Here is a 69,367-nt window from a genome sequence, read left to right on the forward strand (position 1 = left end):
AGACCACCCTCACCCTGCAGGGCATCAATGTTAAAGCAGAATTATAATTGCAGCCCAGCAATTAGCTGGACAGGATGAGTGCAAGCACAACCAGCCTAGGACAGTATTATTTCTTCTTTCTTATTATTATTTCTCTTTTTCCTTCGAATTCACAACTTGTCTGAGGGCTGTGTTCAGCTCTGCACTGAGCGGAGGCTGCAAGGCAGAGGGTTCAGCAGGGACTAAATTTGATAACGTTTTGATTTGGATACATGCTCAGAGGGCAGTAGATGGTGCTGTTTGTTCTCCCGGTAGGAGGACAGGGCGCTCATCCCTTCACCCTCACCAGCCAGGGATATATCCAAAGCAGAGAATAATTAACAGTTTAAGGGCCTGTCTTTCTCAGTACTCCAAAATTGACCTGGCTTTCCAGCTGGTTTTCATATGTCATGTTTCCAAGGGGTTGAAAGTACAGCCACCGCTCCAAAGAGGTGTTTAATTGGGACACCCCATTTCACAGCTTCTCTTGGCCCTCTCCGTCTTTCCCAGTGATTCTTCTTTGCATGGACAGTTTTACCACTGTATTTAGTACACAGCTGTTCATGAAACTGTGGCCTAGTGGTATTTCGATGATTTCAATGATGGGAATTTCCCAGGCAGATGTGATGTGCAGTTGGATGTCTGATCTCCCCTACGACCCAGCTGAGGGCACACCACCATGGCATTCACCAGGCTGCAAGGAGAGAAATGAGATTTTTGCTCAATTACATGTTTTTTGGCAGTGTGAAGGAGTGAGGGTACATTGCACTGAATGCAATGGTGGCTGTCCATGCAGAGAACCACTCTATTGTAAGTCTGCCCTAGGAGGAATTTGGTCTCCTGGTTTTAGTTTACTACTTTGTAAAGATATAATTATATATATATATATTTGTTTTCTGAGATTTGGAAACTGTGTGTGTTTACTGTGCTTAATGACTGGCTTCAGCATAGCCACATTCCTAATCAATTTTGCACCTAATTTTGAGGTGCTAAAGCACTACTGATGAATATATGTATCTAAAAGGCACTGAATGCCCAGGGGAATTAAACACGGGTAACAGGTGAGGCCAGCACATCCTGACATCACACAATGTGTTACAGCAGAAGATGATTGCAACTAAAATTCTAATTGCTTTTAGTGGCTGATTGCCGCTAGTGACATTTCTGTACAGCGTAAATGCTACGAGGTTTGTGCTGACAGCTCTACGACAGCTCTGGCCATCCTCAATAGGAGTGGAGCAGGCTGGTTGTTTGGGGAACGGTGCTAATAACCACATGAGCACCCAGATCACCCTGACTTTATGGAGCTCTGGATTGATATCGTTTGTGCTTGGCACACTCGGGCAAACTATAACAGAGGGTATTTGAGCTGCAGCGCGATACCATACTTCATCTGCAGGAAAGGAAAATTGCCAGAAGCTTTCAGCAGAAGATGCTGAGCAGTTCTGAGGCTGTCTTGAAGAGGACAATACTTCCCTCCGCCTTGGTTAGGTAAAGCGAGTCCTCTGCAGTCTAGGGATGCACAGGAATTATCCTCCTTACATCTCTGCACCTTGCTTTCACTATCTATTAATCAGATAGGTTTTTCTGTGCGGCAAGGAGGTGTGGGAAGAGGTTTGCAAACAGTGATGTCTGTATGGTGCTTAGAGATCCATGAGGAAACAGAATCAGGTTTCCTAGCAGTGGGAGGCTGAGATGGTAGAGAACCAGCCACACAAAATGCTGTTAAAGGATAAAATAAATGCTGAATGACAGCCTAGGCTGAGTTGAGTTTCCATAGCAAGGCTCACTGTTACACATGGAGGCCTTCCTTTGCATCACCTTGAACATGCTCTAGCTGCTGGAGAGAGAGGGCAAAAAGGGGACTGGGTTCTCATGGGCATTATCTCTCTGGTTGTCTCTCCACCCTCCTTTACCCTATGGTGGGTCAAATTCCTCCTTCTCTTCTCAAGGTTGAGTACTGGAGGTGGGGAGAGCCCTCAAATGTGCTGCCATTTCTGAGATTAATGCATCCAAAATTGTGCAAATATCTAAGATGTTCTGCTTGCTTCCGCAGCCCGTGCCAAACCGCTGCTGCCCTTCCAGCTCCTTCCTCGCTGCTTTGCGTGCTCACCACCGGCATTTGGGAAGCGATGTCCTTTTTTCCAGGCTCCAGTGGCGATGGAGGAGGCAGAGAATTTCAGGGCGCAAGTTCCTCTGCTCTCCCTGCCTCTAAATATGCCGTCCATCTCCTGGAGGGTAAAAATAAAGCAGCATTGTTTAATTTCTGGAAAAAGCCAGACGACAGTGGAAGGGGTCAGAAATATGCATACCAGCCCTCCCCGTCCCACTGTCTCAGCTGTTGCTTCCTGAGAGACAGAAACATGTGGTTGCTAAAAATACACCCTGCAAAGAGAATACATTCCCTCCCCAATAGGAGCGGATAAATTAACCCGAGTCCTAACATACACAACCGCTCGTGGCTGGGAGCAACAATTCCAAACGTGGGTTTTGGAGAGGGGTTTCCTAATGCAGCAGAAGACCCAGCCCTGCACCTTCTTCCCTGCCTAGGCTGCCAATATCGCACGGGAGATCTTCTCCTCCTGCTTTTCCTGCGCCCACCCCCTCGCCCTCCTATGGGAAACGGTGTGGCCGGGGGTGGGGGTAGGCCAGCCCTTTTATAAGCGTGGTCCTGTGGCCAGACGAAGTTGACAGGAGTGACGGGAGATTTGGCTAGCCCTGAGATACCCTGGGGGTCCCGGGGATGACTAAAGGGGGAATGGAGTCAGTCGAAGTGTTCACGTCTGAAGGCAAAGGCAGGGGCTTGAAAGCACAGAAGGAATTCCTGCCCGGGGATGTCATCTTTGCGGAGCCAGCCTACGCTGCCGTGGTTTTTGATAGGTAAGAGGGAAAAGTACTCATAAAAACCGAGATCGAAAGTTGTCTTGATGCAAAATGTCATCTGGTTGGGCGGGTGGAAGTTTGAAAGTGTCTGGATAGCATCAGAGAGGGGCGTGAAGGGAAGTCAGAAGCACTTCTTTAAAGTCACATCCATAGCTTGCAGTGAATATCCTTCCCGGGGCTCAGACCTGCTTTTTTAATTTAAATAAAGCACAATCTTCTTCCAGGATGTGACCTTGCAAGGTGCTCAGTGCTGTCAGCTTTTACCAAAGGCTGTGAAAGCTGCAAGTGCTTGGTGTCTCACGAAACTGGACCCACGTTACACTGCAGTGAGCTGCCAGGAGCGCGTGTAATTCAGTTCCAGCAACCTCAGACAGGCTTTGCTGAAGCCTCCAATGTAAAATGGGTGATAAAAGTGAGTTACACTGTGCTGTGCTCACGTGTGTTATCCCCCCCCATCCCTACACAGAAATTCATAGCCAGCTATCTTCAAACTAGAGGCTCCTGGGGATCTGCAAGTGGTGTTGCTTCTCTTCAAGTAATTTTATATTTCTGACTTGCTAAGTTAACTGGAGGCAGGTTTCTACATTCACTGTTGCGTGAGAGTAGTTTTAACCTTTTGTACATGTTGATATAGCCTGAAGCTAAATTTTGGTGCAGGTGCATTTTTCTTTTCTGCTGCTCATTTTAAGGATGAGCAGCATTCATCCAACCCGCACTGCTGGAGTGGCAGTGGCTGGTAGGTACCCACTTCTGCCCTTCAAATCGATGGAAAATTCACTTAATTAGCCTGAAAGCTAAACGACACAAAGAGACAATTTCTATGTTAATCTCCTAAATAAATTTAGTTTAGAGCCTCCGACATGAATGGAATTTGTTCAGCCTTATAATGCAGTAACCGAGAACAGAATTTGTCCCATTTTTTAATTTTTTTTCCCAAATTACCAGTGCCTTTAGCAAATGTTCTGCACACTAACTAGGGCAGTAGATGATCCTGCCCAGCTGGGCTTTCCCTGGCTGAATCAGTTCTGCTAATGGAGTCTGCAATTCAAGCAGAGCTCATACTTCTGTTTTAACGCTGGTCATCTTGGAGCGTTTAAGTGAAGTGCTACAGCTACAGCTGGTATGTGCTACTGTGTGATCTGGCAATAGCAGAGAATTAGGGATCAAATAGGAAGAAATAACTGATTTTTTTCGTCTTTCATTCACTTTTTCCTTGCCCTTTTACTCTCAGTGGATGAACATATTTGTGAATCTATGCCACAGCAACAATTACACTGTTTTTAATTTTTATTTTAATATGTCTTTTAAAGAGCTCACAATTAAAATGTCTTTTTGTTTGTTTGTTTTAAAATATTAAGTTCTTAAATTCTTAACCCCGAGTTCAATTACAGTAGCTAGTGACAAAAGCATCTCTCCTTGAGGTGTCCTTCTAGCTCTCATACTTTCATTGTGTCACTAGCTGGGATCTTGCTGTGATATTGCTTCAGAAGCTCCTATGAATGATGATTTCTCTCATATGCCTTATTAAAAATACTACTTAAATCACTGAAAACATGCTGCCTTTTGATTGCTGGTTGACAATTTCTGTTCTTCTACCTGAAATGTTGTGAGCGTGACGCACACAGAGCAGCCCAGGCTTAGATTTCCAACAGAAAACATCGGAAGGGGAGAGATGTGCTTCTCTTCTTAGCCAGCCTGTGGTTTTTTAACTACCAGAGCAGCAAGGAGGTGAACACATATCTCCTCTGCGAGTGCAGAGGATGGGGATGGTTTCAGTCATTCTTCTCTCTCCTGCTTCTTCATGCTGCCCTGCAATAGCAGCGGGCTCTCACCCTCCTGTGGCACATTTCATCGCAGGGCACTTTGTATGTGTCAGTGGTGAAATCCATTCCCCAAATCTCTGAAGCAGGCATTGCCAGCTGAATACTTCTCAGTTAGCACTCAGCAGGGGATATCCTGGGCCTGAGATATAAAGGGAGCGTTCATTTTTTCTCATGAAAACTGTTCTGACGTTTTTTCACACGCACACAGGGCTTTGGTTTTGAAGGTACCTTACACCACTGCCCCAGGGTGTTCAGTTGCATATAACTCCAATTGAATTGGAAATAATAAATAGAAGGGCAGCCTGGATCCTCCTGGCACCAGCAAGAGTAAATCCCCACTAGCCATGGTGGTTTTGCCCTGAGAGAACTGCTGTCACCGTTGCATCGGTGAAGAGTCCAATGAAGAGGCATCTGTTTTTCCATGTGTTTTTTCCAGGTCCTAAATTGGTATCGAGCCTACACTGTTGAAAAGGTGCTCAACCTGCACTGGGACACCCAAAGTCAGTCTGTCATCCTAATTACCGTCAGCATCTCAGTCTCTTGCTGAAAGCGGCATGTTTGTGAGTTATGGAAAGGGAATTCAAATATGAGTGGCTGGTAGGTTCAGTTTTTTGGCAGAGGTCCTGCCAAATAGGAGACTCGATTTTCCACAGAGCTCAGCTTTCTCTTGCGTATGAGGGAAGCACAAGAGTGCAGAGCGCTTTGAAAATTTGGTCTGTACTTAGCAGCTATTTTAGGAGCTCAGTTCTATGGGAAGTCTGGTCACAGGGTGGATGTGGAGCCCCGGTTTATGCTGGTGAAAAGCAAGTTCTGTCTGTTATTTATGTTGATGGCCGTAATCCTGTAATGACCACACTGCAATCTTCTGTGTGACTGCACGCAGTGTGGCAGCACAGCATCTTTTCTGGATTAGTGGGAGCAGCTCTTCAGAGGTACAGCATTGTTTTCTTGGTGTGGCCATACTATGGAAAATGATTCCACTAAGGTGGTCAAAGGGCACGAGCAGCTCTCCTACAAAGACAGGCTCACCTACCTTGCTGAGCCAAATGGCTCTCCAGACCCACTGAGTGTTTTGACCGGATCTCTGCTTAGTTAGGGCACAGATGCGGTGTCTAAACCTGCAGACTGCATCCCACCATGGAAACCCCTGAAGGTCCCAGGGACCTCAGTCATTGCAGCTTATGGGGACCTGTCCTTTTCAACCCAGTTGTAGTCATCTGAGCATCAGTGCCTGAGACTTCTGGTCCAAAAGTACAGCAAGCTCACAGTGAAGGTAAAGAAGTTTCCTACAGACATCAGCCAGCTCATCTCAAAGCTAACATTTTGCTTAACACCATGGTTCCCTGGTTGGCCATTACCTCCAACTAAAGCTTGTTCTTGTGCTCTGCTTATGTGCTGAGGTTTAATCCTTCCCTCCCTCTTCCCTCTCTCTTTGAAAGGTCTCCTTTCCTCACAGCTCCCCTCGGGACGGTGACATTCCCATTGCCTGGCCTCAATGTACAGTATGTGACCTTCTCCTCTAGCATGCACGTTGGCTCTCAAACCTGTAAGAGTTTACATTTCCCACAGGCAGGGGGAGGCCCGATATATTTCTGTCAACCTTCTCGTGCGGGGTTTGCTTTTTACCCAGTGGGATTTGAGAGAGAGTAGTCAAGGTAAACAGTGCCACGTGGTAGAAAGCCAAGATCACTCGGAGATCTGCTTGATGAGTGATGTATGAAGCAGACATTTTCCAAGGGAAATGTGGGGAGCTCTGTTAATGTAGCTGGGATGACCTAGGGATATAAGGAATGCAAAATTTTCCATAATAATATGACTCTGAAGGTATTATGGAAGCAATTTTTTTGAGTTGACATCAATAAAAACTGAGAGCTAATGTGATCATATTCCTTTTTTTAATTATTTTTATTTTTATATATTTTTTCCCTGGGCTTTGATTTTTTATTCCTAGTTCAAAAGCTTAAGTAAAACCGGGGAGAAAACTCAGCTTTTTGAAAGAAAACCACAGCCACACCTCTTTAAAATGAGGCTGAGAAAGCTTGTAATGAAAGGCTAAAAATAAGAAAGCCTAAAACAGCTCTAAAATAAATCATTCACTCAAATCAGATAAACTACGATGTGTCATCCGTGGCATTTTGAAGATAAAAGTACTGAGCTCCAACCCCCCACTTTTAAAGGAGCAAAGCTCTTCTTGCACTGATAATTCACCGTTACAAGTATCTCCAGGCGAAGCTGAGTATTGAATAGCTCCCTTCTTCTTTCCCTGCTGAAGGGGTGGGTGGATTTCCTTAGACTGCTGGGTTTAATGTGTTAAGACCTTGCCTTGAAAGCTAAGTTGACTTTGCCTACACCTTGGGCAATTTTTCTGCTGTCCTCTTCAAGCTGTTGAGGAGAGGGATGCTTAGCCAGCCAATAATAAATACGAAGCAGGTGGACTTAGGTGTAATTTATGTCATCTGCGTGTGTCATCTGTCATGTACAGAATAGAATAAACTCACTTTGAATAGTTTGTGAGCTCCCCAGCATGGCCAGCAGCTATTCTGCGAGCTCCTCCTCTGTCCCTTTGCACTGCAGCCATCTCACTTTGCCTTTCCAGCAGATGGGATGCTCTGGGGGCTGGGTGTGAAACGGCTGGCAGATAGCTGCCTCGGGCATGTTTCAAAGGCGAGGTGAATATATTTCCTACGGCAGTGCTCAGCCCTTTGACCTGGCAGGTCCGAGGGATCCGAATGCATCTGAATCCAATCCAGGCAGTCGCTGGAGCTGGTTGCTGCTTCTGCTCTGAGAGCCGTGCCTGGGGGAGCCGTGGTGTAGCTAACAGTGCTCTGTCACCTCTTGCATTAGTTGGCTGGCTTATTGAATCGCTGCTTTTGTGACAGGAGTAGCTGTGTGTCTCATCCGTGTAACACCAGAGCTCACGAGCCCCGCAGAGCTCAGCTCTGCTGACACTTGGACGAGAGGCCAAGGAAACCTGAGGCTCCCCAGAAAGTCATTTGGTGAGTCAGCCTGTGGCATCTGCCCTCCAAGTCCATCCTAAATCCCTGACCTGGCAAGGCCGGGATGGGCTGAAGAAATCACAGTGCTAAGGAAGATCCTGCTTTTGGCCAGGATAAAATAAAGATGTTCTCACTATCTACAGTACATGAGCACAGTGAGGCAGTGAATGAATGGCCGGCGGTCACCCTACAGGCCATGACGTACACTGGCACAACAAAAAGCAGTCTGATTGTACCTGTGTTAAAGCAAAGGAGCACAGTAAAGACTCTTTAAAGAGTCTTTAAAGGTTCAGACCTCCAGAGCTCCTGGGCAGGTGCCACACATCCCTTCAGGAACCTTCAGAGCTGCCTGGCTGTGCAGCATCCTGGCCATGAAGGAACGGCCCCCTTTGGATACATGAAGGCTGATATAACCGTAATGTTTGGTTGTGTTAAACACTTCCCAAGCCAGCTAGAAAAGCTTTCATAGACCAAGGAGAGATTGGATTTAACCTCAGTTAAGGTTCCCCACGCCCTTGGGGTACCTTAACTATTGCAGAGGGGATAACAGAGGAAGATGTGGACCACCGCAAGCCTTTGGTGTTGTCTGCCTCTAGGACAGATGGCATCAGAACCTGTCATAAGGTCAAGCCCTGGGACCAAAGGAGAGTCCCATTTTGCCATCTGCCTTCAGGGCATTTGTCTCTGAGCACCTCTGGCACAGCAGGGACTTGCAGGACTCCACCTGGGTGATTTAGGTGCTTACAGGGCCAGGCAGTGACTGAGCAACGTTTGTTGAAGATTTAGGCAAGGGGGCTCCAGTACCTGTGTCTCCCGATTTATTTATTTATTTCAGCACTAAGAGTAGGCCCCTGGAGGCCTGGCACATCACCAATACATCCATTCTTTTTTTAAACCATTCCTGAAAGCTGAGGATCTCATGAGAGTTTTGTGAGAAATGGGCTATTTTTTATACCTGCCAGCCTACGCAGATTACTATGAATAATCGTATCTGCAGTGTCACTGCCGTAAGAGCTGTTCTTTTGCTTCCTCAGGACATCTTGTATAACATTTTTTTTTTTTTTTTCTGGGGGGGGTGCATTTCTGCATCTCCTCAGAAACGACAGCTTTCCAGGGCTGGCAATAAGCTCCCCCAGTTAGGAAAGCTTTGGAAACGCTGGAAACCCTATACAATAAATAGCAAAAAGCAGAGACAATATTTTGGCATTTTTTCATTCTGAGAGAGGGGACCGGGGGGAGATAAGCCCCTATTTGTGGTCAGGGGTTCTGCTGCACCATATTCTCCTCCTGCAGGGAGAATCCTTTAGCTGCCTGCTCACTTGCTGACTGCCCCCAAAACATGTGAGTGGCAGGAGGGAGCCCCGCTCCCCTCAGGAGATATCTCCCCGTGCTTCCCGGCACAGCTCAACCCTGCGGGTTTTATCAGCTCCCTGCCTCTCCTTTGCCTTACAAGGAGCGTAATCTCTCTTGCACCTCTCTGCCCCCCTGACTTGACAGCTGACAGAGCCCAGCCTTGCATTTTTCACCACCTCCCAGCTCTTCCATTTGACTTAACGGAGCAGGCTGCATCCCCCTCCCCGGACACGCACAACCCCCTGCCCCGTGCCGACTGCTTGCCTTGCATCGGGCTCTCTCCGTGCACCAGCACGTCTCCTATCATTTCCCAAACCTCATTTTTACACGTGGCGCTGCCTGCTGCAGGTCATCCTGCTTTAAATCCATGGCCCTCTTCATCTTGCAAGAGCCAGCGCACGGGGTGGGTTGTGTCAGCAGCTCGTGCAATAGTGCCAGAGGAATGAAAATGCATTTTAAGTGTGCTGGGATAGATATAAACATGCATACATATGTTTATATATATGTATATAGAGTGGAGAGGCAGGACGGTCTTGTGACTGGGACTCTGGGGCTCTGGGGCTGATTCCCCCTTGTGGCAAAGTGTTCTCGTGTGAATCCCAACACAGTTTTTGTTTCCTCGTGCCTCAGTTTCCCTGCGGTGGGCAATAATGTTCCCCTGGCAATGAAACCTCAGTGGTCAGTGGGCTTTCTGCAATGAGGAGAGCTTTCCTTCTGGGGCTGGCAGTGTCTAAGCAATAGGAATTTGAATTCTTCCCTACTGTTGAGCCTGGTCAGAGGCAGAAGTGAAGCGTGAAGTTGCTGGAGAAGCTAATTTTGGGGGGCAGCAGATCAGGAAGGGAAAAGCCTGCTGTAGCAGCAAGGGGAAAGTCCCAAAGGGTCTCCTCCTCCTTCCCAAAAAAGCAAGTGCCAAGATAAAGCATCTGGGCATGTGAAATGGAGCACACGGGGAAAGTTTCCCTTTGATCCAGGACCCTGGGCACTCTTGGAGGGAGAATGTTGGGTTAGCTTTCATCTGTGCCCTCTGATATATTCCTCCCCCTTGGTTATAGTTACATACATACAATTGTAGGATGCTTCTTGGAAATCCTGTTTTGACACCCCCAAAGAAGAAACCTGCTCCTTTTGAAAGCTGTTTTCCGGCTGCCCCGTGGCTGTCTAACTCACAATAAACCACAGGAGCTGGAGTAGCCAGAGAGCAGCACTTGCTGCTGGCCAGAGAAAGACACGTCAAGCTTTGGGATTTGAAGGAGAAATGTGCATCACCAGCCCATCTGCAGGACAGCTTGAAGTGGCCTGAAGAGCACAGTGCTAAAGCTAATGCCAGACTAATCAGGGAGGTGTACTTCATGCCCTGAGAGCAGAGCACATCCTCACAGGCTCTGTACTTGTCATCTTGCTGTTTATGGGTGGCATATCCTGGGCCACCGACCAGCACTAAATCACTGATGTTCTCAGCTCAGCACCAGCCTGAATGATCTGTGATCCCTTGGATGTATTAATAAAAACCTTATGGTGGCCATAAATGCAAGTACGGCTCCTTAAACTCAGTATTTCAGTCCGCCCCATGTCCTACCCCACCCAGTGAGCTATTGAGAATTCATCTTTCCTCTGTATTCATCTGTTTGGTGCTGCTTTTCTATCCTTGGGCAGCTAAAAATCCACTCGACCCTTGGCAGTCGTGCTTAGGGGCTGCTGAACCTCCAGGAGCCTGCCTGGGATCCGCAGACCCATGCTAAGCATCTTTCTGGAGTCACCGGGGCCAGGAGAGCCCCAAACCCACCCATCCTGGAGCTGTGTGCTGCCGTGTCCTGCTGTTTTGGATGCGTATTTGTATGGTTGCTGCTCTGTTTTGAGCCACGGCCCCTGCAGGATGCGGGATGCAGGGCCTGGGATGGGTTCCAGCTCAGCCAAATCCGGAGGCTCTGCAGACAGATGAAGCTCTCAGGCTGGCTCGCTGCCTTCACATTGTTCTTCACGTTCGCCTGAGCAGGAGATTCATTAGGCATCTGCTTTCTGCCCAGCACGTGGGTGGCTGAGGCTTCAGCATGGGCCAGACAGGAAAGAAAAACAGGCCGAGAACCCTCCTCACAGCGGCGGTGCTGAGGAGGAGCAGACGAGCTGCAGACAGAAGGGCTGAGAGCTTTATTGCGTTCCTCCTTTAAACAAAATGTTTGCCTCTTTGGCATAGCCGAGCAGCTAAGCAACCTCAGTGTGCAAGTGGACAAGGATTAAACGACGTGTGGTGTTTCTGTGTCCTCCCAAAATGGCTGGGGGTCCATCCTGTGGGGTGGGAGGACCCCATGGGCAGGACCCTTGCTTGTGGAGCTGCCCATATCTCCAAGAAATGATCCCCTGTGTCCTTCTGTCCTTCCAGCCTGACACACGTCATCTGCCACACCTGCTTCAAACGCCAGGAGAGGCTCCACCGCTGCGGCCAGTGCAAGTTCGCCTACTACTGCGACCGCACCTGCCAGAGGGCCGCCTGGCTGAACCACAAGAACGAGTGCTCCGCCATCAAGAGGCACGGCAAGGCACCCACCGAAAACATCAGGTGGGAGCTGGACCCAGGGCCGGGGCTATTAACAGGCCTTGGGGGCGATGGGAGAGGATGGGGCGTCCCTTGGGAGAATTACAGAACCACAGAGTCACAGAACTGTAGGGCTTGGAAGGGACCCCAAGAGATCATCGGGTCCAACCGCCCTGCCAAAGCAGGTTCCCTAGAGCAGGCTGCCCAGGTAGGTGTCCAGACGGGCCTTGAATATCTCCAGAGAAGGAGACCCCACAGCCTCCCTGGGCAGCCTGTCCCAGCGCTCCGTCACCCTCACCATGAAGAAGTTCTTTTGCGTGTTGGTGCGGAACTGCCTGGGCTCCATTTTGTGGCCATTGCCCCTTGTCCTGTCCCCACAAACCACTGAAAAGAGGTTGGCCAAATCCCTCTGTCTCCCACACTTCAGGTATTTGTAAATATTGATAAGAAAGGTGGCAAGGAAGAGCTGGGTGTCCTGCCTTGGGTAGGCTGGAGGCAGGAGCTGCTTTGGGGAAGGCCAGAAGCATCCCTGAGCTCACAGGCTGGGGATCTGGAGGATGATCTGTGGTGTGACAGGGTTGTGACTTTTTTTTTTTTTGGTGCTGGGCCCCAAAAACTCTACTGCAGCTGAATGTGGTGAGGCGAAGCCACCTTGGGCAGTTTAGGAGGTGGGGAAAATCCAGGAGAGGCTGAGAGGAGCTGGGCTGGTCCCCAGCTTGCCTCCAGGATACACTGATTTAGATTCACGTCCTGGTAGGAAAATAACAGGAATCCCCAGGGAAATGGGGCCTGTAACACTTCAGATGAGAACAGAGACACCACTGAAAAACCCCACACCTTCCTTTCCTTCAAAACTCCTGGATGGGGCCAGCCACCAGCCAGCAGATGCAGGACCCGTCCTATTCCCACCCCTAAAATAAATTTTGGTGTCCCTCCGTCCCTGTCCTTGTTCTGGAGGAGCACGTAGCTGGCTCTGCTGGTGCACGGTGCTCGGGGCTCTCTCCTGGCCAGGTTGGCAGCTCGCATCATGTGGAAGATGGAGAGGGAAGGCAGCGGGCTGTCGGAGGGCTGCCTGGTCTCCATCGATGACCTGCAGAACCACGTGGAAAACTTTGGCGAGGAGGAGAAGAAAGACCTCCGTATTGACGTGGAGAGCTTCCTGGAGTTCTGGCCACCCCAGAGCCAGCAGTTCGGCATGCAGTACATCTCCCACATATTTGGAGTGGTATGTCCGAGGGCTGGGAGGGCAAAGGGGGGCTGCTTTTAGTGCCATGGGCTGTGCCAGGTGCCCAGAGGAAGTCTCATACCAACCCTTGATGATATCTGACTTAATTAATGAATACTGCCACACTCCCCATTTGCACTCACGTGGAGAAATTGAAGCACGGCAAGGTCAAGGTCTGGATTTTTCATCTGTCTAAACATGCAGGCAAGTGGCTATCTTAACTGCAGGTGCTGCACCAGCATCACAAGTCCCACTAGGTACAAGCCTGCACCTAAGAGCTAAGAAAATCTGTTTAAATATATATTTTGAATATGTATACTTAAGTAGTATATAGAAGATCCATTTTAGTATATGCATTAGTCTATTATATATCGTATACATTACATTTTTGCATATATATATATAAGTAGATAAAATATACAAAATATACTTCATAATGTCCTTTCCTAACATGTTAACTACACATTTTTGTCTTAAGTGTAGCAGAGAGGGAAATTCCCCGAGGCCAGTTCAGGCTGAGCAGCTCTGCCCGCAGCCCTGGCACAGACTGGCATATCCCAGGCTGTGCTAACCCCATGGGACATCGTTTTCCCCTGGGGGGACACAGAGCATCCTTTGGTACCCACCCCGCAGAGCAAATCCAGCCCACTGGGCACAGGGAGAGCCACGTGCTAGCGACAGGCACGGCTTGCCCATGTAGCAGTAAGGCAGTTTGGATGAAGCACAGCGTTAGATAAGAAAGGAAATAAAACTATTAAGGGATTAAAGCAATTAGCAGCAGAGTTAATGATTTCCTTTGGTATATCCTATCGTACTTGCTTTTTGCAAATTCTTTACTTGTTTACGTTTGTGGCTCAAAACTCTTCCCTAAACAATTGGTATGTGACAATGTATGGTACAGAAAGTCATAACCACTCATTCTTGGTATATACGTCACCCCAAAGTAATCATTTTGAAAATTCATTGCCTGGGACTCATACCAAACTGCTGCAATTGGTTTTTGTCAGCTCTGGGGGCCACCCAGCAGACGTGTGCCCAGGCTGAATGCAAAGTTAATTTCCGACACTGACTCCTGATTTTTAAGCATGAACTTTGCTTTCTCCAAATGCTCTGCCTCAAATTCATTCTCCTGTGGCCTTTTCCTGAATTATCTGCAGAAAGCCAATATAAGGAAAGCAAAGCACGGTCAGACAAAATATATCTTAAGCATCCTGAATGAATATTGCTGCAGTATTCTGCAGCATTACTCAGCCCTGCTCTGAGCTGGTCCATCTGCTGGAGTCCTGCATCGCATGTCTTCTTCTGATGCTTTATCCCAAATAAAGATGTCATTTCTGCAGTTACCTCCTACAACAATCTTATAGGCAATGCTTCTTTCTCCCTAAAGTTTGGGGATGATAGAGATGCACCTCTCCTAACCATCAGCAGGAGCCGAGACATCCTGAGTGTAGCTGAGCTCAACTTTTTCTCCTTTAATGCTTCTTCCTGCCTGTGTTTTGGGACTAGATCAACTGCAATGCCTTCACCCTCAGCGACCAAAGAGGACTGCAAGCTGTTGGTGTAGGAATCTTCCCCAACCTCTGCCAAGCCAACCACGACTGCTGGCCCAACTGTACTGTCATCTTCAACAACGGCAAGTGAGTGGGTTTCTTCCCTCGGGCACAGCGGGGATGCATCCTAACAGGCAACTCACATAACAGACTGCTAACCCCAGAGCACCAGATCCCTGCCCCAGAAAATCTATTCATTCTCGTTTCCTTTTGTAGTCCAGAACCAAAAAACCCACAGGATTTTCTTTCTAAAGAGGAGCTGTTCTCTTCTCTCCTTGTTATTTAAAAAATTGAGGCACCAAGCAAATGCACACAACTTATCAGCAGGGCTTGACCTCAAATCCAGCAAACCAGCAAATAATTTTCCCCGTGCGTCTTGAAATCAGACTCAAAATAGACAGATAAAGTGGTAAGTAGCTGACTAGATCACTTTAATGGAAGTTTTATTTATAAACAGTTAAGGAACAGTTTTGGTTAATGAATTATTAAAGATTATATTGAGTCCACAGTCCAAGAGTTTTTCATAACCAAAGCTTGCAGTCAGCTATATCACTGTTACTGATGTGCTTATAGCCATCTCTAACACAAGTCCTCATCCTTGTGAGAGCATACAATCTCTATTAATTACTGATTAACTATTTAGCAACGGGTTCTTAATGGCAAACGTGACTGTTATCTGCAAACTGAGTCATGTGCGAGTGCAGGATACTCCAAGGTGCCGTGCATTCCCCATTGCCACCCAAACCCTGTAAGGAAACATCTGCAGGACGTGTGAGATGGGAAGAGGGTGAGAGCATGGCGGGGAATGCAGGGAAGCCCTGGCAGAGCTGGGAGCAGAGGCTGCTGCTCTTAGGGCTTGGGGCAGGGATGGGAGGGATGCTCTGCCCTCTGCAGCCTCCTCCCAGGCCAGAATGGGCATAAACCATTGCTGATCCAGCAAGTGCATCGGGTGCAAGACATTAGCTGATTGCCAAAAACTCCACAGCCACAGCATTTCATCAACATTTTCTGCTGGGTCTTAAGATTTTATAAATTCCTGTGTTCAGCAAGCTTCAATGCTGAGCCTAAAAGGTGACTCCGCAGCCTCCTCTTCTTTAATTAGTGTGTTGCTTGCACACTTCAGTTCTCACAGCCAAAAAACCCTATAAGCTCCCACATGTGGCCTGTTGCTGACTTGAATAAACCTCAACGGTCTGCTTGGGTTGTGCAACTGGCCAGGTTTCTTGTCCTTCTGTGGAAACCTGGTGATAAGAGCAGCTACTGCTGCAGGAGCTGAGCTCTCAAACAATGCACAGGGCACAATCCCGGGTTTGGGGAGCCACTAAACTCATCACACTGCACACCCCTCGTTTCTGATATCCCAATCTAATTTCCATTTCATGCTATGCTTTGTAGAGCATGAGTACTGATGGTGGTGGTGATGTTTCTGGTCTGTGCAGGAGAACTAGCCCCAAACAGCAAATGTCAGGAATGGGTTTTGCTCATCCTCTGGCTGACAGCACTCCTAAAATCACAGTGCAGGACAGCTGTCCCCCGAATCTGCTGCGATAGGGTTACAGCAGCTGTAGAGGAAAAGCAGAGCTCTTTGTGCCCTCACGCAGCGAGACACGAGCCAAGCGCCGGGAGCCCCATCACCCCCAGCCCAGACGATCCCAGTTCGCCCAGTTCCTTTCGTTGTACTTGCACCCGTGTAAACTGCAGATGTCTGTTTTGTCTTTCAGTCATGAGGCTGTAAGATCAATGTTCCACACACAGATGAGGTGGGTCACTCCTGAGAGCATCGTCCTTCCCCTCGCCCCATACCCTCATGCCCTGTGTTAACGAAGCTGCAAACAGCACTGAGCAGCTCCAAAAGCCCTCCGTTTGTGGACAATTTCACCTTCTCCTTTTTCCAAACTTCTATTCCTCCCCTGTGTAAAGCCCCACTAAACCCAAACCTCACTTAACTCTGCATTTTGTGGTAAATTAAAACAATAGCAGTAATGCCTCCCCGACTGCAAATTCCCTCCCTTCCCTTCCAACCTTTCCCGTGGCTCCCTCCCTTTCAGTATTTCCCCTCCACTTCTCATTTCACCCCCCAGCGACCGCAGCGAGAGCATGAAAGTCAGAGCAAGGTCTCGCTAATCTTACACGGCCCAAAATAAAACCTTGCGTACTACGAGATGGGAAATGGCTGCATTACTGACATACTAAACAGCCCACGTTTCTTGTGCAACAGACAGTGCCCTCTGAATGCACTGACTACAATAGCAATACCATGAGGTGTAGGCTTCATCCCTCTTTTTTTATGATAATGCCTGATTAATGTTTTACCTTTAATGATGCCACTGTTACCTGATCTGAGCATTTCTCTTTTCATGAAGAATTCACTAAAACATGTGCAAACAAACAAACAAAAAAAAACCACAAATTTTCTGCTTATCTCACTTCACCTGGTATGTTATAGTCAGTCCAGTTAAAGGGACACTGTTGTCTTTAAACTTCAATTTCAAACAAGCAGGCAATTTCCTCAAATCAGAGGCGAAAGACTTTCGCAGTGCCTTTCCTCACCATTGACTCAGAGCATTACAAAGAGGACCATAAAAATGGGCAGATGAGTTTTACTTCTGATTAAGGTTCCTATTCCTGAGCTTTGAGTTCCCTGAGCTCGCAGTGCCCGTGCCCACACCTTTCAAGGTCTGAGGAGCTATCTCGGCCGACAGTGTCTCTTTAACTGTAGCATTTAAAATATACCATCTGTGTCCAGGCTTGTCCGAAACGCTATCAATCCCCTCGACCCAAGGGATCACGGCTTAAAATACACCTACGGTGCTTAGACTACCAGGGGCATCATAAAAGTCAAGGCTTGCTTCTGCTTCTCTGGTTGCATGACTAACGTTAACGAGGATCCCGTTAAGTGTGAAGGGGAACGTTTCTGTGTGTAACTTTCGGATGGAAACTGCTCTGATTTGTGCACTTTCTCCTGGAGAAGCGGGTCGCACCTTTCTCCCGGGGGCATTTTCCCGTGGTTAGGGCAGAACTGATAGCTGCCCATCGTGATGATGACATGTTCGGTGATAAATTTAGTATGGAATATGCTGTTGATGTGAGCTAACGCCCAGAGAAGGTCAAGACCATCCTCAAAGAGTAGTTTTCACAGCAGTTTAGCACAGCAGACAGACTTAGAGGTATGCCCCTTGAGGGTTTCCTAATGGGAATTACAGTGCCTTTACAGAAATATGATCATGCAGGAGAAGTTCCCCGCATCCAACCCAGAAGATGCACCTGGGTATGTTTTTGGACCTTCACTTTGGACCTTCACTGGTCCTAAAGGACCTCGTGTTCAGGTGGGAGCCAGCAACCCCCCTTGGTTGCATAAAACATACCACAGGGTGCAGCAGGATCAGGCCACCGATGGTGGAAGACCCCTGGGTGACTCCCATCCTGGTGGCCTCACTGTCCTGAAACTGATGTGCCACTGCCCTGCTTTTAGCCATCAGCCTTGCCATGGTGCTCAGTCCAAGCAGCTCCTCGTCCTGGTTAGGCAGCTGGGCATCGCCTAGAGCCTTCTCCTAAAACACGGAGCTGAGCTGATACAAACGTCCTGGCTTCTGGATGAGCCCTAGAGCAAGGCACTAGAAGATAGGGAAGCAGATGGGTATGGAAACGCCACTCACAGGGGGTGTTTCTGGGTTAATTCTTCAGCCCTACGTGCTTATCCAGACCCTGAGGTGGAGAGGTGGCCCAGAGTAACTGAGACATTTCTCTTTCTGGAGATGAACAGCAAGGGCATTGAGATGCTTTACAGGGAAAAGAGTTGAAATAAAGGCAGATGCAAAGATCTGACCTTCCAAAGTCCTGTCAATTTGCAAGGGTTTGCCGTGGATTTTGGTTTGGTAACAGATTTGGTGATTTCCTTGTGTTTGATATTGGCAGTAGGCATCGGATCAAATGGGCTATAATAGAAAATAAACCGTTCCCAGTGAACCGTTCCTAAGGGTCTATGTAGAGATGCACGAAAAGGGTTAGGGCTTTTCCAGCACCCAGCGGGAACATCTCTGAGCTTTTCTGAGTGAAAATGATACCGAAAGCAGCCCGGCTTGGGATCTGGGAGTCTGGCCAGGGATGTGCAAGCAGAACACAAGCGGCGCTTAAAAAAGCCCCAAAGTCCAAACTCAGCACTTTGCAAGGCTCGTCGTGTACTTCTGATCTCAGGGTTCTCTTCTGGCAAGATCCCTTAAATCATAATAAGATTTTATGCCTAAATGTACCCCTCAATTCACCCTGAATGGAGCACTTTCTGCTTTCCAGTGTATCCCAGACAGGGACTGGCAGAAGGGCAGGAGAAACTGGTGTGGCTGTGTTTTCACTCCCTATTCAGTTAACTGACTGCTGCACATCCCTGCATTGCTAAAGCAGTACCTTAGGGCAAGGGCTGTTAGCAGGATTTGTCCCCGGTGCCTCAATGGCTGCATTCACTTCTCCAAGCCCTTTTCTTGCCTTCTTCACACCCAGGATCGAGCTGCGGGCACTGAGCAAGATCTCCCCCGGGGACGAGCTGACCGTGTCCTACGTGGATTTCCTCAATGTGAGCGAGGAGCGGCGGAAGCAGCTGAAGAAGCAGTATTACTTTGACTGCACCTGTGAGCACTGCAAGAAACAGATCAAGGACGACCTGATGCTGGCGGTGAAGGAGGGGGAAAACAAGGTATGGCCCTGCGGTGCCCAAACCCAGAGGTGGTTCCGTCTCCTCCACAGCCTGGGGACACCCAGGAGCAGCAGAGGCAGGTTTTGGCAGAAGCCCGAAGAGTGCTAATGTGAAAAATGAGGTCAGAACTGAAACATTATTGAGCGCAATGCCAACTCAAACGCACCGTGCAAGGTTGGTTTAGTCCCTACTGTGCAACGTACCTACAGCTTTTCAGTTTTAAAAAGCCCACAAATGTTGCCCTTAACTCTAACCTAACAGTCCAGCAACAGGCAGCATGCTAAAATCTTGGAAAATAAGGTCTAGAGTGGAGAAAAATGTTGACATTTAGATTGGGCTTTTTGTGAGGAGCTGAATGGAATTGAAGTTTTGAACAGCAGAACAGGGGATAATATATTATTCTGATATATATATGTATTATATATATACCTATAATTCATGATGACAGGACTAACTGGCCCTGCTGAAGCTGTGGTATTTGTAAAAGATGTACCATCACGCTGGCTCTGGGAAGGTGGCAATCTGACCCTCCAGCCCTCATCTCACCAGCCGGTCACAGCGAATTTGATCTTTCCCCTGGCATTCCTCTGTGCATGGCTGCTTTGGGCAGACTTACTGGGAAGAATTAGTGTGTTGGCCCATTCATTTTCCAGTCACCTGTGTTTTCTCTGGAGGCCTGGCAAGTCACTGAGTGGGAGGGCTGTGTCTTGCTGTCGGCATTAGGATATGTTGCTTGGCCAGCAGCTCCAATTTCTGAGCATGCTGGTAGCTGTAAAATCTCCTTTTTGACTCCTCTGCTCAAGGATATAAGTGCATTATTATTATCATTATTATTATTATTTTTAATCTGTGGCAGTTTTAGTTTAGGGGGTTTCTACTCCTGGAAGCTTTACAAAAAGCAAGCTATTGCAAAAGACATCGATATATAATCCCTTTTCCAAATTATCAAGCTTCATTTTAGAGCTAATCCTGGCTACTGAAGCTCCCCACATTTAATGTAAAGCTGTCGCAGAGGTAGAAGACCTTTCATCTGACTTCTCCTAGAAGTATTCTCAAACAGCTCCTGCTATGGGCTGCATAAAAGAATCCCAGCCCCGCTCTCAGGAAGATCTCAACACCTCCTGTGAGGTAGCGTCCCCTTTTTGTGATCCTTCCAGGTGCCCTGCAGTGCAGCAGGAACACATGCACTTTCTGATACGTGTGCTCCACCATCTAAAGCTGGCATTAAAAAAAAAAACAACAACAACTTGTAATTATGCCAGGTGCGTGATTTCAGCTATTAAAAATACCCTCCTGAACAATAAGTATCCGGACTGAGCTCACCCGCAGAGCACGCTGGCTGTATCGCATTCCCTAAACCCAGGCTCGCGTTCCTGACAGCAGCAGAGCTCACAGCTGCGTGGAAAAAGCTCCCTGAATGTCTGCAGGATTGACACCTCGCATCCTCAGCAGCCGCTCCGGCCTCTGGTCCATCACCCCTTCCAAAGAGCAGCATTGTTTATGATGGCAACAGGATTAGGGGGCTAGGAAATGCAGGAGAGGGGTTTTAATAGATAAAGCTGCTGTGGAAGTGCTGTGAAAGTGCCTATTCTGGGAGTCTGTGCTCAGACAGCAGAGCAGATCTGCACTGACGTTAACATTGCCTTTGAAAGTGCTCTGGCCACTAGGACACCCCGTGCACTGCTCAAACAGCTGCTACGATCTGATTAGCTGTGATAGATCCTGTCTAATAATATAGAATAATAAATCATAACACATATATACACGTCCATGAACATATGGGGCCTATAGTTCTGAAAAGTTACTGGTTTTCTTCTGCACTAAATTTTCAAAAGTTTGAAGATGCAGCTTTGAACAGCTCAGAAAAGCAGAGGATACCTGACGGTGCTGGATAAAGGTATTTTATATTTCAGCATGAAATGGAGGGCAGCTAATTAGGGGCTGGTTAGTGTTTGGTCAGGCATGCCTGGATGTGCATCATACCTGGATGTCTTCCAATCCACGGTGAAATCCAAACGTCTCTGAGGTATATGGGGAAACACATTTCACTCTCTGGATGTGACTAAAATCTGAAGTAAACTGTCATGGGATATTTAGATCTAAAGAGAGCAGAATAGGTAAAATTTAGTAATATAAGCTTTCCTATCCTTATTCCACCTCGTTTCATCTCATTTATTCCAGGCATTAGGGGTGCCTGGTACACACTGACCGGTGGCTGTTCACCTTCTCCCATTTTCACAGCCTCTCTGGTGTCTCATGAGGCCTCCTGGTAGCAGGGCTGCTTCTGTCCTTTCTCTAGAGGAGAGAAGCAGAGGAAAGAACTGAGGATCCATGCCAGATGTCTATGGCTGCTGCCCTGATGGTGGCCCAGCCGTGCTCTTGCTGAAGCCAGTAGGATCTTCACCCCTGAGTTTGGTTATGGGGTGGTTTCAGGCCAGGCCTTGGGTAGGCCTGAGGAGGCACCCAGCAAACCCCGCCAGCAGCAGAAACCATGGGTTTTCCTCACCAGGTTTCCTAATTTTGTCCCCAGCCCTCTGCAGAGACGGTGAAGGAGGTTATCCAGTTCTCCAAGGACACGCTGGAGAAGATCAACAAGGCCCGCCTAGAGGGAGTTTACCACGAGGTGAGTCCCCGTGCTTTTGTACACGTAGTGCTACGGACAGCAGGTCTCGCCCCTCTTTGAGTCAATGATTTATGGGGGGAAACAAAGCCCCATCTCTGTAACCTGAATGTCCCCAAGTGCCTCTTGCCCTCTAGGCAGTTGGAATCACAACACAGAGGAGAGATGGACATGGGGCAGTGCTTGTCTGCAGCCCCACGGGGCGATCGGGAGCATTCCTTGCATCAAGCGTGGTAGGAGGTTGGGTGGATGGCATGAGGGGTATAATCACATCTTCCTCATGAGGGCATGATCTGAGCCCCAATCATCTTGTTAGACTGATGTTTCTGGACAGATAAAAGCATATACTATCTTCCCCAGCCTTCACAGAGCCTGGCTTGTCCTCTAGGGCTGGTGTGGACCACACAACACACAGGTTTCTGGGGGTCAGATTCAGGCTAATGATGCTCTGGCTTTATTTCCCTGCTTCCCCTGAATGTAGGTTGTGAAATTGTGCCGTGACTGCCTGAAGAAACAGGAGCCTGTGCTGGGGGACACGAACCTCTACCTCCTGAGGATCCTCAGCATCGCCTCTGAGGTGCTCTCCTACCTCCAGATGTTTGAGGAAGCAGCTGACTACGCCAAGAGGATGGTGGATGGCTACATGTATGGCCTTGCCCTGCTTTCAGCAGCTCTCTGTGGTTGTGCAATGTTAGGCAGCGTGTTACAGAAATTATCTTCTTAGTCTGCTCCCACCAGGACAGCAGTAGTGACATTTGGATTTGGTCCTGATTATATCAGCAGATAGAGAGCCCCTTCCTAAATGCACAAGAGCTCCCAGATACCTCAAATTACTGAATTGTATCTGCCAGGTGGTTTGGGTCATCTTTCATTAGCCTCTTTGATGTGTTCAGAAGCATCTCAGGGCTGCCCTGGTAGCAAAGCACAGAGCTTGGGTGCAGGACAAAGAGACCATTGCTTCAGGGCATGGTCTGTTCCCCTGCAACCTGCAGGAAGGAGAAGTCATAGATAAAAGAGATGATAAAATGTGTCAAATGAGCGTCACTCAAGATGCCCCTTGAATATCTGGATTTGGGCCTTGGCTAATGAAAATCTGATGACTATTGCATTCTCAATTTAGGCCTTCATTAAATCTCTGATTTTATGTTTTGTGCCATCTGGGCTGTAGGGTCAGGTCTGGGTTTTGTCTGTGCCAAAATCCTGTGGAGTGATAAACCTTGCAATTCTCCAATCCAGATGTCCAGCTCACACTGTCTGCAGGTTGTTCACCCTCTTTCACAACATCTCGTGTCCCTGTGTAACTCATGTCCTACTGACCCTTTTTAAGCGGGGCTGCACGTTTCACTGGCACCAAATTCAATAGGGTATCCACCTGAATACACAGCCCGCTCTTTGGAAAACGTGTCACATCATTGGCAAACATTTGGGAACTCAGATCTCTCCTGAACTAAAATTACTCAATGCTTTTCCAGGAAAATATACCATCCCAACAACGCGCAGCTGGGGATGGCTGTGATGCGGGCAGGAGTGACCCATTGGCATGCTGGCCTCATCGAAGCCGGGCACGGCATGATCTGTAAAGCCTATGCCATCCTCCTGATAACCCATGGGCCTTCCCACCCCATTACCAAAGACCTGGAGGTAGGTGTCAGGATCTCCCTTGTCTCTGTTATCTACCTCGGTACAGTTCCATTCATGATCATGTTACAGTCTGCTGGAAAATGCACGTTCCTTCCTAGTGGAAATTTTAATCCCTGAAAAATAGCTTTTACCCAGCACCAGGACATGCATTAAAAATAGCCAGTGAGCCCCTGAATCTTTTTTTGAAACTGCTGTGCCCAAGGACAGAGGCTCCCATTCTTCAAACAGCCTGATTGCATTGCTCCCAGATGGATGGCGTTACGGTTTGACTATATCAGATTACGTATGGGGCCTGTTCCCAGCTTACCAACCAAAATATTCTCCATCTTATATTGGTGACCATTCTTCTTTATTTACCCCTCCCCAGTCCTTCTGGGCTGCAATGCATTTTTATTCTCAAATGACCAATAGATCTATACCTTAGCTTAGGGCCAAGACCTGCAGATCCCTGAGGAATTGTATCTGCTCAGCTGTGATGAACTCCTTACAATTGCATCTGGGGATTGATCGTTTCTTTAACCTTTAACTCACCCACTGTGACCTGCTGGCTTTACAGAATTCTCCTTTATTAGCCAAAAAAATTACACAACACCAAATGAAATATTTCATCGATGTCTTAGTCCCCGTTACAGCAGAGCTATAATCTTAGTGCAATTTTATGTCATCAGGAAAATAATTATCTTAGGCCTGAAGCCAAACTATCTGTTGGCTGTTTGCCTATATATATATATATATCAGGGTGTGAGGCTCCAGCACCTCCATTTCCCTTTCCAGTTTCTTCAGGATGAAAATAGTGAATATATGACACATGCTTACTTCTGTGTTCCTAAAGAAGGTTGAAGAAACTCACAGGTGTAAAAACATTTCCTAAAATCCCTTCTGAACCTATGCCACAATGCAGCACCATGAATGACTGCTCATGGTGAATCCAGGGATGTTTGGGAGCATGAAGTTTCCCAGCAGAAGAGCTGGGTGCAGGAAGGACTGATGTCTTCTTCACCTTCATGGCTCACAGGCAACCAGGACTGAGAAAGTAAATTCTGTCTGTGTCCAGCCAGCCTTGGTCCTGCTTTTGGGACACCTGGAAAAGGTGTCCCAAAACCCTTAGGAAAGGGTTTTTCACTTGAAAGGGTTTTTTCACTTGCTTTGAGATCCCCCATGTTGTGTCCCTCAGGTCATGCGTGTCCAGACGGAGATGGAGCTGCGCATGTTCCAGCAGAACGAGTTCATGTACTACAAGATGAGGGAAGCTGCCCTCAAAAACCAAAAGATTCAAGTAATGCCTGAACCCAGCAACGAGACCGCACCCAGCCTCTTCCACAAGAAGGAATAGACCCTGAGCTTGAAACAATCATGCCTGTGGGGCATTGTTGCCTGTGGCACCTGGGGAACGTGATCTATGAACGAGACACATCCATAAGGATTGTTTCCAGTGGCACCAGTCTGAGAGCATGGACCTGCTGGGGGAGAGGCCTGAAAAATCTTCTGAGGGCTCAAAGCAGAGGAGCTCTTGGCAGAAGCAACATCCTTTTTCTACCACTAACATTAAAAATCCAAGCAAGAAGCCTGTTTTAAAATTATTTACATTCTTATTGAAAGCCTGTTTCGCTCTGAACCTGAAGTCCTTGGTTATTTTTAAAATTGTTTATTTTGAAATATTTTTTCCATCACTTCCCTGTGATGACATCACTTCTTCCCACTGATGCCTATGGGTGGTTGGCCAAGGGATGGTAGAAGTAGGAAGCTGATTCCAAAAAGAGTCTTGGGCATTGAGTGCAGCGTGGCTGAGATTGTATTTTGTGGAAAGTGATGTTTTTCTGATAAAAAAAAAAAAAAAGATGAAGAATTATTCTGCAGCTGACACAGGTACTAAAAATCCCTACCTGCTCCTCAGCAGAATAGCAAGGAAAAAAAGAAAAAACGCGCACACAAAAAAACAAACCACAACAAGGCTTTTCCTCTTCTCAGAGCTTTTGCTGATGCTCTCCAGCTCTAAGACAAGCTTGCTGGAGACCAACATACGCTCCCTAGGTGCTGTTGAGCTAAGTCCTTCTATCTGTCCATGGGCTGCAGAAGGAGGTGTGGAGGCACTGGTGGTGTTTTCCTAACATCAGCTTTGAGTGGCTGTGAGACCACCATCCTAGACAGGTCCATCACACCAGAAAACACCCATTTCCCAGGCAAGTTCCCAATCAGCCTCCAAGCACAGGGCTTGGAAAAGGCAGCTAAGAAGGAAGAATTTCCTCTCTCCTGCCTGTCAGAAATCCAGGTCTTCACAAAGCCTCCAGCAGCAAATGAGAAAGTCTCTGCCGTGCACAACCAGTGCTGGCCTCTCCTGCCAGCAGAGAATACCCAAAATTTCAGCCCAGAAGAAGGAGTTCAGTGCCAGTAACCCAATTTACCATCTGAGGCCCTCCTGCTGGTGGGAAGGGATGGGGTGGGTGGTAATGGGGTGACCAGAGCCTGTAGGGCTGGGAGTTCTTGGGAGAAGAGGATAGATGGGATGCCTGAAGTCCCCCAGTGCTGGTCCCTACCCCAGGGCGGTTTTCCATGCAGGATCACCCACATTTCCTTGTCCCCAGGCATCTGCCACCCTCCACCACCCCATCTTTTGGCCCTACCAATCACCTTGTGGTCACTTTGGCCAAATCTTTAAGAAAAAGGGAGAGAACCCTTTCAGTGGCCCTGTACCCACCAAGCCGTGTGGGTACAACCCACTGGGATGTCCCAGGAAGGATGCTGGTGCCAGAAAGGGGCTGGCAGAGCACTTGTTGGGGTGGAGGACATCTGTGACAACAAGGGAACAACACAGAGGGTCTCACGCTGGCTCTGAGCCTCCCCCTGGCCCTGCTCAATTCACCACCATCATCACGGCCTCAGCTCAGCCCGTTGCCTAGTTTCTACCAGTGTTTGTGCGAGTTTTGGAGGCTTGCGCCTCTTTAAAACAACAGTGCAGAGGTTGATGATAATAAGAGAGATTTTAATATAAATTTTACTTTAATGGACACATTTTACACAGTAAAATGATAGGCGTGCAGAGGGTCTCTAGATTCTCTTGCTGACTCTCTTCATGGTGAGGTCTCCCATGGTCATTGTCTGAAAAATAATGGAAATGGTTAACTTCGCCTGGCACTTGGCTCCAAACTCTATTTAGAAAGGCTCTGGTCTTGCCAAAAAGGACTGGTCCCCAGTCCATCACCCATAAATCAAATTACTAAAGCTTTGGATATAGGGCATGACTACTCCAAAGCAGATAGGGATAATCTGATGTTGGCTGGGATCACTCTGTTACACCCCTCTTCTTTAAAAACACCAGGCCCTGCCATAAACCCACGCCTCTGGCTTACAACACGCCCTCATTACACATAAATTTGATCAGCAATGCCTACTGGGGTCTCAAAGGGTACTTTGTACATCACACTGCACCCCAAAAATGCCTTAATTGCCTGGCTGACCGATCAGCTTTGGCCCCCAGCACCACTGGGAGGCTTTGTAGGGCCTGGCCCCAGTGGGAGCCCTGGTGGCAGCGGTGCGCGCTGCTACTGCACTCACGTGGGTGATGGTGTCTCCGTTGAGCTCGGTGACGGATTTCAGCCCCTTCAGGTTCGCAACCAGCTTGTTGTTGCCCTCCATGTTAACAACGGTCTGTCGAGAAGGGGTGAGACAGAGAAAGGATGAGAGCTCGCGTTGGCACTGTGCAGCGCATCACCCCCCGCATTCTGTCCTCCCCCTTTTGTACCAAGTTGCCACCATCCCTTGTGTAGGCTTTGACCAAGCTGCTCCCCCGGCGATTTTGGCTTTCCCAGGAGGAGGAGGAGGGAGGATTGTGCTGGTGATGACTACAACACCACAAGGGGATGGCTGTTTACTTGGGGCTCTTCAGGCCTCTGTGACAGAGGTGCCATTTTGCTGCTGCACCTACTTCGCCCCCCATCCAAACTGGGTCCACAGTGCTGCAGGACCCTCCTTTTGGGGTGGAGGGCTGGGGAGCTGAGGTATGGGGCTGGGGTGGGTCTCAGTCAAGCTGGGAAACAACTTCAAGAGCTTCTGGAAACACAGGCATGACTGGGAGGGTCTCAGGGGCATGTCTGTTGAGTCTCTGCCCCCTGGAGCTGTATATCTAAAAGGGCTTCAGACAGCACAGGCACCCCAGGGCAGCTGTCATTGATCATTGAAATTACTCAGACAGCAAAACCCGTTTCTGTTCATCTGTCTGTCCAGATCCGAGTCATCTCCCTCTGCCCTCAAGCTGCTGATTTAGGCAAGGCAGAACTCATCAAATAACTCCTCGTTTCTGAGCAAGGGACCTCGGCAATGCTGGAAATCATGCTAGGGAAAGTATCGCTCTCAGAGCGGGGCATTTCCTTGGTGATCATTCCTCCTGGGCCCCAAAGTCCCTGCAATATCATCTTCTCCCAAGGTAGAGGTGAGAGGTAATGTTTGCCAGCAGTGCCACCCTGACATTTTATGAACCATTGCAAACTATCGCCCAGGAACTGGAGCTGACCCAATTTTAAGGGCGATAAATCCTCACCTTGCCAAATCATCTCACCCAGCGTAAACAGAAGCAGTGGAAAAGGCTAGCAGACAAGCTAAGAGCCTCTGGGACTTAAAAGGACAGTTTTATTGGTTTATGATTCATTGGCTGGCTTTCCTGTGCTACCTTTGAGTCAACAAAATGGAGAGGGGGGGGTATGTCTCGCATTGGAGCGTGACAAAAAGTCAGCCCTTTTCCACCTTAAGTCTTTCAGATCTTTTGTTGTCAGAAGGATTTACCGAAGCCTCTCTATTCCCCTTTTACAACCCGGCTATTAAAACACCGACTTCCAGTGTTTTCCAATAAGATTGCTTTAGAAATGCAAAGCTTCATCCGCAGAGGTGCCGAGAGGGGAGCTTGCACCGTGTCTTGTAAAAGCAGAGGGGAGGCGAAACCTCAGAGTCTCAGGCTCTGGGTTTCTCAGGAAGATCGGACAGAAACACACTGTCATTTTCTGAAATGTGTCCCTAGGGGACTTGCTGAGGACCCGCAAAGTGTGGTTTCAGCAATCAGCCCCTTCCCGTTACCTTAAATCCCACAAGCAAACTGCCTGATACGGGACCAGGCTGGCGAATTTACCCAGATCTTTGCCCAGTGTCAGATTTAATACCCGTGATGTAGTCGTTCCCTTTATCCCAGGCACAGGAGGGATGGTTTACATGGAAATGCAATGCCCTGAGCTCCTGTAGCCCTGGTGGAGGAGGAGCTGGTCACTCACCTTGGCTTTCTCTCCTGTCAGCAGCTCCATCTCGCACTCCTCCCCGATGGTGAACTCATTGCTCAGCACTTTGGAGCCAGTGGTGACGGTAACCTTGAACTTATTCCCATCCTGCACGATTTCCGAAATGCTCTTCATGTCCTTGCCCTTCTGGATCTGGTCATCAGGAAGCCCTGCACGGGAACAGGGACGTTAGGAGGAGCCACAGGTGGGCAGGTTGCTGCTGCCTAATGAATGCTGTGGGATTTGGGACCTCCACAGGGAGGATCCCATGTGGGAAAGTCCCACACGAATGACAGTTCCCCAAGGGCAACGTGGCCCTGAGTCTGCTCAGGGCCAATTCTCCTTCCCTTGCAGAGAAGCAAGCAGAGAAAACAGAATAAATCAAGGCAGAAGGAGGGAACCAAGTGTGTTTTTTTTTCCCAAAAACCTTCCCCACCAAAGTCTTCTCCCAAGCCCTGGAGCTGACCCGGGAGGTAGAGCCCCTCCTGCACGTGGTGATGCAGAAGTAGTGCAACCTCTCCTGAGTCCCTGCAGGAGCACACCCCTGATGGAAACATCACCAGCCACATTCATCATGAAATATTTAAACAGGCTGACTATTTTTCCTGATGAACAGTGGACCCTGAGCCTTGCAGCATCACAGTGGGCTGCCTACAGCTGCCCTGAGCTGCCAGCACCATTTTCGTGCCAGCTGTGTAATTTCACCCTGTGTCTCTTGATCTCATCAGCGAGAGAGATGCTTCCCCTTCTATTTTGGGGTCACATCTCCATGCACACATTTAAAAAACAATTGCAAGATGAGAGATAAAGGAAAATTTTCAATGCACATCACCAGCGCATCAGCACAGATGGGGTATCCCAAATATCAGCGCAAAGTGAGGAAGCAAAGCAGCACCCGATGCATGCAGGCACTTACCAAGGGCTTTCATGAAAGGCTCAAAGTTTTCCTGGGACTGGAGCTCGTACTTTCCAGTGAAGCTCATGGTGAAAGGCTCTCTGTGCTCCCAAAGCAAGAGAAGATGCCTTGCTGGTGAGCAGAGCTTGGTTTTATAAGGACCTTTTGCCCTAAAGTTGGTCAGAGGTAAGATGATGTAATTCTTTTATTGCCATGTTCAAACATTAACATAAAAGCGGGCAATGGTCAGTGATAAACTTCTCGACATCCTACGGACCTCGATTTACAGCGTGGGGGCAGAGAAAGTCCCATAAATGGGTTTTATGGAGGTGGCAACGTGGCATCCATAAACAAATGAAATAAAAAAAATATCGTGCAAAAAGATTAATTATCAGGGTAATGAGCCAAATCACCTAATTAGCTCACAGACTGGAGGTGCACATCTGGAAGAGGAGAAGGCGAGGAGAGATGATGGGTGATGGTGTCCCCTGGGGCTGACAGCAATGGGGTTTCTGGTGTGTGCTCCAGCTCTTTGGCATGGGCAGGAGGAGCAGAAGCTGTGTGCTGGCAGGGAGCAGCCAGTTCCCTCCTGCAGATGCCTCGTGGGGTTTTGGTGTCATCCAGGTGCAGCACTAGGCACAAAATCATTGTCCCTGAAGGAACCAGAACATGCCTCAAATTGAAATCCTGGGTTTCGTGCAGCCCAGCCTGAAACTCAGCCTGCACCACTGCGACCTCGTCCTCACGCGGGTGCCAGTAGTGATCAATCAAGGCTATTGCCAGCAGCCACTGCAAAAAAAAAACAACTTTCCTCTATTTTCCCCAGAGGAGCCACAGTCCCATGTGTCCTGAAGAAGCATCCTGGACTTTTGAGCTGCATTTCTCCCAAATCCTGCATCAGAAGCAGGGATAGTGGTAGCCTCAATGCTGAGCCCAATTCCTCCCTCCAGGGCAGGACTGGGGGCTTGGGCTCCTCTCCTGGCATCGTCCCCAGCACCCATCCTCTGGGTCTGGGCTTCTTCCTCCCATCTCTTCCTCTGTCCCTGATGGGTTCCTCCTCTGTCCCAAAGTTGTCAGGTTTCCCCCCTTTTCACTCCTGTGCTTTCTCCTCTTCACGATTCTTTCATTCTGCCTTCTCTCAGCATCTTTGGCCTTATTTTAGTGAAATCATGGATAAGAATGGAAAAAAAAAAAGGTTCCCTCTAATTCAGAGATGCTACCATAAAACAAAAACACAAACAAAACCCAACTTTCTCCTTCTTCTCCCTCTCAAAATAAGCCCAAGAAAGCTTTGCAAAGAGCAGGGAGAGCACCCATCCCCTCTAGGACTAGAGAGCACTCATGGGGGGTTGATTTAGGGCATCCATGCCCTAAACCTCCAGCTGCTCCTCCAGACGGTCCACATCCCCACACTTACATAACGGGGAGAGATGTTCAGACTTGAAAAAACACTGGGATATTCTTCTATCCAACTCATTTTGGAGCCCAGCACCCCCAACACACTGTGCTGTGATGGCTGTGGGAAAGCTCCAGCCCTGCACAGCTCATTTTTCCACCCAGTCTCGCTGACTGGAGCATCCTGGAGTTGTTCATTATTTTTTCAGTGGGATTGCTCTTGGACTACCCGTGTCTGTCCACATCCCTCCACCAAGGCAGATGCCCAGTCCTTACCCATTTCCAGTTCGGACATCCCAGGGCCATGCTCTCCCTAGGAGCCCCTTACCAGCTGGAAATGAAGCTCAACCACCAAGCCTAAAACAGCTAATGGGGCCTGAGCCTGAGATAGGATCCAGAAAAGCCCACCAGGTTTTGTCCCTCAGACCTATAAACGGCCGTTGTGCCTAATTAGGGTAGCTGAATTAATTAGTCAACCTGTGGGAACTGTCATACAGCCTGGATGTCCCCCACCAGATGGCAAAAGGAGAACATAAGTGTTCAGGGCTCTCCTGGTAGGGGGCAGAAATATAAATGATCAAAAATAAAGCTTCTCTGTTTTGTCTGCAAGTGTTCTGTTGGGCTTGTGTACTTTTATTTCCTCTACTAAAGAAACGGTAAAGTTCCTATTAAAAAAAAAAAAAAAAAAAAAAAGAAGAAGAAGTAAAAAAGGGAAGAAACCCTTACTGAATGAAATTTGGCCAGGGTAATTATTATCTAGCCAAGCTGGCTGAGCAAATGGTAGGTGAGATAAACTTAATCTCAATAGCAAAGTTCAGAATGCCTGTAAACCCCTCCACCAGAATACAGGAGCTTTTAAAACGTGAGATCACTTTAACTTTCCAGGGCCATGAAAATGCACCTGGTTTGCACTAGCAGAAGGCCAAGTCAATTGGCCATGTAATTAAATCTAAATCCACAGCCTAAAACTTGGACGTGGTTTGTAAAAGAGAAAAGACGAGGATTATTTTCAAAGAATTATTGAGGAGGCTGTCTTGTGGAAGGCCAGCAGGTACTTAGCTGTTTAAATTGCTTTGAAAATAATGCTTAGGACCTTAGAAGCTTGTCTGAGAAAAAAGGAGACAAGTGTCTCATTTCTCCTTTTTGCACCTGAACCAAAGATATGGATATGCAAAACGTCTCAGCTCCTTCCTAGCCATGGAGGTACCCAAATTCTCTGTGTCCCGAGGTGATGAATCACAGAAATGCTGGTTGGGAGGGAATGATGGCGGTCTCTGGTTTGACCTCTTGCTCGGAGCAGTAACATCACCAACACCAATGAAGGTCAGCCATGGTTTTGGCCACGTCTCAAAAATGTTCTCTGCCTCTCTGGTTACCCACCCTGGACCTGCACCAGCTGCCTCTCAAGGAAGAGGTGCTCAGCCCCAACCTCCCAAAGAGCAATTTGTGGCCAGTGCCTCTTATTTCATCAGCCATAACCAAGACGAGTTTGGTCCCGTTGTCTCTGTAACTGCCCTTGGAGCATTTGCGGGCTGCTATCACCTTCCCTCAAACCTTTCCTGGGATTTTTGGTCTCGGCTCCCATGATTTAAACACTTCTTGTCTGCCAGGGCAGTGGGAAACCATGCTCTTACATGCACTGCTTCTTGGTGACTTGGACATTGTGGTGAGGAAAAATCCTTCTCTGCCTCCCCTGGTTTGAGCCATAGCTCTAATTGAAGCTTTGAACTCCAAAAAGGACTTCACAGAGTGCTGTGTGAACACGGGCACCTTGCTCCAGCCCAGGATGAGGCACCTGGCAGCCTTGAGGGAGTCTTGGACAGTATTCATGCACCTCCAGCTCCTCTTCTTGTCTTTCCCACCAGTGACTCCCCAGACTTTCTGAAGCCTTTTCTTTCTCCTCAGTGCTTTGGGATGCTGGGGCTGGGCACTATGCTAGGATTTTCTTAGCCAAAATGTGTCAGGCTGCAAGCCAGCTGTTGCCAATTCAGTCATGGATTCCTTTAATGCAAGCCCAGTAGGGTACCCCAAAACCATTTTTTGAAGAGTTTGGTCACAAGCTTGTCACGATCACCCATCCCCATGCGGGTTTCCTTCTATCTTAAGCCGTATTATTCCTTTGGTCATCTCTATTTCTGCTGTGCTTGTACCTGGCAACTTGGCCTGCTGCCCACTTTTCACATCTTAGGTTTGGTTATCTCTAACCTTGAGGAACAAAGGTTTCTTCAAGCAGGCCACATGGCTGCGTCGCTCCAAAAGGCTGGACAGGATGGGGAAAGATGCTTCTGCTGCAATAAACTCCCCGTCCTTCTTGGCCTTCACCAGGTTTTCATTGGGCTGCATTCCCAAGACGGCACTAAGATGAAATATGGCACCTTTCCCAGCTTTTTCTTTATTTTATTTTTTTCCTTTTTAATGGTCTTGATGGTCTCCTGGAATCAACATCAGGCTGGCCGGCTCCAAGCTTCCAAAGCGTAGACTTGCAAGCGCCAGTTCGAATTGCTTTAGATTAGATATGGCAGTATCACAGCCTCGATAAGACTGCTGAAAGCAGCAGCTTGTACAGAGCGCTGCCGCTTGATAACACTTCCCATTAATGCCGAAATTCAGTGACGGGCAGCCCTTGTCATCAGCAGTGTCACTTTAGGACAAAGGTCCCAAAGGGAGCAAAGTCCCAGGATTGCTTCTCCAGGGACAAGGCGGAGATCTTCATGATAACACGAAACCTGTTGCTGCCAATGATCCCCTGAGTATTAGGGCTCCCAGAAGAGGTGGCTGCTGCTGGTGTTGGTACCCATGGTGGGACAAGGCTGTCCTTCATCCCACCACCCAGTTTAGAGAGACGAACGGGGTCTGAAAATGGTGTCATTGCTCATGGAGATAGTTTGTGCAAGGGCAGGGAAAGAAAATGTTGGGAGAGAGATGGAACCATTCACCATTATGGGTTTGAGTGAGGATGGTCTGGAAGAGCCCCTCAGAGCAGTGAATATTCAGCCCATGCCAACGCATTTCATCTCAGCCCATCACACACCTGCAGTGCAGGTATCTCCGCATGGTCTGGGTGCACGAAGAGCCCCTGAGACACAGCGGGGATAAGCGGATGACACAGTGGATGGCAGCAATTAGTCAAGGAGAGCTTCTCAGGCCCATACGGGCACCACGCTGCTGTGAGGAGGGCATGGTGAGAGGCTGAGCGTAGTCTGAGAGCATCCAAGTGTGCAGCAGGTTCACGGCCAGGGAGGCACTCCATGGGAAATGACCACGGTGCCAGCGAGCCCAGGGCTGTGGACAAAGTCCAGAATCGGCACCATGCACATCCTGCTTGGTGCTTCAGCCCCATTTACAATCCTCAAAGCACCTCCATGAGCACAGGTTTCCCTGCTTTATGCATAACGAAGTACCCAGAGGCTGAGTGACTTTCCCAAAGGAAAGCTGATAAAGAAAACCTGCTGTAACTGTGCGGCTACCGCAGCATCTTCCTCATCCTCTTCCTTGTTTGTCTTCCTGCCCAGTTGGCAGTGCCAGAACCCACATCCTGTGTGACTCCAGATCTGGAGATAAATTTTGGCCCTATTGTTAATGCAACCTTTGGCAGAGCAGGACCGGATTGCACAACCTCCTGGAGAAAGGCAAGAGTGTCTTCCGTGTCTCACCAGGAGTGAGCATTGCACAATCCCATCCTCACGCTCCCTTTCTGCTCTGTCGTTACCAGTGGGTCCTGCACTTTGACCTCTTAAGACCCAAACCACAACACAGATGTCCTTGGGCCCATTGTGAAACACCTCGCAGCAGGAAAGAGTCACACCTCGCCGTGGAGAAAGGGCCGATGTGCTGGCTGCTCTTGGCACTGCAAAATCACCATGGGTAGGGGTGGAAAACTGCGTGCGTGTGTGCAAGGTTGTGTGCAGAGACGGGTGGCCCACGTGGAAGTCCTACCCCATGCCAGCTGAGATGCCTACAATTTATACTGGATTTGGAAAGAGGGAAGATGGATCCCAAACCTCACCAATATGTGAGGTTCAGGCCCGCCACCTCTGAGAAATGCAAAAATTAAATATTTTGATTTCTGGCCCAAACCTTACAGGTTCTACCCCAAAACTCCCTGTTTCCTCTGTGAAAATTCAAACTTCTGTGCCTGAGAGGGGAGGGGATGCACGGCTTCTTCACCTACCTCCAGTGACAGGCTTATACATTTTTTCCTTACAGGGATGTGCTCCAGTAGGAAATGGCATTGCAAAACCTCAAACATTCTTATCAGCCATTTGCTGGATCTGCCCTGCATTGCTTGGGCTGTTTATAGATCTGAAAGCTTTTTTTTTGTGTGTGTACAGTTTGCAGACATCAGCCAGCTCACAGGCAGAGACAGGACTAGGAGAGAAAGGGATTTTTGTGCCGTTGAGGCTGTCTTTGTGTTTTATGATTAAATGTGGCACCTTCTAGTCCTGGTTGTGAGTTGGGGTCTTTCTACGTGCCCTTTTCTGATTTTCTGCCAGGCTGTAGGCTGCAGAGACCCCTGGAGGAAAGACTGTGCTGGAAGAAGGGTGAGCATAGAATCGTATTTGACAAAGTGATAACCCCCCAAGGACCCCCAGAGAGAAGATGGGGTGAAGATGAAGAACATCTTTCCCACCATAGAATCATTTAGGACAGAAAAGACCTCTAAGATCATCAAATCCAACTGAAAACTGCGATGAGTTGCATTCGCTCAGGCCACCCAGCAGGACATCTCCTGTGCCTCCCCTTCCTCAGCTCTACGAAACAGGGCGTTTTGGAGTCGTGTTTCTTGCTGCTGTCTGAAATCGGGGCTGAGCATACATAGCCTGAGTGCAGTGAAGGCGAAATAGCCTGTGTGAGGTTGTGTGAGGGAGGGTGCAACCAGGGCAAGGCTGCGTTTGTGCATCTCCTCCCTGGATGCAAGGCGCTGCCGCCATCTAGTGATAACAGGATTCATCGGTGTCTCTGGCCGAACCTGGGGTCTGCAGCTCTCCCGGGCCTGGGGATGCTTTGATGGAGGTATAGAAAGAGCACCCAAACCCAGCTTCTCACTGCTGTATATGCCTTTCTGTTTCCTTGCTCCTTGCTACACTTCAGGATGCCTTTCGTGGGCAGAGAGGCTGAGGAAGTCCGACCTAGAGGGATGGAAACTGATGTAATGTTAAAAAAAAAGCTGGAAAAATGACACAGTAGCTCTAGCTCATGTTTGCAAACACAGCTGATTTCTGATAGACATGTCCAAAGAGCACCCATGAACCCCTCAGGAATACACAAGGTCCAAAGTGGAAGTGCACATCCAAGCAGAAACACGGAGGCACTGGGCCGTTAATCAAAGGTTAATCAAAGGCTCTTACATCTTCCAGATCTTGGGTCTGCTACTGAAATTATCATTTCCTCTGACAAGGAAATGATAATTTCAAAAATGAAAGCACAGAGATTGCAGGGCAGAGCATGGGAAAAGCTCTCCTAAGAGATGGCAATGCCCAGGTGCTCCTCGTGCTCACCTCTGGCTGCCACATAAGCAGTAGGTAACTCGTCCCCAGCTGCAGCAATAGCAAATGCTGACATCCACCACGGCATTAACCCATGACCTTGTTAGCGAGAGCTATCACCACTGACAGGCACAGGGCATAGAAAAAGCTGCATCAGCAGCCTTGAGGCTATTTGTTTGCAAGCACGGAGCAGCAGCTATCCTGTTTCTTTTATTATTATTATTATTTATATATATTTTTTTCAGGGGGTCCTGTATGTGCTACATTGCAAGCTTTTCACTTGAAAAAAAAATACTTTTAGATGAAGCAGTGAAATAATCTCATGCAGCTAATTCACACATGGGAAGTCTTAGGTATATGTGAGGTAAATGCCTGGAGGCACCAGTGGTGGGAGAGGTGAGGTGACCCCGTGGGACCATGTCACTTGTGATCATATACACGTTGGAAATATTAAATTACTTTGGTAATATTAAATTATCAGCTTGTGTGGGTTTTCCTAGGGATTTGATCCTTTCCTTGTTCTGCCCAAGCTGTGCTCTACCTCTGCATGAACGCCAAATTCAGCAGGCTGTCGTGGCAGAAGAGGCAAACCACATATCCTGCAGCTCAGTGTTTTCTTAATTTCTATTATTTTGCTGTCCTGTCCAGAGATGCTATTCATTGTTTATTTATTTCATATGTGTGTGTGAGCTGCTGCTGAAACATAATGGAGCAAAAAAAAACCCTTCCAGAGCTGGTAAACAAGGGATTAATAACTAACTGGAGCATGTATTAATAGATCGCTTACCTTCTGAAAATACACAGGGCATTAAAAACTTACGGGACTGAGAACATCTACTGACACCGCTGTGGCACTGCGGGATTTGCCCTGCATGTCAGGGCCAGCTTGAGGTAAGTGGCCCATGTCCCAAAAACAGGGTCCTTGGGTGACCCCAGGGCTGTTGGTGACTCCGGGAAGCACCAGGGATGGCCCTGGAGAGGTTTCACAAATGGCTAAAGCCCGAGCTGTCCCTGAAGAGCAAGATCCTGCCCTGCCAACTATTTATTCCAGCCCTGAGATGGGGACAGACCCTGAAAAAGGGGTTGGGAGCCCATAGCATGAAACCCTTGTGGGGTGGAGGTGTGGGCAGGTTGGGTGATAGTTTATATAATAAATTCAAGGATCTGTTGCTGGCTGGTTTCTGAGATGTGGCGAATTTGGAGGCTACCAGCATCACTCCGTCCCACTGAGTAGCTTTACTTGCCAGGCTGGTTGGGAAGGTGATGCGTTTTGGGTCAGTTTCTGGCATTTTGGAGGCAGCATGTCCCTTGCTGTCCTGGGAGCTTTCTGACTCACAGTTACCAGGCACCCTCTGCACCTTGCCTCACTGGGCTCGAGTCCCAAGGGACTGCTCCAGCTGTGCATGCTGCACGGCCCCACACAGGCACTAACAGAGGAGAACTGGGCAAAGGAATAAATTAAAAATCAAGAAAAGGGACGTGCAGCCCTTCCCTGCCTCAGTTTCCCCAGGGAGGGCGGGAGCTGCTCCACGTCGCAGCCTCCCAGAGCGAACTGCATAGTGGGAAGCCACTCGTGGAGCTTTCTGACCCTTCTTCCAGCAGATTTAACCTTAAATTTAAACCCAACTCAGAGCTTGTCCTGCTGAACTCCGAGCTTTTCCTCACAACCATGGCGCCCCCCCCCCTCCCCTCGGTGCCGGGCCGCCATTTCCCGGCCCTGCTCCCGCCTCCGCCCCCTCACGGCCAGGGAGCCGTGGCCGAGCTGATCCGGGTTAAAGGCTGGTTGTTTACCAGCTCTGGAAGCTTTTTTATTTTTTATTTTTTCCCTCTACCCGCTCCTGCGGGGCAGCTCTGAAGGGTAATTGTGTATGTGTGTGTGTGTCGGGGGACGGTTTGTTTTGGCAAGGAGGGGAAATGTGGAAGGAACGAAATGGTTCTGCACAAGGTGCTGGGGCAGAAAGCCCTGCAGGCTCCGAGCCCCAAATCTTGCCGATACCTTTATGAAAAAGAAAAAAAGGGATCCTGGAAGTTTGCTGTGCTTGTCATGCATCGACTTAAATCCTGTCCTTGCTTTAACCCCCTTGAAAAAAAACAGGCTGCACTAGGTGCATAATCCACCCCCCCTTTCCTCTGCTTTCTCTCTCCCTCTTACTCCCCTCCCTGTTTCCTCTTTTTTTAAAGAGATACGTATTTGCTTATTTTTATTTTAAAGCTCCAGCTTGTGCACGGCCTGTAGGGGACGTCAGGTGCGGGCGTGGTGCCTGCTGCAGCAGCGGGCACGTGGTTGAGGGAGCTGGACAAGAGGGCTCCTTGCAGCAACCTGGGTGCAAACCCCACTCAGTGCTTCCACTGCCCATAAAACACCCCACAACACCGCCCTACAGCTGCGAGTGTCCCCAGGGGAGGTATCTGGGGGGTCTGCTTGGGTGTTCCTAGTGGGGTGGCTGCTCTGGAGTCCTGAGAGTGACTGTGGTGTCCCCCAACAGCACCCATGGAGTACGTCAGCACGAGGGGAGGCTCAAGGGCTGTCGACTTCGAGGGAGCCCTCTTCTCTGGATATGCTCCTGATGGTGGCCTCTTCATGCCCCGGAGCATCCCTTTGCTGGACGAGGCCACCCTGCGGAGCTGGAGCCGCCTCTCCTACCCTGAGCTGGTGAAGGAGCTGTGCTCCGTCTTCATCGCCCCTGAGCTGGTCCCGCGGAGGACGCTAAACGGTGAGCCTCAAATGGGCAGTGGGAGCTGTTTGCAGGGATACGTGTGAGGATTTTGGGGTGTTTGGATGCTGCCACCTGCATTAGCCCCATCTTCTTGCAGCCCCCAGAGGATGGAGCTGGCTGCACCATTGCCTGATCTGTTTTCTGTCCTCCTTTCCATTGCCTTGCTGGGGCTTGTTACCTTCTGGACAAGGTGTTCTCTATGTGCTGATGGGGACTGTGGTGATTGCAGCAGCAGTAGCTGGTGCTGTGGGGCGGCTGACTGCTGGGAAACTGCTGTGCTGGCTCCAGACTTGATATCGCATCAGGGTTTTCTGCTGCTCCATGCTTTGTAATGTTTTTAAGCCATCCCTTCCACCAGAGGGCACCTACAACCTCTGTCTGAACAGTGCACTGTAATAAAATCTGGGTTTCCTTATTTTATGTTTTAACACAGTTTGCTTTGATAGTGTCAGGTTTTCCCTGGGGGTACTTACTGTAGAGCTACTGAAGGCAACAGCGCACGTCAATATTCCTCCTAACAGCTAAGAGTAACTTGTTGGATATCTGTCACCTCTTCAGCAACTGAGAGTCTTGGGCTTCGCAGAAAGCTTCCCAGGAGCATAAAGAACACAGACGCAGGAAGCCACTGGTCAAAAAAAGTAATTCTCTGCCTAGCCTGACATCCTCTTTAATCCTTTTCCCTCTAGATCTGATTGACAGGGCCTTCAGCAGATTCAGACACAAGGATGTTGTCCATATGTCCAGGCTGAAAGATGGGCTGAATGTTCTGGAGCTCTGGCATGGGGTTACTTATGCTTTTAAGGATCTGTCCTTGTCCTGCACTGGACAGTTTTTGCAGTACTTCTTGGAGAAAAAACAGAAGCACATCACTATTCTGGTGGGTGAGTATTCCTCTTTGTGGGGGGTAGAACTTCTGGGCAGGTCTTTACCTTGAGAGCCATCATCCCACGGCCCACCACATAGATGCCCCAGGGTGGTACTGCCTCGTGGGTGGCTGGTGAGCGATCTCCAGCCAATGCCAGGGAAGCTTCTCTAACCAAAACCATCTCATAGAGCATCTCTACATCTTTTTCTTAAAGTGTGGTGATGCAGGTTTGACGGATGTCTCAATGTTTGCTTCTCTTGGTTCTCTGCTGCTTTGAAACAGGGACTTCGGGGGACACAGGCAGCTCAGCCATCGAGAGTGTGAGGGGCCAGCAGAACATGGACATCTTTGTTCTGCTGCCCAAAGGGCTCTGCACGCAGATACAGGAACTTCAGATGACCACTGTCATTGAAGACAACGTCCATGTCTTTGCTGGTTGGTATTACTGTTGAACTATGTTGTGGTCCTTCTGTGTTGAAACCATGACCCTGACAGTCTGTGGGGGCTGCTGTTTTTGTAGTTGCAGCCAGCCAGGTCATTTCTATGGTGGTCACTGTGCCCAGATGTCTGGCTAACTCTTAGCACATGTTCCCAATTTGATGGTCAAGTGGTTCAAGGCTTTCTTTTCTCCCCGCCTCAGACTAGAGCTGTCTCCATGCAGTCAGTTGGTGTTCAGCTGCACTGGGTTCAACACCATTTCTTGGAACTAAAGGGATCAAAGGTGATCCCTTCCTTCACCTTCATGGGGGATTCACACCCCTAACTGTGTCCTCCTTGTGTATCACCACGGAGTGTTTGAGCTGTGCCATGATCTTTTTCATTCAGGCATGTCTCACCTTGACATCTCACAGGAGATGGCAAGCGTTTGCCTTCCTAATTTGCCTTCTGGTCTTATTTCTGAGCAGAAATACTTTGTGCCTGGTGCGCTGATGTCAGTAGATGTAATCTTTCCTTTCTCTTTTTGACAGCTCATGGGAACTCCGATCAAATCGATGAGGTGATCAAGGAGCTGTTTGCTGATGTCGATTTTTCCAGAAAATACAATCTGATGAGCTTGAATTCGGTCAATTGGTCAAGGATTATGGTGCAGATTGCTCACCACTTCTACGCTTACTTCCAGTGTGCCCCGTCCCTGGATACCACCCCGCTGCCAGTGGTGGAAATTGTTGTGCCAACAGGAGGAGGAGGAAATATCACAGGTGAAGGGAAAAAAGATGGGTTAGATAGGGAAGAGAGAGAGTGTTCTGTGACCTATGGACTAAAAGCGTTTTGCAAATGCTGGGTATTGCTGTTTATTAAAACACCCACTCGCTGGTAGGATTTCTTCAGAAGCCCTTACATTTATTACTCATGTATGGTTATTACTCATTCAGGTGTCACTGATGATTTGCAAGGTGCAGAAAATCCCAAACCACCCCTTGATGGTGACATAGCTATCTTGAGGATGCGCACGTTAGAAGAGGGCAGAATGTGTTTGGTCCAGAAAAGAGGGAAAATACTGTGGGTCCTATTCCTTGAGTAAGACTTTAACAAAGGTGCGGAGTCATGCCTGATCCTACTCTGGTTTAGACGGTAGTGCACAGTCAAGAGAACCACTCCTAATTGCATGATCTGGCCTTTTAAATTCAAGTTCTTGATTGCCTCCACTCTGAAATAGGTGCACCACAGTATTAGGAAAGCAGTGCAGGATTTGATGCATTCAACTGCATTCACTGTATTTCCAGGACACCCTTCTGAGGTAGCATTAATAAGCTGCAAGAATCCCACAACTTCATCTCTCTTGCATGAATGGCAGCCACCTGACCACTTAGTCCTCTGCTCGTCCATCTTCAAATCTGGAGATTTTCCTGGACTGGTTTGTTAGGAGCTTTGTGTCCCAGGATTTTATATTCTGGGGTTCTACCAAAGCATTTAAGATAGGTGTCTGGGAGTTTATGAGGGTTTGTTGTTTGTGGCTACTTCTAAACTAGATGCCCAATCAATTTATGAAGTGACTTCTCTGCTAAATCTCCTTTGAATGTTTCTTTTTCATGTATGCATGCATTTTTTCACTTTTTTTTTAAAGCTGGCTGTATTGCCCAGAAGATGGGTCTTCCAATTCAACTGGTTGCTGTGGTTAACAGTAACGACATCATTCATAGGGCTGTTCAGCACGGAGATTTCTCAGCGTCAGAGCACGTGAAGGCTACGTTAGCACCAGCCATGGATATTCAGGTACATCATGAATTGGTACAAATGGGAAAATACTGAACATTACATATTTTCATAATTTTTTCCTTGTACTTTGTTACGTGTGGTTTATAAGACCATAATTCTGCCACTGGCAATGCCTCTCAGTGATACATTGAGAGCTGTGACTCACGCTGAGCCTTTATGCTGCAGACTGCTGAGCTGAGATACACCACCTTACTTTTCAGGGCTTGACTTTATAATCTTACTCATTCAATGCTGGGCTTCTAGGGGTTCGTTGTGTAAGCTTAGAAAGAGGGAAATCTTCTCAAAAACTCCGTGATGCTTGGAACGTGACAGGATTTATACTTCTCTAAGGGTTTTGTTGGTGCTTCTGAAAGGCTCCACCAAGAGCAGGAGAAGAAGGAAGGAAGGTAGAGTAGCCCAGAAGAAATTCCTCCTCTGTAGCTGTCTGCAATTTGTGCAGAGCAGAACAAGTCCCAGCAGGCAAAGGCATCAGAAATGAGAAGTCATGGAAGGACAGAAAGCAAATGCCTGGAAGCAAATACCAGCAAATAATAACAGCAAATACTCTTTCATACCTACCCTGTGATCCACAGGGATTGGATGGGCTTCCAAACAAGTGACCAAGGTCTGAAATAATAGGTGTTTTATCACCGTGGCCTTAAGCTACTTGGATTTTCCAAAAGCTGTTCAAATGCACTGGGAGGACCTGGGAGCCTGGAGGAACTGCCATGCTTTGCAGAGAATATGTTCTTGTGCCCCAGTCTCTGGACTATTGTGGCCTACAGCTTGAATTTCATCCTGAGGCATGAATTTGTGAGGCCCCTCAGGTCTCAAAGGGTGGCTGGGCTCCTCTCTTGGCATATGTTGGGGTGGGAAGGGGAGGTGGCTGGGTGAGGTGATGTCCAGAGGTCCCCAGAAAGCTAAACAGCTCTGTCCCTCTGCCTGCCCTTCTCCAAAGCTGCATGGGATGTCATTGTTAGCTCATGTCTGAAGCATCCATTCAAACCTTTCCATAGCTCAGCACATCATGGGGTAGTTCATGCTGGATGTGGGAACAGCAGAAGGAAGGAGGGAAGAAGGGACAGCAGGAGAAAGATGCTGGAGGCACCCCTGGTAGCAGGTCATCGAAGTCCTAGCATGCTGACATGTCCTTCTCAGGACACCCAGCTCAGGAAGCAGACGACAGCCCCAAACCAGGGGACAGCCTAAAGCAAAGGGCAGGCTACGCCCAGACTGCAGTGCAGATTACAGGCTGAAGGCACTGGGAGATAATGGTGGGAAGATGAAGAACAGGAATGGAGCCCTAAGCCACCCAGATAAGGACACGGAAGGCTGAGTAAGTCCTAATCACTCGCAAGGTAGGACAGTATGGAGAGACAGAGGGTCACAGGTGCTGTCAGCTCTTAAAAGGTGCAAAGAACTCAGCCAAAACCAGCACTTGACTGCAACATAGGAACAACCCCAGAAACGTGATGAAGACCTGGTCTGGTGTCCCTTGTGTCTGTCCCTACAAAATGTTTCAGCAAAACCACTTGGATGAATGCTTCTTGGTGCTTGCAAGCATGTGGGAATGAGACAGGGAGCAGCAAAATTTGTTCGGGACCCTCCTGAATGGCCTTGCACTGAGTCTTGCTGCCGTGTTGCAACACCAGTTGCTACATAGCCATACAGACCTGTCAGGCCCTATATGTGCCTTACATGTTCATAAAGGTTATCGGGCAGCCCTGCAGGGAGCTGAGTGTCTCATTAAGTCACATAGGAGCTGTGTGATTCACAGCAGCATCTGCAACACGAAGTGAACAGCTGGATATTTCTGGTTCTCGAACGCGTGGTGTGTTATTAGCTTCCTTTCCTCAAGGTGATCATACAGATGTGGTCTTGTCATCAGTTTATTAGTTGTCCCCTCATTATTATTATTATTTTTTTTTAATCTGATGGTCACTGCCAGACTGCTCTGACAGGTCAGAGGTCTGAAGGATATCGAGTTCCCAAAGACAAGGCTTGGGAATGTAGCTGTGCAGGGGGAGGATGTAAAGGCCAGGGAGAAGATGCAAGCCTTCTCCAAGAAAAAGGTAGCAATAGGACCTCAACCCTAATCAGACATCAGAGAACCCACACAGCTCCTCTCCCCAAGACAGACGGACACGTTTCCATGCTCACATACTGTCTTTGTCATTCCAGGAGCCTTGCAATGTGGAGAGGATCCTTTGGCTGCTGTCAGGCTGTGACGGCCACCTGGTGAAAACGTTGATGGAACAATTCACCGCGTTGAAAAGCCTGAAGCTGCCGGAGGATCTGCACAGGAAGGTCAGTCCCTGTGCCCGTGCCTCTGCGTGTAAGGAGAGTTACTGTTGTCAGTCGTTCTCGACTCATTTTCAGAATTATAAAAGGCATATTGGAGAGTTTCCAAGCTAAAGTAGAAGTGTTAAGACGGAAGAGCTTTATTTCAGTGCACGTGCATGGAGATGTTAATAAAAAGGTGGTTTTTATTTATTTTTTTTTCTTTTTAAAAGAAATATTTTCTTTTTAAAATTAATTAAAAACACCTGTGACCTTTCAGGTAGGATATGAAGCCACCACCGCTTCCTTTTGGCCACTCCAGTGCCAGTGTTGGCTGTGCATTGAGGCAGGCCGTGGTGGACTGGACAGTGGGTGCTGGCACAAAGTGAGCGTGGTGTTGGGGGATGGGTCTGCTGGGTCCACAATTACATTTATATTTATATTTTTGTATTTATGTATTTATAATAATAATAAATAATGTAAAAATACATTATTAAAAAAAATGGGGGAAGGCGGTGCTGGAAAATGCCCCTCTCTCACCTTCAGCAGCCACCCCTTTTCTTTATTCCCCGAGGGAACCCCCACCCCAATTGCAGCCTCCAGCCTCCCTAATCCTGCGTTGCTGGGTGCCCGTGGTATCGGCTCCCTCGAGGGAAGTGTGTGCGGTGATGATGCCCGGTGCAAACCTTTGTTTCCCTTCCTGCAGCTCTCCGAGACTCTGCGCTCAAGCTCGGCATCCGACGAGGACATCGTGCGAGCCATGCGGCGCTGCTGGGAGGAGAACCAGCGCCTGCTGTGCCCCCACACAGCCGTGGCTGCTCACTACCACTACTTGCAGCTGGACAGCTGTGCCAGCAGGTAGGAACTTGCACAAGGACAGCCACAATCCAGTGTGTTAGGGATGAGAACATCTTCCCCATGTGTTCCTCCTGTACCTCCAGCTCGGGGCTGTCTTGCTTCAAAAGCTTTTCTCGCTTCTCTTTCCTTTTCAGCACGCCCCGGTGTTGCTTAGCATCAGCCTCCGCTGCCAAATTTCAGGACGCCGTGCTGCGAGCGGGCCTGGTTCCTCAGCTCCCTCCTGAAATCACCGCCCTGACGGCGATGGAGACCCGCTCCACTGCCCTGCAGCGGGGGGAGGACTGGGCACGAGTGCTCCGGGAGCGTGTTGCAGCTGTGGTGCGGCGCTGGGAGGCACGGCGGGGTGGGTCTGTTCCCCCAGGACTGCAGGGAGGTGCTGGGCAGGTCGTCACGCAGGGCTGAGCTCTTGGGATGTGGCTGGTGATGCCTCCCAGGGCTCATTCTCCATTCTCAGGAATTTTTGCTCCTGTGTTACACTGGCTGAGGAGCCTACACTTTCTGTACAACGAATTATTCGCAGAACATACTTTGGCACTGAATTATGTGGACTATTTCACAAAATCTTCAGAAAATAGCTCTGTAATTATACCTTCTTTTTCCTATAAATTCGTGAAAGCTGATTGAAATGCTGAAGAAACCTATTTGTTCCATCATTACCAGCCATCACAGGAAGCTCCCTTAAAATTATCCACAATCATCACCTTCCTGAACATTATTCGGTGGCTCTGGCCCTGAACATCATGTTCGAGACCCACCTGAAGGAGTACTGCCAGGTGTCACTGCTGAGCCATCGTGGTTTTCTCCTGAGCAGCTACTTGGTGGAAGTAACAAACACGTTTTCTGTTCCAGTAAAAACTGGAGGTGAGCTGTGGGCATTACATCAATTAATTACATCAATCTCCAAGGGGAGATATCCCCTGGAGCCTCCTGGGCACTCGGGGGACCATTGGCCCTACAAAATGTGGGGTTACAGAATCACAGAATTTCTAGGTTGAAAGAGACCTCAAGATCATCGAGTCCAACCTCTGACCTAACACTAACAGTCCCCACTAAACCATATCCCTAAGCTCTACATCTAAACGTCTTTTGAAGACTTAAAAAAGGTTTTGAAGCTGCAGTCCTGTGCTGGCCTTGGGAATAAGATGTTTGAATCTTTGAATAAGATGAATCCAGGGCTGGAGTGGATCTGCTCTCAGGGGTCATCCCTGACCAAGGAAACTTCATATAATAGCAGTAAATAGTGGGTGTTGTCCCTGGGCGTGGTTATTTTAGGGGTGTCAGCCACCAGCGCTGCTTTTTGGTGCTGTATCTCGCAGCTTTGGGTCCGAGTCCTGCTGCAGGTTCTTCCCGGGCAACTTCCACTGAAACAACTAGGAAATGGGAAATTCCCCTTATCTGCAGACTGAAACTTCTGGGCTTTCAATACCACGTTCCCATCGTACACATATAAATATATAAATACCTCGTGTGGGAGCTGCCTCCACAAGTCGTGCATCTGGCAGGAATCTCGTGTGCCTAAAAAGGAAAAAAAAATAAGATGGGAATAATTACACCGGGGGGGAAAAATCCCCTTTTGCCATCAAAAAAAAAAAAAAAAAAAAAAAAAATTCCCCTTTGACATCAAAGGAGGTCCTGTAATGGGAGGGTTAATTTGAAGGTTTAGTGGCATTTAGCGGGGTAAAAGTGAATGCTGTGAAGTGAATCAGTGTGGGGTTTTGCAGAATGTGCGGGGAGCCTTGCCTGGGCTGCGAGCTGCTGTGCTGGCACCCGGGGTGCCTTCTCCTCTGCCCCTCGGTGCAGCCCGATGCTCCCTTCCCCGTGAAACCCTGCTGGAAGGAAGGGAACCATACCTCTACCGAGGCTGCCCCCATCCCAAAAACGAGGTCCTTTCTTTTTGCTGCAGGAACCAGCTTATTTAAAGATAACACAAGAAGGACAGCAGAATGCCTCTTGTTTGAGCAACAGCGCAGCATCAGCCTTGCTCCTAACGCTGCACAGCCTCCAGGCCAAGACATCAAGTCCCTATAAATGACAGTGGTGAAGGTGAGAACCCCCCCCATCCCGCTCAAACCCTGTGGTCAGCTGCTCCTTGCCTTCTGCTGCACGTTATTCTAGTCAGACTCCACCACCTTGAGTAGTCGCCTCCCCCAAATCTTGCGGTTCTCGGACAGGGCCGGCTGCCCGGCTGTAATTTAGCTCTTAATCATAGCTTTAGACGCCCCGTGAGGGGGGAGAGGCCCGAAATTGCAGGCAGCTCCGCATCCAAGCGAAAGGTTGCAAATCCGGCCGGCCAGGAGCTGCGGGGAGGACGGGGTGAGGGGGGCCGGGCTTGCATCCCACCAAAATCTGGTGTGTTGGCGAGCAGAAATGGAGCAAAAATGGAACAGAAATGGAGCAGCGAGAGGCGAGCGTGTCCCCTCACTCCTCTCCCATCCCTGAAACATCCAGCTAGGGACCTGGTCCTGGGCAGGAGGTGGAAGGGGGCTTAATCCCTAAATATCCTTTAGGGTAGTGGTGCAGTTCCAGCTGTTTTGAGGGCAGGACACTGTGAAACCTCTCTTAGGGCTCTGGAGGCAGGGAAAGCCTGTTCCTCTTGAGGACAGAGGGGGAAGGCGCAGCGTGCAGGGATGCTGCACCCCTGCAGAGGGCAATGCGCTGCTGCTCAACATGGTCCTGCTGTGGGAACAGGTTGGGGACAGCTCCCAGCAGGTCCCACGGGCTGCTCAGGGAACTTGGTGCTCCCATACTGGGGCTTTTGCTCCTGTTTCAGCCCCAAAATGAGTGCTCAGAGCTGGTTTTGCTCCTCCTCGGTCTCTGGCTGAGTGTCAAGGAATAACTGTGCAGAGAAGTGGATGGTGCTGGCTTGGTGGTGCCTCCTCACCATCCTTGAGAGGTGCTGAGGGCTCCTCAACGTGATTCTGGGCATGGCAAGACATCATTTCTGTGCCGTCCAGAGCCGTGCACAAATCCAGGCCAGACCTGTGAAATAATTCATCTCGTACCTCAGCCCCTTACCCTTATCTCCAGCAAAAACACCAGTTTCAGGTCCCACACCCTGAGCAGAGCTGACCTGTGTGTCCGAGGAGGTGATGATGCCCACAGGTCATCCTCCAGGGGGGCTAAGAGTCTCACCAGGGATGATCTCCAGAGGCTGGGACACAGAAGGGAGATGGCTGGGACAACTGCTCCTAAACCCTGAGTACCTCGTGGGGAAAGGTAGCGTGTTGGGATGGAGATGTAGGGTGTTGGGATGGAGTTGTTTCGTCTCTCCAATCATCAATAGTGCCATTAAAAGTGCTATTAATTAAACAGGGACATGGGACAACAGGCTGTTTGCAGGGCTGGCCACACTAAAACAAGGGAGGATATACAAATCCACAAAGGGCTGAGGATGGAGATAATATTTCCCACAAACAGAGCAGTTCAGCCTCTGTCCATCGCCATCCACCAGCTCATGGGCACCTGCCCTGTTCCTCCCGCACATGGGGCTGATTTTGGGGCATTTCCTCAGCTGAACGGGGCGTCACGTCCTCCTCCAGCGTTCCCTTTATGGGCTGGAGGGAGGAGCCCGCAGCGCAGTGAACGAGAAGCCAATTCTTTAAACCAGCATTCTGAAGGTTTGGGAGTTTGAATTATTATTTATAATACCCTGGGGGCGCTGTGTAATTTATGGACAGGTATGAAGACAAGTAGGCGCTCAGACATGGGGATGAGCCCGGTGTAAATGCCGAGATAGAAAGATAGATAGATGGATAAATGGAGATAAGGTTCTTGGCCAGGAGAGCTGGAGATTGAAAGGCCTGCTCCTAAAGATCTCGGCTGTCCTAGGGTAATAGCTACTACACCAGTACTCCCACTCCGTGAAAAGTCATCTCGAATCTGGTGCAAATGGTTTGTTTACTCTTTTTTTTTTTTCCCTTAAATTAATTTATCCCAAGTGCAAGAAAAAAAAAAAAGAGGGTTGCTTTGTTGTTGCAATTTGCTGCTAGGCATTCCTATGTGTGCTAATGATAAGTATTAATTAAATAGCTTGCTGTTGTCTTTTAAATGCAGTTCTTTCAGGCTGTAATTAAACACAGACACCCAGCCCTTTCTGTCTGCATAGAAAGAGGCAGGCAGGCCTCCGGAGCTCTGCACTTCTTTCCTTGTAGCAGGAGAGAAGTGGAAAATGAGGCAAAACCAGTTTCCACTGAAAACTCACCACCCTGTGCTTGTCCTTCACGGGGAAAGCAACCAGCTAAAGGAAATTAAAGGAATGCGACTTCCAAGATACCAGCCCTGCAATCAAAGTAAGTTTATATGCCCTTAAGATTTTCCAGCTTCATACATTTTAAAGGCGGAGGAGATGGCTTTGCTTGATCTCCGGTGCGAGGCAGGCTGCTGAATACCACGCTGCCGTGTTCATCGAGCCCAGCAACTTCTTGGCTTGTGAACGTCTTGATGTGAAGATCTGGAGATAAGAGTCCATCCCTCCTACTCCCTCGCTAGATTTTTTTCACCCTTGCTGTGAAGGAGCAGGCAGTGGTGTAAGTCCCCTCCTGTGGTCAATATTGATCTCGCAGCTCAGGGTGCTGGGGAAACCCTCTCACCTCCCTGGCCTCAGCGAGGAACTCGGCACACACACACTCTCTGGCAAAGCAAATTAAAAAGTCAGATGCTGACAGGAGAGAAGGCAACCCCCAAATAAAGCTCTCAAGCCATCCACGATGCTGAACAGCACCTCCACCTGATCTTAGTGCTGCCCCTAGAGGCAAATAGGCTTCGTGGGGATCAATAGGGATGCTGAGGAGAATTCAATGCAGCGTTGACAGTGTGGAAGACTCAGCAGCTGCACGTGTGTCTTTGTGTGGATGCAAACACAGGAGGCTGCATTTCTGTCATTTATAACCTGAGGTCTGCAGTGCCTGTATAACAAACCTGCAGGTCATCTCTGACAGCCGCACTGCCTGCAAAAGTGTCCCCAGTTTGGGGTGGTGACAGCTCCCATCCTTCCCAGAAAACCACCACAGCCCTTTTGGGTGCCAAGACCCACTTTTGCAGCTGGATGGAGCTGAATTTGCCATGTCCTTTTCTGTGTCCCCAGCCCCATAACTTTGTCTTCCCCAAGGTTTTAATGCCATCAGATGGGCATTTACAGGGCACAGGACAGGATCTGGGGACACAGACAGGGCTCAGGAGAGGACTTTTCCTGATTATTTGCATTTTAGGAAGGAAGGAGAGAGAAAAAAAAGTGAAAGGAGAAAAAAAAAGCTAGCTTGCATTTAGAAATTACATATTTAATTGAAAAGGAATTTGGATTTGTTTGGGTTCTGATAAAATATTTTTTTTCCACCAAAAATAAGCTGGTTTTGATCAGAAAATAAAATAAAAAAATAATCTGAGCTTTCCCTTCCCCCCTCCCCCTTCCAATCTATTTTTAAGTCCCAATTACTCATTTTTAGTCAAAAGAGCTAAAATTATGTTTAATCTTTGGGAAAGGAAGCAAAGCAGGTTGTTTAGGAATTTTGGAAATCTTAGAAACCTTTACAACACCGCATCCAGCAAAAGCAGCACCTTGTCTTGAATTATTTTTGTTTTTACTTCCTCAAGTCCACAATACCTGACTGGGGGAAAAGGTGATGGGGGTGAGGACAAGGGTATTTCATGTGATTCTGCACTCTCCATCTCCTTGCTTTTGCTTTGCAGCTCCTGGGGCAGACAATGTCCAGGTGTTTGCACATGAACACGAAGCATCAGTGGGATGCTGTGCTCAGGGACGGGAGAGGCAGAAGGACGTGTGTGTGAACACAGCACTATTGGGAGCAGGACCTAACTGTGCTAGACCTCATCTCGACATGGAAAAATGGCATTTTCTCCACCAATGTTTAAAGCAGAGCTTTAAGCAAAAGCAGGGACAGGGACGGGGCCCTTTGCTGCAGCGGGGATCCCTCCTGCTGCCCGTGGCACCGCTCGGGCTCCGTCCCCAGCTCCCTGCGGGGTGCAGCCATCCCAGCCTCCGGGCTGCTCGTGGGGATTAGCCGCGCTGTGCTCCCTCAGCCCATCACGTGCGTCCAGGAGTTTTAATTGTTGCCTTTAAGATAATTACAGGCTGGAGGCAGCGAGCAGGAAGAGCCCCGTGGATTCGCACCGGGGTTTGAGCGCACTGTTGTGCGGGATACAGGAGATTTGCCCCGGAGCAAGTGGGGTACCCCAGGGGGAGCATCCCCCAGCCTGGGTGCAGGGTTAAATCCCTTTGCAGGTTTGTCCCCAAGCCAAGCTGTCCCTTCCTAGCCCACTGACTGGGCAGGGTGGGCAGCTGCAAGGGGCGAGGGCACCTTCGCTCAGTCCCAGCGCTCCCAGTGAGGTGAACCATGTGATTTTTATTTTTTTGAAGGAAATTGTGGTTAATCCTGGTCTGTTTCTGGCTATCCATCCTCCTCGGCTGGAGAAACCCTCTCTCTGATTTTTAAGAGAGGCCACCTGCTTGTTTTTGAGGGCTCCAGCCAGCGTGAAACCCAGCAAGGGGCTCTTGTCTCCGCATTTGTGGTAGGCTCTGTATTTTAAAACAAAGATGAGATTTCAGCCAAAGCCAAGAACTTGCTCTCCTTCAAGCTGCTGATTGCAGGGTGCCTCATGGCACCGTTGTGGGGACCTGCTTAGTACTTGTAGAGCTACAGCTGTGGGCACTGTGCTGGACCTAAAACCCACCCAAACCCAGATTTGGGCATCCTGAGGGGCTCTGTCCCTGCTGTGGGACACGTTGGCAGAGGGGTGACACAGTCACCTATCGCTCGGTTACCTCCCACCCCCGCTGCTCTCACAGACACCCATATTCCTGCAAATGTTTGTTTTGCAGCTCCAGTAATGACGTGCTCGCTCCCCGAGACAAAACTGCGGGGCCTGGCGTTATCTAACAAACTCCTTTTGGCACAAGCGCCTCCGTACCAGCCTTTTCTGCCCATTCCCGGGATTATCAGCCATCTCTGCAGCCAGCCCCAGCCCTCGTCTCTCATTCCTAGTTAATTGGTGTGAAATTGGAGCGAGTTCTCAGGTGATAATGTGTTTGCATTTACTGCTTCACTGAACCACCCTCGCCACTCAATCCCAGCTTCATTAAAGCCTCAAGCGGAGCTTGTGCTCCTGGCTGTGAGCTTCAAACCCTATTTCCTGCGCGGCAGACACACAGCCTAACACATGTCAGGCCGACAGCTTGAGCGGAGCTGCCGGTAACGAGCAGGATCCGGCCCTGGGCACTGCTCCGGGAAGATCAGCCTCACGTCGGAGCGATGCTCCGAGTCCCCGCCACGGCTTTTGCGCCGCGCCGGCTGGCTCCCGCGCTTGGGAAGGCGTATTTGGTGCCCTTTAATTATCTTTGATTAATGAATTAATTAAATATTTTTTTTTTTTCCTGCAGCGCTTTGAAGATAAAAAGCGTTCACCTGAATTCCGTGATTAGTATTTAAAGACTCCAACAAAATATTTGTAGGCAGAAAAAACCTAACCGAGGAATGCCTGTGTTCAGACACTCAATGGGGCCCGTTCATGGGGACGGATTCCACGGTTATTATTAGCAATAGGGTTATCTTTGGCATCATCTTTTTATGCACAACACGCTATTGGATTCCACGCGGGCCTTGGGGCAGGAGGCATACAAATTAGAGCGGGTTCAAGCCTTGCAAGTGTTTTTCTTGCAACCGGGGTTGAAGTTTGGCGAGATCCACCGTGGTTATATTTAGGATCATTTGGGAGGGTTTCGGGGCAATTTGAGCACCCTGGGATGCTCACAGCCTGGGGGGAGAAGCGTATGCCTGGGGGAATGCCAGCTTTGCCAGAAAACCCTTTTATCTCAGGCAATAAGTGACAGAACGTGGAAAAACAGTCTCAGCTTGTGCCAGAGGTGGCTCTGAGCATCCCCTCGCTGTGTGAGGCTGCACAGGTCCAGCCACGGCCCCAGGCTCTGGCAGGTCTGGACACAGCAGGGATGGGGACACCCGGAGGCACGTTTTGGGGAGCCAGGGCTCTGCTAGCACGAGCATCTTTGTGCCCAGCTGGATGTGCCAAGGGGTCCCACCTGTCCCCGACCCCACAGAGCCTGGCACAGGACTGGTGGTGATGGCTCGATCCGGCCTGAGAGCAACTGCTGCTTGATTTGATTGCATTTCTTGCTGCTGGGGAGCTGGAGGTAGGAGTTGGGGTTGTGGTGGTGGTTTTGTGTTGCTTTTTTTTTTTTTCTATTTTTTTTTTAACAAGTGGTGGGTGTGATTTTCAAACGTGCTCCCCTCCGGCACGTCTCTGCCGGCGAGCGCCCCATGATGCCCACAGCCACCTCCCTTTGCGTCCCACCCCGTCCTTCTCCCCAAATCCAGCCACGGGTGGGAGGAGGCGAAGCCAGATTCAGCTCAAATCCCTCATCCCCAATATCTAGGGCTCCTTGTCAGCTGCCCCAAAACCCTCCCCAAAAATCCCAGCACCCGCCGTCCTCGCTGCGCCCAGCCCCGGCGCGGGCAGAGCCGAAACACTTTCAAACGGCGCGGCGATCCCCTGTAGCCTAGTTTTTAGGGAAAGCATTTCGTAGCTGGTTTTTCTCTTTGTGACTAAACGTGGTTATTAGGCCCTGAGTGCATCATTAAACCTGTTATTAAAAGTAAACGCACTCAGCAGAGTAGACCAGCGTGCAGCAAGCTCATCCAGGACGCTGGACCCTCTGGAAAAGTCATTATCATTTGTATTCAAAGTGAACCTAGTTAAGAACATATTGGACTAATTCAGGGCCTTAGAGCTATTAAAATGACTGCCATTAAAAATAAATATGTTAGGCAGAATGTGCTGCATAATTAGGATTATTACAGTGTTTACTCTGATTGTCTTGTACGCTGGCCTCTCATTTAAGAGGCTGTTTGTATGTATATAGAATATATACGCTATATATACATATACATTCGTGGTAATGTTTCTAACGATATATATTTGGTTATCTGCTGTGTTAAAACATCTCTGCAGGAGAAATTTGACTTCCTCGTTGCAGGATGAGACAGAGCCCTGGCGGGATGAAGTCTTGGACAAAGCCATAGGGGAGAAAAATAAATAAATCTTGGCTGCATAAAAGTTTGTGGCCGTGGCCAAGTGTCCATTGAGTTCAGTGGGAACCTTCCATGGACTTCGCCGCACTGGGTCAGACCTCAGGAATGCGCTTCCTGCTTGGATGGTTTTGCTATTGGAAGGTCAGCTCAGAAAATCATAAAATCGGGAGCTTTACTCTCCGCGGGCAGTTCCCAAGCTGAGCACCACCAGGCTTCCTCGACTCGCACGCTGACCCGGTTTCAACCTGGTCCCTGTGACTCACACGTCCCCAGGGAGGTGCCGGGGGTGGGATCGTGTCCCCGACATGGAGCTCTCCCAGACTGGGGTCCTGGGGTCTTTCTGTGGCTGGGACAGAGGGATGGGATGGTTTGTCCCCATAATTTGGGATATGAAGAGTGATTTTTGCCTTGCTGATTTCTGAGACCCCTGATGTCTCCTGTCTCGAGGTGGGAAGGTGGCCTCGGTGCTGGACCAAGCAGGTGGGGCTGGTCTCTTGTATAACACAATAAAACACAATATAATGTAATAAAATCACACACCTACGATATATAATACATCTCATGAACAGAATAAAGCAGAACCAAGCAGAAAGTCAGCGCTTTCTTGCTTTTCAGAGCTCACCCAGGTACCAGCACGCTGAGTGTAGTTGCCTCCTAGGGACCTGTACGGAGCTGAGGTTTCATGGGGCTGGGATGGACCTTTACAAGGTGCCCCGGCCCCTGGCAGCCAGACCAAGGTACTTTCTCCTGTAATTCCTCTGGGGGCACCTCCAGCACCCCTCAGCCCCAGAGGAGGTAGGACCAAAAATCGGGGAGAAAAAAATATACCAAAAAACGGCATGGGAGGGGGGATAGCCCTTGAAAAGCAGCCTGTTGAATGGGTTTAGCTTTGTTCATTAATTACAGCAAAAAAAATAAAGGCCAATTAAATTCTGCTGGCTGGCAGCGAGCAGCACCGTACACTCCAGCCCTTCTCCCAGGGGTGCCCCAGCCCAGCACATGGGTGACTTGTAGGTTTGCCCCACTGGTGTGGCTCCACGGGCAGTTCTCAAGCTGGCATGACCCCAAGAGCTGGCTGGCGTAAGGGAGATAAGCATCCACCCCTCGCTTTCTAGGAACAGGGTTAGTCAGGTCAGTAGATGGCACTGTTTCTTCTGCGATAAATGCAGGTGGGTCCCGCTGCAGCTCTGGTCCGCCAGCCGGGCCTGGCAGGAGGAACACAAAAATCACAAAACTGTTGAGGTTGGAAGGGACCTCTGGAGGTCGTCTGGTCCAACCCCAAGCTCAATCAGGGCCACCCAGAGCAGGGTGCCCAGGACCACGTCCAGAAGAAGCACCGAGCTGAAGGCAACGTGTTTCCCAGAACCATCTTCAGCATGGAAGATCCAGAGATGAGGAGGGCCCAGCGGTGGGCTCGGTGCGGGGCCATGGTCAACCGAGGCCAGGAGCCAGGTGGAAGGTCTCCAGGGCCTCCCTGCAGAAACCTGTCCTCTTGGAGGTTGCCTTTGTGTTGGGTTCGGTGCCCAACAACGAGCGAACCATCCTCAGCCCAAACCTCAGGCGGCGCTGCCAAACCACGGCGCTGCTTGTTTGCTATCAGTTCTTTTTTTAGGACCGAAATTCACCTTTTGCTGCTCATTCTCCAGGTGGAATGGGAGGGGAGAACAGCTTTCTGCAGCCCTCCCTGCTCCCCTTCACCTGCACCCAGCTCCGGGTGTGAGCATCCCTGGACCAGAGAAATGCCAACATCAGTGGGTTTCATTTGGAAAAGGCCCAAAGTGGGGCTCACCACCCTTGTAGGCTGCATAGGCCCCTAATATCAGCTGGAAACCCCCTTCCCCAGCCCTACGCCAGCCTTTGGGGAATGGCAGGACCCTGGGGCCACTGCCTCCTGCCCCAATGGCTCCATCTGTACCCGTGCCATGCCGGTGGCTGGCCGGGGGTCACCCTCCTCCTCGCTGAAACAAACTGCATCTCCCAGAGGTACTCCCGAGCCCAAGTGAATATTTAAATAATAAAACGAAACCCTGCTGGTGGGAGTACAGCTGCTATTACACTTATTATTTAATTGTGGCGGTGTTTCAGAGCCCTAGGCGTGCACCTGGACCCCTCGTGCTAGGTGCTGTACAAACAGGACGGAGGAGAAGACTTTGGCGTTGAAAGGCACTGAGTCATTCCTTCGCCCTCTCATCTGAAACCTCAGCTTTGTCTAAAACCTTTCGGATTTTGTTTAATGGGCGCAGCTAATGGTGAGGTAATCAGGGAGCCTTTCGACACAAACTGAGCAATCAGTGGGTTGGATGCCTTTTGATGTCTCACGGCGGAGCAGAGGCGCTGCGAGGAGAAGCCGCGCGGTGGGGTACCAGGAGATGCTGAGCTCCCACCGCAGCGCAGCGGCTGCACAAGTGGGTGGCTGAGCCCAGCCTGGGGATGCTTTTCCCATGCTGAGACCCTTGTGCCAGGACCCTTCCAGGGAGGAGGTGTCCCCCTCATCCTATTTCTACAGCTCTGTGCATGTGAGGGCTCCATGAGCACGTCCCCACCACCACTCAGAAGCCACCCAAGAGGAGATGAGGACCACAGAGGATTGCCATTCTGCTCCATCTCCTGCAGATTTGCAACAATTGCTGCTAGTCGGACATCAGTTTTACTCTATTCTCCATGAATGCACCCAAAGCAAGTGGTGGGTGCAATCCATGACCTCCAGGATGTCCTGCTCCCATCTGGCCTGCTCCGTCTCCTTCCTTCCCAGAAGAAAACCATGGAAAGAGGAGAAGGTCCCCAGCAGGTTGTCCCAGCAGAGCAGTGGTCAACGGAGGCCCCAGGGAGGGGCGGCTGGTCTCTGCTGGGGTGGTGAGCACAGGTTGTCCCTCCTGTGGTCACGCATGCCGTGCAAAGCCAGGCCAGGGCAGGAGAAGCCCTCTTGGCTTTTCCTCTCCCGAGGATGACCTCACCTTTGCTGTTTGTCAACATCTGGTAGGGGTGTGAGCTGGGGCAATGGTTCTGCAATGACAGAGGCCCTAAGGTAACTGTGTGGAGTTATACTTGCAGGTACATTCTTTCGCACTGATATTTTGCCTGGCAAGCTGGTACAAGCTACACCTGCAGGACTCCTTTCCCTTCCTGCTGGTGTGAGCTGGGCTTCCTCAGGAGATCAGTGCTGGCACAAGGGCGGTGATGGTGGGACTCTGAGGTGGTATTGCTCCTCTCCTACCATCTGGCACAAGAACTGTGTTGTACGGGCTACGGGGCCACATCTGCAGCCCCCCGAGGTCCCAGCCTTGTGGAAAGAACCCATTTTCAGCTCAGTTGTTGAGCTGGGACCAAGCCCTGGCAGCTTCATGTTTGATGATGAGCCACTGCATGGCCATGAGGAAGGGGACGAAGGACATGGGGACAGGGCAGGGGGCAGCTGGGCTTGGTCTGGGCAAATATCATCCTTCTCGGTGTTTGTGCTAAGGCGATATCCTTTAAAAACACAGGACCTGAAGGAGTGTGCTTAGACGTGCTGCCCTAAAAGCAATGGAGTTGGGGGGTGCCCCCTCCTTTTCATTTGTGGTCTACTCCCGGAATGGGGGGTATCTGGTGGAGGTAGGACTGGCCTTGCTGATATCAGTTAAGAGACATCATTTTTAGGAGGTGTAATATAAAGAATAGCAGGTATCACAGCTGGCTGACCAGCATAAATGATAATATGGATAAAGTATGTATTTGAATCTGTGAGTATGAAAAATATGAGTTTTATCATAAGGAAATGTAATTAAATGGGTAATGGGGAAATCCAACTGGGGATCATGTCTAAAGCTCCAGCTGAGCGCAGGAGCCTCCTGTTCAGCGCCAGGAGGAAAGGTCTGATATTGTGCTTTGAATTAAACATCTCCCTAGGCCTGGCATCAGGTTGTTGAGGTCCCAAACTGATCTGGCTCGCTGTGTCACTGCGTGGCAGTGCTGAGAGCCTGGGGACATGCCACTCACCCCATGGGTTGGCTTTAGGTGGAGCTAGGAGCTGGCACTAAATGCCCACACTACCTTGGAGCACCACAGATCTCATCCAGTCAGGGACATCCATGTGGGGAATATCATTATTTTTTTTCACCCCCTAACCCCATTTTATGGATCTTTCACCTTGGTTCCAGCTCGCTTATCCTGGTTTCTCCTGCAGCAATGCAAATCCTTATCTCCACCAGCTTCAGCCACCAAGGGTGGGAACCGTGCATCTACGTGCAGACAGGTAAAAGGCCTAGAGGTCTTGCTGTGCTCCCTTTATAGCTGATGGAGATCTAATCTGTACAGACAGTGAATTTAGGGTGCAGCTCATCTTGTCTTGAAGCAGCTGGGAGCAGATGGGGTGAACTGCACTTCCATAGGGCCTTTGGTGACTACAAGGGTTGCTGAGGTACCTGCTCAGCTCCAGAAGTCAGCCCTGCAGAGCCTGACTGCTGAGTGACACGAATGCCACCCTGCTGCCACCTGGGTGCTCCTTCGATAGTGAAGGGAGGGAAAAACCACCCACTGGGTGCCTCCTTGTCCCAGACATCTCATAAGGTGGAGCAGGATGGTCCATCCTGGTTGTCCAGCCTCTTGCTGTGAACCACGGATGTTCCACACATCAAATTTAGAAGGTGATTTAGGAGATGAACGTCCTCCCACCAGGCCTCTGGAGAGCTCCTGAGTGTAGGCCCATGGCTGTGGCTGTGAGAGGACCACAGTAGGGAAGAGTAGGCCAGGGTCATTCCTGTGTGCCCCCTGCACCCTGTCAGTACCCCTAGAGGATCCCAAATGGGGCTGCAACTCCAGCCTGGAAGGCCTTGGGATCATGAGAGAGCCCTGTTGTAGAGATGGAGTTTGTGGCTCGGGGCTGGACATAAACGTGGATGGTTTAGTGGGTGACATTGGTAGTAGGGTGATGGTTGGACCAGATGATCTTGGAGGGCTTTTCCAACCCTAATGATTCTGTGTGGCACTGGGGTAGAAACCCAAACTTGGGGGCAGAGACTAGAGTAGGGCCCAGCACCTCCAGCAAAGAAACCTTGGGGACCAGGATGTGGGAGAAGGCATCTTGCACCCCTTTGTGTTTTCTCTCTCTGGATCCAACCAGGTGATGCTTGGGGAGTTTCTGGGAGCTACAATCACCTTCTGCTTCCACGCTGTTGTGGCCAGGGCAGTGGTGTCCACACCTGGAACCTGCCAGACCAACAGCAGTCCATACGTGTTCGTGAAGGCCCTGCTCTGAAACACTGAACTCATCCTTGGCTTTCATCACCACCAGCAGGCTTTGGGCCAGCCCTTCATATCAGGGCTAAAAAGACACCTCCAGAACCTCCCAGCAAGGGATAAATGCCCCAAAATGAACAGGTCTGGGTGGTGAGATGTTTCTCCTGCCCTCACGCTGGCTCTCCCAGGCTCAGCATCTCCTGCTGAGACGAGGATGAGGTGCCTCACGAGTGTCCCGGTGCCGGAGCTCCGCTCTGCTGCTCTTTATCTGCAGATCGCTCTATGCTAACGAGGCACACGTACAATGTTTGTGTGTGCATGTGAGAGATACAGCGCTGACTCCCGGCCAAGTGAGAAAAATCATTAGTTACAGGCTCTGCAGGACTGAACTTGATGAGGAACTTGGGGCTTTGCCCCAACAGCGCTAGGCGCTGGTGCATTATTCAGTTTGTGGCTATGTTGATTTGCAGATCTAATCGCTCCAACAACACATACAGAAAATTAATTTGGATGCGGGCCCGGTTTCTAGAGAAAGTTGGACCTAAAGGCGGGAGGTTGGTCGTGTGGCTGAGGCAAAGACCCAGGCCAGGGAATATCTCCTTCCCAGCTCTTGAGCCTCATGGAGGAGATGGGATGAGGATGGAGTGGAAGGAGCCGCTGAGGTTAGAGTCACTCAGTTTGTGATAAACGGGACTTCATCCCTCTTGTGTCTGCCTAAACCAATGCCCTAATGTCTTGGTCCTGGCGGTGTTGATGTCTCCTGTGTTGGGGAGGGATGAGGTGGGTGAAGGGAGGATGCTCTCCTCTCCCCATCAGAGGGATGGCCCCCAGGGGTTATCAATTCAACCAACTGGCTGGTGTAAATCCTCTCTAAAAAGACATCTGGTGGGAAAAACATTTCTATTGGGAACCTGACCCCGTGTTCTTGGACTGCTGGAGCCTTCATCCCCTTTCCTCCTCCTTGCCTTGCTCCTGGCCTCGCTGCCAGCATCAGAAATCAGCCTCTCACGCTAGTGAAGGAATTTAGGTTAAGCAGGAGGGGCTCATCAGGCCTGGGGAGGGGGACGCGTGGGTTTGGGGTGCCCCCAGAAGAGGGGGGATGCTCCCTGCCCTCCAGCCTCCCTGAGCCCATGCCACGAGGGCTGGTGCCCACCGCAAGCACCCTGACCATCTTGAATTACCTGGAGAGCACTCTCCCTCCTTTTGATCACAGACCCCTTAACGTTGCCTTCAGCCAGGGCTGTCTCAGCCCTGGGCGTGCTGTATAGCTCCCTATTTAAATGGGATTTAAGAGGGCATTAGGGACTAATTAGGTCTAATCAACAGCAGCGGCTGTTTTAGACCTGGTGCCTCCAGTTGACATCAAAGGGAGGAGGGGATGGGGTGAAGCCGGAGGAAGCGTTATCAGCAGCAGGAAAGATTTAGACCCTGCAAAATCCTCCCTGGCAGGGGGCTTTGTGTCCCTAATCCCTCTGCGGCCGGCGGGCAGGGAGGCGGCGTGGTCCTCTCCCGCTGGAGACAGACGGGATGGAGAAGTTGTGCTGGGAGCCCAGCACCACCACTGCTGTCTCCTGGGGGTCATCTCCTCTTTCCCGGCCTTCACCCCCAGTGGGAGAGGGTGGCGATAGACTGGGGCACCCCAAGATGTGGAAGCCAGGATGGGGCTCCCAAGGGGGGAGGAGAGGAGCTGGGAGCAAGAGCAGCGGCAGAGGAGGGCACGGGGACATTTTCAGAGCGAGGGGAAGGAGCAAGGCACCTATTTGCCTCCCCTGCTGACTTTCTTGGATGTGGGCTGTGCTGCTTGTGCACAAAACTGTTCCTCAACACCATGATGTGTGTGGGATGCAGGACCCTGAGCAAGGCAGGACTTTGCCCAGGGAGCAGCATCAGCAGCCGATGCTCCACAGCGCACCTGAAACTCAGCGTGGCTCCAGTCCAGCCTAAAACACAGAATTTACTCATCGTTTTCTGTGCGGACGTGTAAATTCACTGCACATTCTGGAGTGCCTGCCTCTAATTCCAACAAACCCCAGGTATCCCTCTGCTGCGATGACTCGGGTGGTTTCGCCGAGGCCGGGAAGTCAGGGGTCAGGCTCAGCACCGCGGGAGCCGCTTCGTGCCCTCTGATGGTCTGGGATGAGAAAGAAGCTCGCTGCCAGCTCCCCACCAGCCAGATCGCATCGAGCAGAGGTTTAGATGGGGGGGGATGTTATGGCTATCGAGTCTTTTTAATGGCAAGTCAGATCTCAGCAGACAGCGCAGGGAAAACAACAACTATTTACAGGGTTATGGACACAAATGCCCTTGAATGATACAAACCGTCTTAAGGGGAATTTTTGCGGCTGATTAAGCGTAACCGCAAAGCTTCAAGAAAACATGTGTTTATTTTAAGTAAGTAATGTTGATTACTAATGAGAATACTTAGTAGATATGATCAAAGGTAGCTGAAGTGCCGTCATGATATCAAAGACTGGGATGGAACGCTTAATTTAGATGTTGAAAAGCCAATCTAAGGTGAGCGTCTTGAAAGTAAATATCATTAACAGTATCTAGATTAGACCAGGGTATAAAAAGAGTTGGAGGTAACAGCTTTCAAATCTCCTGTATAAACAGGCAGGTGATGCTGTAGCTGGGGGAGGCGAGTCGGACCCGGTGCCCGGGGTAGGGGATGGATCTGGCACGCTCAGCCCCCAGCCCCGCTCCTGCCTCTGCCCATCAGCACCCCAGGGTGCTGCCTCCTGCTCCACCTCAGCTAGGGAAGGGGTGGAAATGGGTGCCCCCCACCCCGAGCATCTCTGGTGAAGGGGCTTTGGAGGCCAAGGGAGGGCTTGTGCTGGGTGCCTGGGCTGGGGAGGGGGTGTCCCCCTGTCCCCAGGAGGGTAACACTGTTGGGATTCAGACAGACAGACGGATGGATGGGGACAGCAGCGCTGAGCAGTGCTCTGGTGCTCAGCATCCAGGTGTCTTTGTCGCTTATTTCTGGAGCCTGTCTTCATCTCTCATCCCTGCCTTGCTCCTGAAGTCAAGTCCCGATGGGATTTGGGGTGAGCAGAGCCTTATACCCTCTGTGCAGTGTGAGAGAGGTTACGTTGTCCATTTTTCCCCGTGTTCATCCCAAGCACCCGAGCTAGAAAAGCAGCCAGCATTAACCAGGAAAAATTTGAGATCTGGCCTAGCTGCAGTCAGCGCTGTCTGCTAAAAATGGAGGCCTGGTCCTTGCGCTCACCACCTCCCTCGTGGCTTTGGGACACGTCTGTCCCCACTGCTCCATCTGCAGGGGACCCCTGAGCCCCCCACACTGCTCTGCAGGTTTCCCTTTAGGTGGAGTTTTGAGGGCCTGGACTGAAAGCCCAGTGATGAGCATCGTGACGGTGACACGCTGAGGTCCTCCCTGACGCCTCCTTGCTCCCAAGCTCTCGAGCTGTAACAACAACAACAGAAGGGCACAAAAGATGGTGATTTAAATAGCTTGAGAACAAATCACTTCCCTGTTTGCTCGAGTGTCACCTGCTCAGTGTCTCTTCCACGCTGTGAATTCGCTGTTTTCTCTTGAGCAATAAAGATCTGCATTTCTAATACCCCAGAAATAAAAACAAAATCTAACATGAACAAAGCGATTCCTGGCCCTCTTTGCATATTACAAAGGAGCGAGATGGGCACGGGCCCAACCCCTTTGTTCTTCTCAGATCTTTGCTACTGCGAGCAATATTTGTCAGGAGATTGGAGACAGCAGATGAAAAGTGCTACCTACGGACCGGGCGTTAGGGCTGCTTTCAACTCGCACCCTCCCAGCCAGCTGGCTGTCCTCCTTCAAAGGGAGGCGTGCAGCCCGACAGGTAGGACAGACACGGCTTGCCAGGATGCTCTGGGTCCTGGGTTTGTCCTTGCTGCTGGCTGCTTGATGGCCATGGGTAATTTGTGGGACCCTCACCACCGTGGTCGCAGCGAGGAGCACAAAACGGGTGGAGAGTTGAATCTTTGTATGAGATGGAGCTGGGCAAGGTACTAAAACGCTGGTCCTGGTGGGTTTGACAGCAGCACGGGGTTGCTGCATGAGCTGGGGCTGGTTGGAAGCGAGCAGCACAGCCCCGGGGGGACGTGCAGGGAGGATCTCTCCTCTCACACCATCGCTCGTTTTGGAGAAAGCTGAGCCGAGCTCACCGCAGAGCTCCGTGACCAACGTGCAAGTGCACGGGGAGGGGGGATTTGGTTTGTTTTTTCGGTGCTACCTCTGCCCTCCTGTGTAAAAGCAAGCAGAAGAGGCAGCCAGAGCATCCTGCCATCCCACGGGGCTGCAGCCACCAGCAGGATCCGTCCTGGCCGCCCCGCAGCGCTGACAAAGAGAGCCCCATCCATGACATTAGATTCTGCACAACAGCAGCTTGGATTAAGGAGGGTTTTCTTGTGCTGGAAACTCCATGAATAAGAATGTTAGGAATTGGCTCAAGCCACCAGTGACATAATTAGAAGGCTTTTGATATGCCAATTTGGCTGATCTCAGTTACTTCCCCCTGGTGCTGGGGAGTGTCAGTGAGGGATTAGCCTCCAGTCACTTCCTGACACTCTGCTAAATCTTCTCCCTCTTTGTTCTCCATCCAAGACAGGGGGGAGAAAAAAGGGGAAAACAGGGAAGCAGCTCGGGAGATGCTGAAGCGAAGCAGCATGCGCCGAATCCCTGACCTGCCTTCGGTTTACACTGCGGGCTCTCCTTACGGGTGTAATGCAATTACGGCTGTAACTGGGTGCTATACATTTTAATCCCATTAGAAACAGCCTTTTAACAGCTCCTGACTGACTATAATATGTAATCTCATTAGAGACACTACCTTTATACCTCGTCCGAGAACATCCAAGGAGAAATCAAAGGCTGGCGTACGGCTCACGCTGGTTTCTGTCCTTAAAAGCTTTCTCCCTGGCATTTGGGGTGTTGGTGTGCAAGGCAGGCACAAAGGGCTTGGCGGGATGAGGCCAGGAGAGATTTTGGGGACACCCCTGGTTTCCTCCCCATGCCCCCACCACTGCCCATCTGTCTCCATCGCCGCGTTTGGAGGCTCCCACATTTGCTGCGTGGGGACGTGGAGCCATCCCCTCCAGCCTCTCCATCCTCAGGGCTGGCTCCACGCAGATTCAGGACAAATATTGACCGAGGCCGGGCCAACGCTGCAAGGATTTCTCCTGCCGGAGCGTGTTTTGCCGTGCTGCCTCCCACGATAACACAGGCTGCGCTGACCAAAGCCCTCGCGTGCGGGTACAGCTGTGTCTACACCACGTCTGCTTGTGTTGCTCTGCCAAAGGGGGGAAGGAGAAAGGGAGGGGTGATTTTTTTAGCTGTTTTCCTCAAGAGTCTATCATCTCTCAACCCTCTCCTTCCACGGGAACCTTTGAAGCTTTGGGCCGACTTCAAGGAAATTTGGAGGGGGGAGGCAGGCTGGAGGACATTCATTTCCTACGTCTTAGGTGAAAATAGACTGCGAGGCGGTTTGCAGGGAGGTTTGACCTTGGTAGAGATCACCAAGAGCTCTTTCTGTGAGAGAGAGGCAGCACAAGAATCCCAGCCATGGGTCAGACGTGGTGGGGTTGTGCTCCTTGTTAGACACCCGCGAATCCAACCTCCCAGCCGAGCTTCTGGGGGCTGAATGTCACCGTGGTCCTGGTCCAGCTCTGGTGATGTAGAAACAGCAGCTCAGACTCCAAAAACAAGAGGGAGAGCGCAAAGGGGTAGGGAGGAGGAGGACAGGCCAGACCTGTTGCAGGGCAGTCCCCTCCCCACGGCCCCAAAACCAAGATACTGCTGCTGAGGACAGGCAGGACCCAGCCCTGGCCTCCTGCTTTAAGGAAATTGGCTGTCCCTGGCTCAGTCTGAACCCTGGTGTGAGTCGGCATGGACCAGGGTGGCAACCAACTGCTTGGGCACAAAGCTATTAAATAAATAGGGAAAATATAATGCCATTAAACTGAGCATCGTATCGCTCTGGTGTCTGGGGGTCGCTGGGCCTGTCTTCCTGAAGGGACTTAAAAGAAGAGATCTCGATCTTTGGGATCTTTAAGGACTGCAAAGACACTTATTTTTGTAAGGGGGAGATGTTAATCCCAGCAGATTCAAAGGGGCGATAAGGCACTTTGTTTCATGCTCTACAGTAATTGCAACTTCTGACAACTCTGATAAACTAAAATGAGGTTCTCGAAAGCATCCACCCAAGGCTTTGTGGGGCTGCAGTCAGGGTTGTATTTAAATGCTCCTAATGAGTACCTACAGCAACTGGGAAAGACATGCAAATCAGATGTCTGATTGAATGGGCCTTTGAAGGAATATCCCAAGCCGCTGGGTAATTGATGGGTTATCTTTCCACTGGCTTGCCTTGATTGCATCTCCTTCCGCATTAGTCTTTCCTCGGAGTCTGGTTCGACAGGAAAACTGGTGCACCAGGATGAAATGCAGATCTCCCTCAGCAGCCTCGGCGAGGACATCTGCTGCCCCAGAGTACGACCCTTTTGCAAGGGTTGCGTCATTAAAATCTCTCTACCTGGGGAAGACAGGTGTTTCTTCCGGGCATGGAAGTGCCTTATCATCTGTCCTTTGAGCGTTTCACTCAGAAACACTGCCCTCCTACCTGCTTTGCAAAGTGGAGTCATGGTAGATGAAGTTGCTTTCCTGTTAGGTTTCTTGGATCCACTTCTCCGGCAGGTGTAAATCGATGTGACCGCCTTCACCCCAATGTAACAAAGCTGATTTGAGCTACAAAATGAAATGGAAATGAAACCCATCTGAGCCATTGACTCCATTGTCTCATAAGGATTTACCAGCGTTGCATGTATGAATTTTGCTTTGTTTAAGACCTTGAGTCTTGCGTGTCCAAGAGCCAGTTGGGGGCCAGTTGCCAGCCCAGAAATCTGGCAGCTCAGGAGCAAGCAAGAAACAGATTCATTAGCTGGAGCATGGCATTACTCTGTTCCTGCTCTAGGTCCAGTCTCAAAATTAACTGAAAAATTCCTAAATTTAGGGATTTTTCTATAACAGAGTTGTCTGAGCTGCCTCTCTTGTACCTGCACTGACTCCAAGGGCTGAACTTGGTTGACCACATGTGGGCACCTGGGGCCACCTGAGAGGCACTGGTGTGTCTGGGACATCCCCATGGGGGGCTCATGTGCCCACGGGGGGCACAGGCAACCCTGCTCAGCCCGTTTACTTTGCATTTCTCCTTCGGCTTTTCAGACCTGGACCCATGGCTTGCTCCTGCGTTCAGCTGCCTTTGCCATTTCTCATTGTAAATCATCCAGATCCTGGCTATTCTTGCCCACTGTTCACTGTTCCTTTCTAGTCTGTGCATAAATACCATGCTTTGCCCTTCACCTTTAATAAACCACACCAAAATATTAATACTGCAAAATATTCAGACTTGCAGGTTTCCCAGACCCAGACTGTGGATTAGCAGCTCTGCCTTTCTGCATTCCCCCTCCCAGCCCTTTCCTAAAGGCTTTACTACCCCACTGCAGCACTGAGCGTGGTTTGCAAAGCCCCTGCCCGCATCTGGGTGCTGCGTGCTGGGGCTGTCCTGGTGCCAGCATGGTTCACAGGAGCCAAAGCACTGCATCCAGAGGCAGGGGATGGAGAGTTTGGATGCACGGCGTGCAGCACCCTGCGAGCTGGGCTGCAGAGAGCACCACGAGCACGAGCTGAGCAGGGCGTGCAACGCAGGAGCTCGGTGGGAGCAACTCTCCCGGTGGACATTCCCATGCACATTCTTGGCACCGTCTCCAGCAGCAGCCCTGCTCACCGCTGCTGGCCAGCTTCTGCTCTCGCTGCTTCTCTCGCCGCCGTTCAGCAGCCTCTGCACCGCTGGCCCCTGTCCTGAGGACAACTCTTCCCACGCAGCTTTGACTCTTCCACCAAAGCGCTCAGCCCAGACTGTCCACACACAAGCCCTGCTAGCCTGGGTTAACGCTCGGTGTGAACCTGGCCCCGTGCCTGCCTGGGCATATAGGTTACAGCCTGGGTTTCGCTTTAAAGCAGGCTTTGACCTGTCTGCTGTGCTGCGAGGATGGAGTTAAAACCTGGAGAGAGAAACGCTGCGTTGGGTAGCTCTCCAAGGGTGGCTGCATTTCTCTAGGGCTGCGTTTCTGACCGCTGCACCTATTCCCTGCTTCCCAGGCAGCAGAAGTTACTCGCTGTTTTCTGCTGTTAGCCCAGGGCTCTATCAGGAGATGGGTCTCAACATGGCCAGACACGTCTGGTGGACTCCAAGCTGCAGAGGTGCTTCCCAACACCTCTGCTCTCATGAGGGGCACCCCCAGCCTGGCGTCAACAGGTCCCCCAGGTCAGAAGCAAGGTGGCCCAGCTATGGATACCTTGTGATGGCCTTAGTTTTGCAGAATCAGAGTGGTTTGGGTTGGAAGGGACCTCAAGATCATCTGGTTCCAACCCCGCTGCCATGGGCAGGGACACCTCCCACTAGATTGGGTTGCTCATTTCACTTTCTTTCTTTTGAACTCTTTGTGTCCAGCAGGATAGAGGTGGATACATAGAGGGGAAGGAAGGGAAATACCATCCTCCAGTAATTGAAGAAGTTGAAATCCTTCCTAGCTAGGACAGATAAAGCAGGGACTACAGTATTACACGAGGCCCAGAGGCCTTAGAAGAGTCATTCCCTCTTCCAGATTTGCCGGGAAATAAATGCCCCTCAGACACTAAAGCGGCACTGCTGGAGACCTGAGGATGGATTATCACCGCTCTGTCTCAGCTGGGCTTGATGATGAAACTTGAAATCCCTACTGCCATGAGCTGGGGACGTGCCAGCAGCCAACCCCAGGCTGGTTAGCCATCTCCTGCAGCCACCTGGGGTAGCCAGCTCCTCGCTGTGGTCTCCCGCATTTCCATGTCCCGGCACCGTTGTGTGACCATCGCTTCCTAAAGCGGGTGGTGCAGTGACACTGGCGGTGTCCCTGGGGCTCTACGTCTTTGTGATTGCTTCCCATCTTGTGCCCTATCCTGCACCACGTGCACTTCTCCATAGGGAAAATGACTTCTTAGAGCAAGCATCATTTTTCTTCCAACTATGACTTGCGCAATGCTCTCTGGTGGATGTACAGCAACAGTTCTTATTGCTGCTTCCTGCTGGAGGGCTTCATTTCTGCCGTTAATTTCAGCCATGAGGTCAGACACATGCATTAAGCGGAGCAAACTACCTGCTGGACCTGCCTTTCTCTTTGCACTGGCTATAGAGCAGGCTGGGACTGCTTTCAGATGGCCAGTGCAAGGTCAGAATGGATGCCACCCTCAATGTGTGACCTTCCCATCTGTGATCTTCATTGTCACCCCACTTCTGGTGTCCCTGTCCTTGGAAGCAGATATTTTTTCTTGACTTCATAACCTTTTCCAGACTGGTGATGTCTTTCTTCCCTCTCTCACTTCTTGCCATCAGCTGGTCTATCAGCATGCTGCTGCTATTTATTTGTGCTGAAGCCACATGGGAAGATGTGAGATAGCTTCCAATGTTCCTTAGGGAACTCTGTTAATGATCTCCTTCATTAATAAGATTCCCTTCAGTTGATCTTTTCCCATGCAGGTCACTGCTCGCTTGCCTTCAGCCGGGTGCCTGTTCCCTCCAGCCCATGGCAGCAGCCATATCCTCCACTTGCCAAGTCCTGTATGGCACCACGAAGTCTTACACCATTTTTCAAGTCTCAAAAACATGGAAAGAACATACCTTCTCTCCTGGTTGGCACTCACCATGACATTAATACCAGACCAGGGGTTTTAGCTGGACAGATCGCCTTCCTCCCTTCTTACATATAGGGATAATGGGTTATTCTTCACTTGT

The 69,367-nt window shown here is 49.8% G+C and overlaps 3 protein-coding genes across 7 annotated transcripts; 2 read left to right on the forward strand and 1 right to left on the reverse strand.

Annotated features, from left to right (window-relative positions):
• The first annotated feature begins 2,454 nt into the window (after positions 1-2,454).
• SMYD1 (SET and MYND domain containing 1) lies at positions 2,455-24,941 on the forward strand. 2 transcript variants are annotated; one of them, XM_005023290.6, is made up of 10 exons: positions 2,455-2,898; positions 11,451-11,627; positions 12,615-12,828; positions 14,335-14,465; positions 16,100-16,138; positions 18,873-19,065; positions 21,596-21,688; positions 22,167-22,330; positions 23,158-23,326; positions 24,501-24,941. In XM_005023290.6, the coding sequence occupies exons 1-10, from the start codon at positions 2,762-2,764 to the stop codon at positions 24,657-24,659; spliced, it is 1,476 nt and encodes a 491-aa protein (XP_005023347.4). In that variant the 5' UTR covers positions 2,455-2,761; the 3' UTR covers positions 24,660-24,941. The 2 variants fall into 2 exon arrangements, with proteins under 2 accessions (XP_005023347.4, XP_005023349.4); XM_005023292.6 differs by lacking the exon at positions 16,100-16,138.
• Positions 24,942-26,285: 1,344 nt separating this feature from the next.
• On the reverse strand, positions 26,286-29,659 carry FABP1 (fatty acid binding protein 1). The gene is made up of 4 exons (XM_005023289.6): positions 29,501-29,659; positions 28,582-28,754; positions 26,879-26,971; positions 26,286-26,422 (listed from the first exon to the last, which is right to left on the reverse strand). Exons 1-4 carry the CDS (start codon positions 29,565-29,567, stop codon positions 26,372-26,374), a joined length of 384 nt encoding a protein of 127 aa, XP_005023346.1. The 5' UTR covers positions 29,568-29,659; the 3' UTR covers positions 26,286-26,371.
• Positions 29,660-36,588: 6,929 nt separating this feature from the next.
• On the forward strand, positions 36,589-45,896 carry THNSL2 (threonine synthase like 2). Of its 4 annotated transcripts, none has more exons than XM_027455758.3 (10): positions 36,589-36,724; positions 37,165-37,251; positions 38,847-39,074; positions 39,764-39,958; positions 40,225-40,377; positions 40,911-41,141; positions 42,008-42,156; positions 44,320-44,445; positions 45,125-45,276; positions 45,411-45,896. In XM_027455758.3, exons 3-10 carry the CDS (start codon positions 38,852-38,854, stop codon positions 45,676-45,678), a joined length of 1,497 nt encoding a protein of 498 aa, XP_027311559.3. In that variant the 5' UTR covers positions 36,589-36,724; positions 37,165-37,251; positions 38,847-38,851; the 3' UTR covers positions 45,679-45,896. The 4 variants fall into 4 exon arrangements, with proteins under 4 accessions (XP_027311559.3, XP_027311560.3, XP_012958639.5 ...); XM_027455759.3 differs by lacking the exon at positions 36,589-36,724 and adding an exon at positions 36,738-36,756; XM_013103185.5 differs by lacking the exons at positions 36,589-36,724; positions 37,165-37,251 and adding an exon at positions 38,065-38,218.
• The last annotated feature ends 23,471 nt before the right edge of the window (positions 45,897-69,367 follow it).

Source organism: Anas platyrhynchos, chromosome 4 (genome assembly GCF_047663525.1).
Source record: "Anas platyrhynchos isolate ZD024472 breed Pekin duck chromosome 4, IASCAAS_PekinDuck_T2T, whole genome shotgun sequence".
Classification (NCBI taxonomy): Eukaryota; Metazoa; Chordata; class Aves; order Anseriformes; family Anatidae; genus Anas; species Anas platyrhynchos.

Coding starts and splice junctions, on each gene's coding strand:
- SMYD1 (XM_005023290.6), top strand. CDS start 2,762: ATGACTAAAGGGGGAATGGAGTCAGTCGAAGTGTTCACGTCTGAAGGC. Junction 22,331..23,157: donor AGGATGGTGGATGGCTACAT/GTATGGCCTTGC, acceptor ATGCTTTTCCAG/GAAAATATACCATCCCAACA. Junction 23,327..24,500: donor CCATTACCAAAGACCTGGAG/GTAGGTGTCAGG, acceptor TGTGTCCCTCAG/GTCATGCGTGTCCAGACGGA.
- THNSL2 (XM_027455758.3), top strand. CDS start 38,852: ATGGAGTACGTCAGCACGAGGGGAGGCTCAAGGGCTGTCGACTTCGAG. Junction 41,142..42,007: donor AGGAGGAGGAAATATCACAG/GTGAAGGGAAAA, acceptor TTTTTTTTAAAG/CTGGCTGTATTGCCCAGAAG. Junction 42,157..44,319: donor CACCAGCCATGGATATTCAG/GTACATCATGAA, acceptor TTGTCATTCCAG/GAGCCTTGCAATGTGGAGAG.
- FABP1 (XM_005023289.6), bottom strand. CDS start 29,567: ATGAGCTTCACTGGAAAGTACGAGCTCCAGTCCCAGGAAAACTTTGAG. Junction 26,972..28,581: donor TGACAGGAGAGAAAGCCAAG/GTGAGTGACCAG, acceptor CCTTCTCGACAG/ACCGTTGTTAACATGGAGGG. Junction 26,423..26,878: donor ACGGAGACACCATCACCCAC/GTGAGTGCAGTA, acceptor ATTATTTTTCAG/ACAATGACCATGGGAGACCT.